The sequence below is a fragment of the Narcine bancroftii genome, chromosome 7 (assembly GCF_036971445.1).
Source record: "Narcine bancroftii isolate sNarBan1 chromosome 7, sNarBan1.hap1, whole genome shotgun sequence".
NCBI classification, from domain to species: Eukaryota; Metazoa; Chordata; class Chondrichthyes; order Torpediniformes; family Narcinidae; genus Narcine; species Narcine bancroftii.
This window is the reverse complement of record NC_091475.1, coordinates 46602641-46674729: the sequence shown is the minus strand read 5'-3', so window position 1 is coordinate 46674729 and position 72089 is coordinate 46602641. Positions and strand designations below refer to the sequence as shown.

Below are 72089 nucleotides of genomic sequence, written 5' to 3'. Positions count from 1 at the left end.
CCATCTCAGCCATCTCATACCCCCCACATTTGCAACCTCCCCATCACAAAAATAATGACCAACCCCTTCCCTCCACAGTGGTCACATTTGGAAGAGCAGATGGATGGAAGATATCTTCCCCAAAAATCCGAGCAGAGCCAACTAGTGCAGTTCAACTTGTAAATTGCTTCCACATGAAAATAAAGTGTCAGATTGAAGGAACTTGCTTTAGTGAAATGTATTTTCCGGTGTAAAATGTTAACATCCTAAAAAAAAGTAAACTGAAGACTGGTATTAAGAAGGGTGGCATGGTTAGTGTAGCAGTTAGTGCAAGACAATGACAGTGCCAGTGACCTTGGTTCAAATTCACCACTGTCTGTAAGGAGTTTGTACATTCTCCCATAGGTTTCTTCCAGATGCTCATGTTCCATCAACATATGGGGCAAGAAGGCTAATTGCTCACATAGGTATGTTTGGGCGACGTGGACACGTGGGATCTGGGAAAAAGACAGGTAGGTGAAGCCTTTAATCAGAGCCATGATCTTATTGAATGGCAGAGTAATCTTGATGGGCTAGATGGCCTCCTCCTGCTCATATTTCTTATGTTCTTAATTCTGAGCAACAAGGTGGTAGATTATCAGTGTTTTATTATATCTCAGATAAGTTTTCAATGGGAATAGGCTGCTATAGATACAATCTGGTTAATGGATCAGTTAAAGTAGTTAAAGAGCAATAATGTGAACAATAAAACAATAAAACATGTACAGTTAAAGAAAGAAAATACAAGCAAAGGAATATAAAAACCATGAAATTCAAAACCATAGAGAATGCTACACATGTCAGGCCATGCTAATTGGGAGAGTGTGCCAATATTACAGATGGACGAGAAAGGGCAGAATTGCCTAATCCAGATAATAATTCAGAGAGCAATTTTCCTGGAACAGATGAATTCAATAGTGTGTGCAGACAGAAGATGAAGTTCTGTTCCTTGGATCAAACCCAGGCCTCTGGACAGACTGGGCAACACCTCCACCAGCTGCACCATCATGCCATTCATGTTTCTTATCAAAAGTATCCATTGACCCATCAGGATAATAAGAATATGTGCAGCTAATGACTCCCAAAATAAACCATAGGTTTCTTTGCTTTTCTTTGTCCAAAATGAAATACAACTAAGCAGCAAAAATAGTGAAAATGCCAGAAATATTCAGTAGGACCAGGGCAGCTCATGCAAAAGCCCTGCCAACGTTTAGGCCGAGGACACTTCCCTGATGTCCTGTGGCTGACGACCACAATCATCTTCCATTGTGAGAGGCAGGACTCCAACTACTGGAGTGTTTTCCCTCAGATGCCCAAACACCAGTTTTAGCAGGATGCTGTGCTGTCATCAGTCATCGATGACCTCACCTCTGGAATTGATCTCTTTGATCCATGATTGGACCAAGACTGTGATGAGGTCTGGAGCCAACTTAGCATATCTAAGTTGGGCCCCAGTGAGTGGGCAGTGGGTACGTGAGTGCCTCTTGAAAGTGGAATATCTTACTGTGTATCCAATGCTTTCTCTTCAACATATTATCAGAATTACAAGTCTTCAGATCTGAGTCAACATTTGTACTACTTCACCCTCAGATTAAAATCTCTTTCATCTGAACTGCTGTGAACCTCTGACATGAAAAGATACTCCTCTGAAGGTCACTTGTAAAATATTTTATTTGGAGATGAGAAGTTTTTTTTTAATTCCCATTTCTCTACATTTCCTGAATGCCTTTAAGATATACTGGAGAAGCGAAGAAACCATTGGTTAAGTTGTTGCTTTGTTCCTCACATGTTAGACAACAGAATCAGAAACAAGACAGGACAGTAACTTTCTTCAGAAAAGGGTCAAAGGTGCTGTGTAAGAGGCATGACTTCATGTCTTCACCCAGGGCTCAACTTTCCTGTTTTATAATGCCTTATTGTGACCAAATTGTTGTTAGTGCCTTGGCTGCAGCTGTGTTTTATTATGTCCATTGTGTTATTATTTTAATATTGAGGGAAAAAGGGATTCAGGTGTATCGATAAAAAAAATGTATCCACTGTGAATATATTGGATCAAAATGAAAGCATTTTCTCCCTGACATTAAAGCTTCCCTTTGAGTTTTGATCCTCAAAGGGCACAAACCTATTTCTTCACATAACTAAACATAATCTACTAGAGGAACAAAGCAGGTCAGGCAGCATCGATGGGAGAAAAGGAATAATTGACGTTCTGGACTGAACATTAACCATTGTTTTTCTCCCAATGATGCTGATGGCATTTCACCTCAGATATACCAGCATCTGCAGTCTTCTGTAAGTCTGCATGATTCTTCACATGGTGACAATGCAAAAATAATACTCTTGCACGTTCTAGAAGGTAGGTTGGAATTGCATTTTCTTTCACCCAGGTAATAGCCAGTTTTGCTTTACATGTGGCCTCCACTTGGAGTTTTTAATTGACCACTTGATCATTGCAGCATCCTGTTAATCTCAACTATCTACATTCATCATCTACCCACAGACACCACTGTAGTCAGGCAGTGTTTCACGGTTCAAGGTTCCTTTATGATCATACATGCAAAATTCACCACATAACATTTGTTTTCCTTTGTTTGCAAAGAGATAGTGGACATCAGAGGCAAAACCTTCCCCACCATCGAGAACATCTTACATGGAACACTGCCATCGGAGAGCAACGCCAATCATCAAGAATGCACATTACCTAGCACACACTCTATTCTCACTGCTATCAACAGGAAAGAAATGAAGGTGTCCATGACTCTGATTACCAGGTTCAGGAACAGCTGCTACCCCTAACCATCAGACTCCTCAACAACAAACAACCAGGAACTCATTTAAGGACTCTTACTTTTCCACTTTATTGATTTTATTTTATCTGTATTGCACAGTCAGTTCATCTACATTTCTTTAATTGTTTACACGTGTATGTTAGGTGCAGTTTTGTTTTTGCACTACTATTAAGTGTAAAGCTACCTTGCGTGCAGGAAAACTAATGTTGGGGTTGTACTCTGACAAGAAATCTGAAATCTCAGTTGTAAAGGAAAAGAGGCGCATCAAGAAAAAGAAGCAAGAGAGAGTCCCTTCAGAGACATCAAGTGTCCCTGGATCCCATTACCTCCTCCGATGCCACAACTTCCTATGGTACTGTAAAGTCTGTTGTCGCACACCCTCCTGTCTGGTCATTAGAATTGTACAGCAAGCACCTCCATATAGGTATACCTCACTGAACTCTCTCCTGGAATATTTCCCTGCATGGAAGTTGGTTTTTGGGTTCAGATGCTGGGAATAAAGGCTTCTCTGTATTAAGGATATGACCAAGGTTCTTTATGACAAGCAGGAACTCCCAAGCAAGGACTTCATAGATCTAGACAGAGATAGGAAACAGACCTAAATATTACAATTGAACAAATATGGGAACATTTATGTCAGGATTCTATGTCTAATACTATTAATGTAAGATATAGATTAGTCCAATATAAATTTCTACATCATTTATATCTTACTCCACAGAAGATGAATAGATTAAAATCAGATTTATGAGATCAATGTTTTAGGTGTGGTGAAGATGTGGGATAATTTATACACATTCAATTTGGTCCTGTCCCAATGTAAGGCCCTTTGGGCAGATTTACAGAATTTTTTTTTGGAACAAGTTACAGGAATTGCCTTTCCACAAAGTCCTTTTGTTTGGAAATATTGCAGGTACAAGACCCACATTAAAACTATTAAGTTATCAATTGAATTTTTTTTAATTAGCCTTAGCAGTAATGAGGAATTGCATTGCAGTTACTTGAACATCTGATATATTTTTGTGTATGCCAAGGTGACATGCAGAAATTCAAAGTTGTATACCTTTGGGAAAAAAAATTACATACAACTTGAGGAATAAGTACTCTATGTTTTTGCAAATTTGGCGCCTGTACGTCCAAATAGTGGGATTAAATATGTAATGGCATCTTTTCTATACCTCTAGACCTACGAGATTCTCCTCTGGGTGTTTATGAAGAATTGGGAGATATGTTCTGGATGATACCTCTCTCTGCAATCCAAAAACTTATACATTTTATATAAACTTCTGAAGGGGGAAGTTGGGAGGGTGGGGGTTATGGGATGGGGGTGAAAACCATCATGTATATAACTTTAATGTTACCATTATATTGATTATGATTATTTCATGTATGGAATTTCAAATAAAGAAAGTGCAGGATAGATATATTCTGAGAAAAAGGAAAATTATGAATGGAAAAATCGCACAAATATGGCTAACAAGAGAGGTTAAGGCTAAAATAAAAGCAAAAGGGAAGGCAAACAAGGAAGCAAAAACAGAGGACTGGGAAACTTTAAAAAACTCATCCCCTTTGAAACCGTCTATCCCAGCAGCTGTATGAAGAAAATGAAGAGCATTTCCAGATGCTGCCTGCTGCATACTGTGTTGAGGTGGCGTCCAAAGGAATTTGTCTTCATTTTATTTAACTCTGGGACACGATTGTTTCCTTACTTTCTCAAAAAGAGCATGGAGAAAAACTCGATGATGCAAAGGTGGACATATTTTATCAAGCAGATATCCGTGACAAACTCAATTTATTGAACAAGACCCTACAAGGTAAATACAATAACGTCATTGATAGTAAGGAAGTCATTGTTCCTTTCATTAAAAAGTTTGGTCTATTGGAGCAATATTAGATGTTGGTAATTTTTACAATTTCCAAATCTGAACACGAATGCAGAAGCACTGAAGGACCATGACATTACTATTTATGTGAAACACCTAAAGTAAATACATACACATCTGCAGGAAAGATTTAATGACCTGTTAAACCCCAGTTGGATATTAGATCCATTTAAGGAAGAATCCACCAACATTAATGCCAAATTTCAAGAGACTGATTGATCTTCAAAGTGATCTAATTGCACAGAAGGAGAAGACGAAATGAACTGACCCAGTGTGTAAAAGTAGAAGACACAAATTTCTTGTTTATATTAATTGTGTGATTACATTGTTTAATGGGTTTAATGCATGGGTGTCAAACTCAAATTCACAGAGGGCCAAAATTAAAAACTTGGACTTAGTCGTGGGCCAAACTAAATATTTATTGAAAATTTTCAACAACATCTGCATGTTTTCAACATATGTAATGTTAAACTTTTTCTTATTAAAATAAATGTTTAATAATAGTTTTGGTTAAACTCTTTCCAGAAGAAGCATTAACAAATGAGAAATAAAATATTCAATAAATAATATTTCTCTATAGTGTTTAAGCTCCTTTTAAATGTATTTTTTTTCACAAGCCAACAAGTCAAAAAAATAACAACTTGCTTCAATGACAAACAGGTTTGTCTTTTAAAATGATGAACATAGAGTTTTCCTCCCACCTGTGTTGAAAGGTCCTGTTTTCTGTCTTTCGTTTGGCCATTTTCCGTAAGGGGTTTATTACGTGTGAGTTGGGCGACAGGTCACAGATGCTAATGAAAGTAAAGAGAGGAGGTGGGGGCGATTAGCGGGCTGACGGGTCGGCGCCAATGCATTTGCAAAGCATTCTGGGATTTGTAGTATTAGCTGTGCATGCGTTATACTGGTGCGGCGGCCAGCGGGTCAGGTCTAATACATATTTGATATGATTTTGCGGGCCAAATATAATTATATCACAGGCCAAATTTGGCCCGTGGGCCTGAGTTTGACATGTGTGGTTTAATGTATCATATATGTTGAATGTTGAATGGGTGGGGAGGGGGGGGAAAGGGGAGAAAATGACAGTGTACATTCAAAAGGGAAATGTTTATGTGTATTTTGGTCAGGATGGTTCATAGTGAGAAAAATAAAAAAAATTTTTTAAAAGTGATCTAATTGCACAACATAAGTTCAATCATTTAAAAAGAAACTTTTGGGTTAAGAATATATTTCCAAAACTTTGGGAAAAGGCTGAAATATTTTTCATTGCCTTTCCTTCAACGAACTTACCATATATTCACATGTAATCGTCAAATTTTTTTTGGCCACTTTTTCTGGGCCACTTTACACGGTCAAACTTTTGACCTCGTGAAGTACCAGCGTCATTCAAGGCTTGGAGAGCTCGGACAGGTGAGTGGCCGGGGCGATGAGTTCAGATGGACAGGCATTGGTGCGAGGATTAGCAGTCAGGAGCTTGGATGCGTGGGCAGTTGGAGCATTGGGAATTCAGTTGGGTGGGTGGCTGGGGCGAGGATCCATAGTTGGGAGTGCTGATGGACAGGGCAAATGGAGTTCGGATGGCAGATGGCCGGGGGTGGAGTTAACTTTTACATGGGTCATACAAAAACACCTGATTTTTGGGCCAAAAATGGAGGGGAGGGGTAAACTGTTGCACAAGAATGAATGGTAGTTGGATGTGTATTCAGCAAGGTAGTTACTTGGCGAAATCCAGGAAAAGACTTGATATCACAAAAGGTGACCTTCACTATTCAATATGGAGCCTGACATCAAAAAAACTTGTAAAGGAATATTAAGCTCAAGGATCTCTCTAAGATATTCATTTTATAAGAATTATTTTAAAATTATTTTTATTAAGTTTTTACATCCTCAGTTTTATGCTTATGGTACCCTCATGACTCAATGCGCTCTAAGAATTTTTTTTGTAATATGTATGTGTACATGTTCAATAAGAGGGCAGCACAATGCTATTACAGCAACAGCTATCAGGTCTGGGGTTTAAATCCCACACTGTCTGTAAGGAGTTTGCACGCTCTCCCCATCCCTGTGTGGGTGCCCTGGTTTCCTCAAAATGTGCTGGGGGCTGTAGGTTAATTGGGTGTAATTGGGTGGCTCAGACTCAACTAAAATTTAAATTTAAAATTTAAGGATTTTTCCTTTGTTTACTTGTTCTGAAATCACAGGCCACAGTTGTTGCGTACAGAGTAAAAACTTTGATTTCACCTTGTACAGATTCTATCACCAATGAGTATATGTATAGATTGTAGTGCAGGATGACTGTGATTGGCTGAGAGCATAGCCACGCCTACTGGCAGGTCTTAAAGGGTTCCTCCCAGCCAGACCAGGTCATTATGGACTGGTCGACCTACATGTGATACGCTCCAGTCTTCTAGTTAATAAAAGCCTTGGTTTGGATCAACAAGCCTTTGATTCTTTCGACGCACTCTACAATTTTATTAACTAGAAAGTTTGAAAGGGATGGAGCTATGGCTGCAACGCCTCGACATCGACCCACAGTCGGCTACAGCCTCAAATGACTTTAAGCACTGGGTGAGATGCTTCGAAACATACATACAACTCTCTGACCCTGCCGTGATAGAGGACAGCCATCGACAACTAATACTGATGACTATGGTGTCCCTGAGAGTCTACCAGGGCATCCAGGATGTGACCACTTACGCCACATGCATGAAGGTGCTGAAAGGGCTCTACAAGCGACTGGTGAACAGGATCTATGCTCGGTACAAACTAGTGACAAGGAGGCAACGGCCCGGTAAGTCTTGTAGAGCTTATATTCAAGCACTAAGGGCAATGGGCAGAGACTGTGCCTGCACAGACTGCTGCGGAGACCACAGACGATCTCATTCGGGATGGCTACATGGCCGGGGTTCGATTGAATGAGGTGAGGCAGCGCCTGCTAGAGCACAGGGAAGAAAACCTAGAGGACGTGATCCGGATCGCAGAGACAATGGAGGATGTGGTCTTAAGTATGGTCATGTACTCTCTGGCTGGACCCTACGCTCTGATGTGAGTAGGATGCCTTCCCTCAACCCTACTACACCCCAGCAGACCTATTGGCTGCCACTAAGCTACCGATGTGACCCCGAAGTGTTATTTCTGCGGGAGGGACAAGTACAGCAGGTCCCAGTGCCCGGCGAGAAAAGCCAGGTGCCAGAAGTGCCTTAAAAACAGCCACTTTGCTGAGTCTGTCACTCCAAAATGGCCACCGTCAAACACAGTGCCTCATGTGAAGCCCAACCGCCACTCTCCCATTCAAACCCTTCTTCCTCAGATCTCTCCTCCAATGAGAGCGAGGGCTCCACCGCACGGCAGCACCTGACGTCATGGGGCAGACGCTGAGTGCGGAAGGTACAACACATCCTTGCCGCAACGACATTGCCCTGCTTCACCATCCTTCAAGAAGCAATGTCCGACCAGGCCCCAGCCCTGACTTCGACGGCCACTGCTAACCAGAGACCCGCTGCCGCCATCACTGCTGAGCCCGTCGCTGCCGCTACCAACGCTGCCGACCAGGGACCCACCGCCGCTGCCAATCAGGGACCCGCTCCCAATGCCGATCAAGGGCACTCCTCGACGCTGACTGCTCCAACCCAACTGTTTCTGTGATGTCACCATGCACACGTTACTTGACATCATCACGTAGGGTCACTGCATCAGTAACCCTAGACCAGGACTGCCCCCATCCCCTTACAAAAGCAATGGAACTGATTGAAGTGCATGGACACTGTACCAATTCCTTATTTGACTCGGGCTCAACTGACAGTTTTATCCACCCAGACCTGGCCCACCGTTGCGGACTGGCTATTATCCCCACTGCCCAGAGGATTTCATTGGTGACCAGATCACACTCGATCGGGGTAAAGGGGTATTGCGTGGTGACCCTGAAAGTCCAGGGCATCACGTTCACAGACTTCAAACTATTTGTGCGCCCCTGTGCTGCTGGGACTGGATTTTCAGTGCCAGTTTCGAACCGTTTCCCTGCACTTTGGGGGGCCTCACGCTCCACTCTGTCTGTAACTACTCCACCCTGGAAGCCTCCTGCCAGCAGCAGCCCGAGCCACCCGCCCTCGCACCCCGGGGCCGCACCTGTAGTCTCTCCACCCTCCAAGTTGCTCTGCCAGCACTCTTCGCAAACCTCACCCCTGGCTGGAAGCCTGTGGCCACCAAAAGCCGGCAATATAATTAAGAACACAGGGAATTTATGACAAGCGAGGTGTGCAGACTGCTGGACGAGGGCATTATCGAACCTAGCTCGAGTCCCTAGAGGGCCCAGGTGGTGGTTGTTAAAAATGGGGAGAAGCTGCAGATGGTGGTTGACTACAGCCAATCAACCGTTTCATGCGTACCCCCTTCCATGGATCACAGATGTGGTGAATCAGATCGCCCAATACCGCGTCTTCTCCACCATTGACTTATGTTCGGCCTATCGCCAGCTCCCGATCCACCAAGAAGACCCACCTTTCAAGGCCTTCGAAGCGAATGGCGGCTGTATCAATTCCTCAGGGTACCCTTTTGGGTCACAAATGGCGTCGCAGTCTTCCAGCGGGAAATGGACCGGATGGTGGACCAGAACGGGCTAACAGCTACCTTCCTGTATCTGGACAATGTCACCACCTGCGGCCATGACATCCAGGATCACGATGCCAACCTTGAGAAATTTTTTCAGACTGCAATTCGGCTGAACTTGACCTACAATTTTGACAAGTGTGTCTTCCAGACCACTTGGCTCACAATTCTAGGTTGCATGGTGGAGAATGGGGTGGTAATGCCAGACCCAGATCACATGCGTCCCCTCATGGACTTTTTCCCCCCGCCCCCCCCCCCCCCACACCCAGAAGGCACTCAGACACTGCCTGGGCTTTTTTTCCTACTACGCCCAATGGGTTCCACACTATGCCGACAAGACACGGCCACTCATCAATACCACCTCCTTCCCCCTGTCAACCGAAGCCAGAATGCCCTTTGACCGCATTAAATTGGACATCGCCGCTGCAACACTGCATGCCATCGATGAGTCCATCCTGTTCCAAGTCGAGAGCGATGCGTCCGACTTTGCACTGGCAGCCTCTTTGAACCAGGCCAGCTGGCCGGTAGCCTTCTTCTCCAGAACCCTCCAGGGTCCTGAGAGCCGACACTCCTCTGTCGAGAAGGAGGCCCAGGCCATAATTGAAGCAGTACATCGTTGGAGACATTACCTCACTGCTGACCGACCAACGCGCGGTCTCCTTCATGTTTAGCAATACCCAGCGAGGTAAGATCAAGAATGACAAAATCGCCAGGTAGAGAATCGAGCTTTCCACCTTTAATTATAATATACTGTATCGGCCTGGTAAACTGAACGACCCACCAGATGCGCTCTCCAGGGGGACTTGCGCCAACATACAACTAGACAGGCTGCAGAGACTCCACGAGGAGCTCCGTCATCCGGGGGTCACTAGGTTCGCGCACTTTGTCAAAGCTCGCAACCTGCCCTACACGGTCAAGGAGATTCGCTCCATGACCCAAGCCTGCCCAGTGTGCACTGAGTGCAAGCCCCACTTCTTCCGTCCGGAGAACACCCACGCCATCAAAGCCACCCGCCCCTTTTGAGCGTCTCAGCGTGGACTTCAAGGGGCCCCTACCATCGATCAGCTGTAATACCTACATCCTTACGGCCATCAACGAGAACTCCTGCTTCCCGTTCGCTGTGCCCTGCTCAGACATGACCACCTCCTCAGTCCCAGAGGCCCTGCACAGCATCTTCACCATCTTCGGGTACCCCAGTTACATCCACAGTGACAGGGGGTCCTCGTTTATGAGCGCAGAGCTGTGGCAGTACCTTCTGGAGTGTGGTATTGCTTCAAGCAGGGCCACCAGCTATAACCCACGCGGTAATGGGCAGGTCGAAAGAGAGAATGCCTCTGTCTGGAAAGCGGTTATGCTTGCCCTCCAGTCCAAAGGTCTCCCCACCTCTTGCTGGCAGGACATGCTCACTAGTGCCCTACACTCCATCTGCTCCCTCCTATGCACTGCAACCAATGCCACCCCCCATGAAAGGATGTTCTCTTTCCCGAAGAAATCCGATCGGGAACAACCATATATGGTCCCAAGGTTGGTCCTCCTGCCACGCCATGTCCGGTACTCAAAGAACGACCCCTTGGTTGACTGAGTGACTCTGCTCCATGCAAACCCGCATCATGTCTATATTGAGTACCCAGACGGGTGGGAGGACATCGTTTCGGTAAGGGTCCTAGCCCAAGCTGGATCAGGCCCAGCAGTGCTTACAACCCAACCTCCCCCAAATCCTTCTCCCCCAGGTCATGTGCTTAAACAGAGGGACCAGCACCACCCCACCAGCTCAGGCCAGACTGTCGACAACGCCATTGGGGAATTGAGCGAAGCAGTGGCCGCACCCAACGAGACAGCCGGCGACATGTCTCCAGCGACCCCAATCCCAGCACCACGGCGGTCACGCCAGATGATCAGGCCCCTTGACTGGTACAGCCCCTAACCTCCACCGGGCCTTTTATTTTCTTTTTTTTTTAACAGACCTCCATCCACCCTGGGGTCAGTTCTCAAAGAAGGGGTGAATGTGAGAGTACAAATTCTATCACCAATGTGTATATATGTACATATGTACAGATGGTAGTGTAGGATGACTGTGATTGGCTGAGAGTGTAGCCACACCTACTGGCAGGTCTTAAAGGGTTGCTCCAAGCCAGACTAGGTCATTCTGGACTGGTTGACCTACATGTGATATCCTCCAGTCTTCCAGTTATTAAAAGCCTTGGTTTGGATCAACAAGCCTTTGATTCTTTCGATGTGCACTACACATGTCATGTGACATAATTATCTTTTATGTTGTCTGCAGGAGAGAAGTGTGGAAGAAACCAACTACAATTAACTACTTCACAGGTAAGGAAGCCCATAAATTTTGAGCAGAATCTTAAGGGGTTCATCAACAAAAAGAAGGCTGAGAATGGCTGCTGCAAGTCACAGCTAAAGATGAGAAGCAAAGATGATTCCTGGTTGACAGAGGAGATGGAATACGATAAGCTGCAATGCCTAAGAAAAGGTGTGAAGGGAAGCATGGCAGAATGACAGGAAGAAGAGGGTCGGGGAAATGAATCTTTTCTCATTGACATGTTGGGCTGGTTGGAGCATGGGCTCTTAATTGATTGACAGCTGTGGGGAGGAGATGTCAGCCAGGTTGCAAGCAGGGGCGGGATCTTCACTGATTGACAGGATCATGGCGCCTCACGTGACTGGACAGGAGGTTGGAACTGCTTTGTGATTGGGCCCCGGCTCTGGCCAGGGCAGGGCAGAGGCGGGCCTTGAGTCCGGTGGGAAGGACATGGTGGGCAGTGGGTGCTGAGCTTTAGGGGGGGTTTCAGTCGCCGCCATGCCAAATATCGTGCTGTTCAGCGGCAGCTCGCACCAGGAGCTCTCGCAGAGGGTGGCGGACAGGCTCGGGCTGGAGCTGGGCAAAGTGGTGACCAAAAAATTCAGCAACCAAGAGACCTGGTGAGGAGGGGTCCCGGGACAAGTGCGCGCGGCGGTGGAAGGAGGGGGAGGGGCCTCGGGATGAGCGCGCGGGGGTGGAAGGGAACGCGGGCCCGGAGATGCTGTGCGTTCACGTGGTTGCTGCTGCCTCCCAACATCTCCATAGGCAGCAATAAATAGGAGCTTGAAAGCCTTTAATTTTTAAAAACCCCAGTTCCGTCAATGCGCTTTAATATCTTTTTGGCAGGTTATTTGTGAAATCCGAGAGGGGGCATTTCCCTCCCCCCCCCCTCCCCAATATTGGACCAGCTGTAGCACATTTGTCTCCTGTATCTCCATCCCATCAAGTCTTGAAACCAAAGAGTTTTGCAAGCTTCTCTTTTTGAAGGAAATTCCCAGTTACTGAGGGAATGTTCTCCAGCAGCATCTTGGAATTGGAAGTCGACTGGAGAGACTGCAGATGCTGGGAAACTGGAGAAACACAAAATCTTGGAAGAATTCAGCCGATTAGGGCAGCATCCAAGGAAGGCTAAAAGATGGTTGGCGTTTAGCTAGAGGGTGGGGTTCATGAGAAGGAGCTGGGAGTTGTTGGTCGATAGGTGAAGACGACAGGGTGGGTGGGGGGGGGGAAGCTGGGGAGTCCTGTACTCCGCAATCACCTGCCAATCTGTCCCTTTTCCCATCTTTTTTATTCAGGTGTCTCTTTTGCCCATTTCTTGCTATTCTTGATGAAGGGTTTCAGTTTGAAATGTCATCTATCTTTTGCCTTCTGTGCAAAATTCCTCCACCATGTGTTTTTCTCATGAAAATTGGATCTGTTACTGATTTTCCTCCACTTTGAAATAATCCCTTTTACTGCCCGGTGCATTTTTTGGTTGGTTACCTTCAAAGCAAGTAACAAAATGCCTATTTAAGCCAGGCTCATTTGTTAAGAATCCAAAAGTCTAAAAATAGAGCTTGAGATCCATCTAAATTCTTTAGTCGACCAAGTTGGAACATTTTTGTGCAGCTCCAGGTGGGAGGAGGGGATGATGCTTTCGTTCAAATGTAGCCAGCATTTTCTCCTCAGAAAGACTAAAAATCAAATCAGCTGTTTTGATATGATTTTGCTCATTTTGAGATTTTGCCTAGGTGCCACTTATCACCCTGTGAGTGGCTGCCATTTCATTATTCCATGCGATTCTGTAATATGGTGGCAATGAAGTGCGTTTCAGAATGCTGAAATGTAACTGCAGATTTTCTTTATAATTTAAGAACTATCTTTAAAAAAATGCAAATATACAGTACTTGCTATACAACTCTGAAATATAGTAGTTAAAGTTTTGTCAGTGTGTTATTTTTTCCTCAACCTGTCAAATAGCTTTATTTAAATTTATAGATTAGACATACAGCACAGTAATGCAACTTTCCGGGCCACGAGACCGTGCTGCCCAATTGCATTCAATTAACTGACAACCCCATATGTTTTGAAGGGTAGGAGGAAACCAGAGCATCTGGGGAAAACCCACAAAGACACTGGGAGAATGTACAAACTCCTTACAGACAGAAGCCAGGTTGCTGGGCAGTAACAGCTTTGCGCTAACAGTGCTGCCCTTTTTATCACCAAATATTCATCTGAAATTTGAATCTACCACCAGTTTGTTTATTTGTGGAATAGGTTTTCAAAGCTTGACTGGTATTTCATCTTGTTTTTTTTTTTAATTTTTAATTTTTCACACCATAAATCACATTAGCCATGGTATACACTTTTTCTTTTTCACACATATACAGTGACATTTTCTCCCCCCCCCCCCTCCCTCCTCCCAAGCCACCCCCCCCACCCCCCCCTCTCATCCATTTTAGGTATACAATCTAGGTTGCATTAAGCCAGTCAGACAATGTTGTCATTCAACAAAAATACACCAGAAATTCTGCTGAGTCCATTCTTTTCTTTCCTTCTCCTTCCATCAACTTAGGTAATGTTTGTCCCCGGTAGGTTTTCGCTATTGTATTTAATGTAAGGCTCCCATACTTGTTCGAATATTTCAATATTATTTCTTAAACTATGTTATTTTTTCTAATGGAATACATTTATTCATTTCTATATACCATAGTTGTATTTTCAAATTATCTTCCAATTTCCAGGTTGACATAATACATTTTTTTGCTACGGCTAGGGCTATCTTAACAAATCTTTTTTGTGCATCCTCCAAATCAATTCCAAATTCTTTGTTTGTTATGTTACTTAGGAGAAAGATCTCTGGATGCTTTGGTATATTGTTTTCTGTTATTTTATTTAATATTGTTGAAGTTTGCATCTACCTGTAAAATAGTGTGGAGGTTATCTTTTAGAAAACTCTTCAGTGGGCAGTTTAATAATACCTTTAAGAATCCATTCATAGTAGCAAGTTCATATACTAATTTACTTGCAGCATTTTTACATCTTTGGGTAAGGGTATGTTTTGGGCAAATGAGATCATCTTTGATGGGGGTGGGCCAAAAATATCTGTTTCTGTGTGGTACCTTTTTGTGATTCTGGGATTAGGTTCATGAATTTAGTCCAAGCGTGGAAATTGCTGAATTTTCTGTCTTTAGAAGCAAGTTCTGACATAATTGAAATTTCTGGCCATGAAAAAAAATGCCAGTAAGAATCTGATGCCAAAAGCTCCAATTTAAAACTTGTGATGTGTTTTTCAAGAAAACTGCTTGAAAATTATTGGAGGATCGTGTCCTCTCAAGTTGACGTGAGTGAGGACAGTATGGGGCCTGTAGGCTCGCCTCTGCGATAAGGAGGTAATATGACATAAAGTGGCTGTTTGGATAGAATTGCGGCAAGTGCACTCCTTCCACTATTTTAGCCTGATTTGTGTACTCCTGAAAAAGACTAGAGGTTCTCAGGGCTTTCACTGGTGGATGAGAATTTTGCACTTTTACAAGGAGGTTTTGACACCTTTAGATGTCGAATGCATTAACAATGTGGAGTAATACAGGCAAATCTTCCTGTAATTCACTGCACAGTTACGGTCCAAAACAACACAGTGCTTCATTATAGAGTGGTAAATTGTGCTGGATTGTGTAATCCAATTGTGTACTGAAGATAACATAACTGTATAGCAACTGATAAGGTTTCTCAGAATTGGAAGATCAAGGAACAAGAGATTCATGGAGACTTGGAAGATTGAATTCTAAATTGGCTTGGCTGTAGAAGATGCAGGCTTGTGGTGGAGTGGTGTGACCAGTGGTATTCTGCATATAAACCCCACTCACCATAACATGAGGATCATTTAAGGGCATTGATGGTTAAATAAACAGTACATGGTGTGTAATTCAAAGGTTTGAACCTTCTTGCATTTGGCAACACAGAAAAGGCAGAGTTGTGGAAGGAGCGTATTTATCAAATGATTTAGCAAAATGTAGTTATTATAAAAATTTGAATATTCTTGAAGGCATCAGAGGATATAAGTTTTCTAGCAACAAATGATTGATGGGTTTGCTGGACTGTGAGTCTTGGCTCTCCTTAAGATATTGTTCTCTATGGCTGCACTGCACATGCATGTGTATATATTTTTTAAAAAAAAGACGAAGTTTTAGAATGTATACACCATCCAAGCAGCACAGATAAGCCTGATCCTACCTTTGTGTGTGAGATGTGGATTAACAATAGAAAATAATGCTGAGGTTAAAGATCACCTGTAAACTAACTTAAGGACCAAACAGGCACCAGGGTCAATTTCTTTCCAAGTGTTGAAACTGGTATACTCAATTCAATAGGGATTAAACAGTGTTTTAGGGTACTCTTTTGGTTAGTCAATATTTTTCTGTGATTTCAGCACTGATGCATAGTTGCACTCAAAATTGTCCACAGAATATTGTTAATTTATTGTCACATATAGCAATATACAGTGGGAAAACTATTCTGTGTATTATCTGGGCAAATCATCTCAAAAATTACAACAGGTAGTGCAAAATAAAAGAGCAGTGTTTTGGGAGAAAAAGTGCAGTTAAAACAATGCAAGGTCCAGGCGAAGGAAATTTATGAGAACAAGTTTGCATATTGGACATCTGTTCAAGAGTCTGATACGTTTGGCCAATTCAGCCATTGATAAGATTACTAATTTGCATCCGGATTGTCAAAGTTTTAAAATTTGAGGTCTAGGACTAAGCATTTCAAGATTAACAATAATTAATACGGTATTTTCTATGTGTAGGGGATGGGTCCCCAACAATAATAATACTTATTGCATTGAAAGGGGTACTTAAAACTTTATTTAGAGCTGTGTTACTGACAATGCTTCTGAACTGGAATCTGGAGTGAACCCCTTCCCTTTGTGTTATGCTGGTAAGAATCTGGTATGTGCGCAGCATTCAATTGCCCCTTGACTTGGTGTGGTGAGGCTGCGTATAAGGGTTGCTATTGGGCAAGTCTAGCTCAGTGACTACTCATTGCTGAGATATGGGTCTCTGAGCTAAGCCCTGCCAACAGTGAGTGTAAGCTATTGTTGGGGATATGCCAATGGGCTCTGTGTAAATAGACCAACCAGATTTTACAGTCTCCCCATGTGTTGGATATGATGGAACCTGCTGTCTTCCTGTGTTTGACTGCACAACTCTCTTTGGCCTAATTTGCCTTTGGTCATACTCAAAAGCAGCTTTCACTCACATGCAACACGAGGTGATAGAAGAGACTTTAGGATTTTACAACACGTGTTATGCTTATTCCTTCAAGAAGAATGACTTTACATGGTCTTAACACTTAACCAACTTTATTTTCCTTGAGCTGCTTCATCCGACTTCCAACAGACAACTGGTGACTGTTAGTGAACTTGCTGATCAACAGAAAAAGGAAGAGCAGGAAAAACCTCTTCACGGATTTCTGAACTTTAGCTGAATCTTGCAGATCTCCTGAATAAACTTGAACAACTTTGTGAAGCCAAAAGTCATCTGATGCAACTGCTCACAGGATGTAGATACTTTTTTTATGTCGATATAGTATTGTGTTTGTTTCTTAAAGGGGAAAGATGTGTTATTAGGGGTGGAAATAAGAGCTACATTTCCCAGCATACAATGCACACGGTTGGGCACATGACTGGAGTTGGTAGGAAATTGGTGGGAAGCCGGTTGAAGCAGCTCAAGGAAGATAAAGTGGGTTAAGTGTTAAACCGATGTAAAGCCAATCTTGAAAGAACAAGCATAACATCTTTGCCATCCCCAGCTATGGCTTTCACTTGATGTGCCAGCCAGAATGCATTGCTGAGTCACACCTCAGCACTGAGCAGCAGCACCATTTGCTTAAACTAGCCCTCACGAGCTCTCTCCTCTGAACTATTCATTGGTAAAGGGGGTAAAAGCAGTGGGCAAGAATCTGTGCCAGTTTCCTGACATTGCAGCAAGGTGAGATGTTTTGGTCAAGTTCCTGGCATAGTTTGTGACCCAAGTGTCTGCTTTTTAATTACAAGGATTTCTATCCTTGTGAATGCTTGTAACTGAAGGAGTAAAAGTGCACCGGTTAGAAATTGAGCAGTGAATTGATATATTGTGGAGAGCCATATGGACTGTCCATCTGGAACCTGATGAGAATCTGAATTGCAGGTGGGTCATATGGCCTCTCACCTCACCTGCCAATCAAGGGTTACATCTTCCCACTTGTGAGGCTCATGCATGATTGGCCCCGCAGCTAATGGTTGATTGGTCATCCAGGTGCCAATCAGTGGTTAGATCTACCCACAAGTGAGGCTAATGGGTCCTCACAGGTTAGTTGGACAAATCCTGCATTGAAGAAAGTCAAGCACATTTGTTCTCTGGCTCACTGTCACTTTTAATCTCGCCCGCCCTCCCCCTCGCCCGCGACTCATTTAACAAAACAAGGCCTGATGTAAAATTTTTCCAAAGTAGCAAGCATATAACCCCACTCTATCTGATCAAAAGCCTCTGCATCCAGAGAAATAACACATTCAAGGTCAGGAGTGTGAGGTAAATATAAAATATTCAATGAACAATGTTTATCAAAATAAATATAGCAGTTTTGTCTTCAGAAATTATTGAAGGGAAAATATTCTCCAGTCTATGGGCAAATATTTAGGATAAAATCTTCATATCTACGTTAATTAAAGAAATGGGCCTATAAAAAGCACAATCAAGTGGGCTCTTCCCCTTTTTCAGAATGAGAGATACAAGCATCACAAAAAGATGAAGGAAAATTCCCTTGTTTAAATTAATCATTAAATACAGAACTTAATTGAGGCACTAGTAATTTAGAAAAGGATTTATAAAATTCCATGGGGTATCCATCAGGACTTGGGAGATTTACCTGATTGTAAAGAAGAAATTGCAAAAAAAAAAAAAAAAATCCTGTTGAGAAATGGGTGTCTCCAAGCTAATACTGTGAAAGCGAAGGTGAATTAAGATGGTCCAGAAAATCCAACATTGAAGTGTTAACATTATTGGATTCATAGGTGTACGATCTAGAATAAAATTCTCTAAACGTATCATTTGCTTTAAAATGGTCAGTGTGTCTATACCACCTTCCATCGTTATTTTATTAATTTGTTTGTTAGTGACCATTCTTTTCAATTGGCTTGCCAAAATGTTACCAGATTTTTCTCCATGAATGTAGAACTGACACCTACTCCTCAAAAGTTGCTGTTCAACTTCTATACAAATCAGGACTTTTAACTTGTGCCTAATGTTTGACCACTCAATTCAAACACTCCTGTTTGGCTCCGAATCATGGGTCCTTTACCGGCATCACCTATGGCTCCTAGAACGCTTCCACCAGCGTTGTCTCCGTTCCATCCTCAACATTCATTGGAGTGACTTCATCTCCAACATCGAAGTACTCGAGATAGCAGAGGCCGACACCATCGAATCCACGCTGCTGAAGATCAAACTGCGCTGGGTAGGTCACGTCTCCAGAATGGAGGACCATCGCCTTCCCAAGATCGTGTTATATGGCGAGCTCTCCACTGGCCACCGAGACAGGTGCACCAAAGAAGAGGTACAAGGACTGCCTAAAGAAATCTCTTGGTGCCTGCCACATTGACCATCGCCAGTGGGCTAATATCGCCTCAAACCGTGCATCTTGGCGCCTCACAGTTCGGCGGGCAGCAACCTCCTTTGAAGAAGACTGCAGACCCCACCTCACTGTCAAAAGACAAAGGAGGAAAAACCCAACCCCAACCAACCAATTTTCCCTTGCAACCGTGTCTGCCTGTCCCGCATCGGACTTGTCAGCCACAAACGAGCCTGCAGCTGCATTACCCCTCCATAAATCTTCATCCACGAAGCCAAGCCAAAGAAGAAGAATCTTTGACCATCAGATTGACCAAATCTAATCTTTCCTCATTAGCCCTCTTTTTTTAACCCCAGCTGTGTATGAAATAATTTGCCCTCTAAGATATGCTTTCATAGTATCCCAAACAATCAAATTAGAAGCTGTTAGGGAAGAATTTTTTAGTTAAAAAAAACTGAATTTGCTCTTCCATAAAATTCAGAAAATCATTATCGGAAAGTAGAATTAAAATGCCAGTGCCTTCTTGTGAGAGGAGTGTCAAAAAAATTCAAAGATAAAATGACAGGAGCATGATCAGAAATAACTCCTTGATATTCACATGATTTAGTCAATGAAATCAATTGATTATTTTTTTAAAATCTCTACGGGAGTAAGAACAGTGCACATTTGAGGAAAAAAAGAGTATTCTCCGCTATTGGGATTTAGAATATCCCAAACATCTGAGATACCATAATTTGTTTAAAAAGGAATGAATTACTGTTGCAGATTTATTTAGAACCATGGGTTTAGAAGAAGAACTATCTAGAACAATATTAAGCTAATAATGAGAAAAGACTTAAATAAGGTAAAGCTGAAAAATATCACAAAAAAAATTCCAGTCCATCGGTGTTTAGCAAAAACAACTTTTTATTATAAAATTTGCCACTAAGAACAATATAGCAACCTTGTTTGTCAGATAACATGTAATACAAATTGAATGTTTTGATTAATTAAAATTGAAAATCCCCTAATCATAGCATTAGGATAAGAATGAAAATGTTGCCCTTTCCATTTCGATAAAAGCCCCCTTATCAGAGTTCTTAATATGGGTTTCTTAAGAAAGACAATATCTGACTTCAGGTGTTTAACATGGGAAAATGTCCTACCTCTTTTAATTTGACCATTCATACCTTTAATATTCCAAGAAATAATTATAATTGGGCTAATTATGGGTCTTAATTAATATTAATACTATAAGAAATCCTCCGGCTATGCTTGTCCCATTTTAAGATCCTCCTCCTTGTAACCACATTGTAATATAGAAAATATAAACATGAATGAAAATAACTTTGCAAAACCCTTGCTGTGTATGTATTCGTTAGTTGTAACCATTGCTGAACTCCAGGCTACAAGTCACAGGCAGCTTCGAAGGGCCAACTGCAATAGGCCTATCCAGGATCCCATGCAGTGGTGGCACTGGAGATCAGGTTTAGTTTCTGTACTCGTTTAGTTATATGGTATACTGTGCCTTTGAATGGTGGGTGCTGAACAAGTTAAACCCTCATTTCTTGGTATACTGTGTCTTTTAGTCTGTCAGTGTGTGCCCTTTTTGTGGATTCCATTGTGTGTAAATAAATTTCATAATGTGTGTCTAGCCTTGATTATCTTTGAACCCGTTGAACCTATTCTTGAACACAACAGTTGATAATATTTAAACGTATTTTTTTACTAAATACTTCAGTAATTCTGGCATGTCTTTTGTTTTTGCTTTACAGTGTGGAAATTGGAGAGAGTGTGCGAGGTGAAGATGTATACATCATCCAAAGTGGCTGTGGGGAAATCAATGATAATTTAATGGAACTTTTGATAATGATAAATGCCTGCAAGTTTGCATCATCGTCCCGAGTCACCGCAGTTATTCCTTGTTTTCCCTATGCTAGACAAGATAAGAAAGACAAGGTACCACTGAGTGATTGTTTATCCTGAGATCTCTGAGAGGTAGATCTTAAGATTTAGTCACTGTGGGTAGGATTACTGGTTGGGGGTGGGATGGAGACCATTTTTTTAGCACAAAAGTGAGAAGCTAAGCATTAAGAATGATCTGCACTCTTGTTGTTACCAGAAAAGTTACCCCAATTTGTTTTATGACAAACTTTTAGCCTGAAAAGTAGATGCTGAAGCCTACTTAAAGCTGAATTAGGTCCTGGATTTACCTGGTGACTGAAGAAGATCTGAAATTACAGATTTATTACAGCATCAGGCACCCATGTTCAAATCTAGCACCCTCTGAAAGGAGTATATATGTTCTCCCCATGTCTGCTTAGGTTTCCAGTGGGTGCTCCATTTTCTCCCATGTTCCAAAGACATACACAGTTTGTCGGTTAATTGGTGTATTTGGCTCATGGGCCAGAAAGGCCTATTATCATGATGTAACTCTAAAATTTAAATGTATACTATTGTAGTTGGTATGTCTTGCAATCCTGTTTGGCTGCACCAATTAAGAATTTTGATGTGTCTTTGCATTTTTAATTCTGTATGTGACAATAAATTCTCATTTGCATTTGGAATTGTAAATACACCTGAGGTGAAGGGATGCACGAAATGAATTTCATCAGTTTTGATCCACTTGCTATTCAAGTAAAAACACAATGCTGGAGAAACTCAGCAAGTCAAACAGTGTACTTTATATAGCAAAGATAAAGATACATAACCAATATTTTGGGCTTGAGCAAGAGTATGCAAGTGTGTTGGCCGGTGCCTGAACAAATGAGTAGTGGGGAGAGGTAGGGGGAGGAGCACAGTCCCAAAGGCAGGAGGTAATAGGTGGATAAGGGAGGGATGTACCCATCTTGCACATTGAATGTTCATTAGATTAGAAAACAAGCATACTTCAAGTTGCAGTTCTGAGGAAGCCCATCATCCCAATGCCACCACTTCTTGCTCTAGTGTGGTTCAATATTAATCTTTTGTTTTCCTTGTTTATCCTAACATCTCTATCTGCAATAGCCAGAGTATTTGCATGAAAGTCATTTGTTATCAAGTGCCCCATGTTATTATTTAAAATAATGTTGAGTATGTATCAACAATTGTGACAAACAATTATAATTGCTACAAACCTAAATCTGGTGCAGTAGGAGACAGCAAATTTTCTCTTCCAGATGAACTCAATGCCTTCTGTGCCTGGTTAAACCATAAGAACAAGGAAGAGCCACCACTGGGCCCTCCCATGTCCCCTGATGATCATCTCCTCTTCGTATCCCAGGATGACACACGGGCTGCCTTCAGGAGAGTGAATCTGAGGAAATCATCCAGTCTGGATGGAGTACCCGGCCGAGTATTAAAATAATTCTGCTGACCAATTACCTATATATTCATCAGTATCATGAAAATCTCACTCCAGTAGTGCATGGTACCCATCTGTTTCAAACAGGCGTCTTATTGTACTGGTGCTCGAGAAAAGTGCGGTAAGGACAAGAAAGGACTCCAGCATGTTCATTTGGCGAGCGACATCATAGGCACCAGAATTCACTCCATCGAGGACACCTACATGAGGCAGTGTCTTTAAAAAAGCAGCTTCTATCCTCAAAGACCCCCACCAGCCTCGTCACTCTGCTTCCATTGGGGGAAAGGTACAGGAGCCTAAAGCGAGTACTCAGCAGCACAAGGACAGCTTCTTTCCCAAAGCCATCAGATTCCTGAATATGAATACAATTATGGAATAAAATACATCTTAAAGGGTAAGGATAGATTGTGGGGGTTTAGGTATTGGTTTACATTCTACAAGAGACATTAACATTTCACAAAAGACATCTCATTTAAAATGCAAGAGCTTTGCCTAAGTGTAGACTCCATGTCAGCCATCGACTTTACAGAAACCATGAAGAGTGCCTGTGAAGACTTCACAAGTTGGTGTTAATTGGACTGATGTTGTAGAATTGAAATGGACTATTGTCTTTAAAGGAACAGCATGTTTAGAAAGGTCCAGGCTCAGAAATTGATTAATCTTTTATTGCTAAACTGGAACCAGCGATCCAAATTTCTGGTTGAAGTCCGGTGTTCTCAGAGTGGGTCATGTGGTTTTGCAGAGAAAAAAACATGCCATTTTTTGGGAGAAAGGAGACAGTTTACTGCAGTAGTTTTGTGGTTAAAGGCTGCAGATTGGGAGACTTGGTAAAGACCCCATTTGAAGGTGGGTTTTGAGTTCCAGGTTTAGCCTATTCTAAACCCTTGTAGTTAGTTACAAGAGGCTGTGGCTGGTTAATATATTTCTCCTGAAATAGGGGAAAAGAACTCTTTGTGTTATCTAGAAAGAAAAGGTTATCTTTTGGAAAAATTTATGAGGAGGCTAGTTTTTTTTGGCAAGACCCTGAAGTGGCTGATTGAAGGAGATCGGTTTGTTTCCAATGAACAAAGACTAGCAATTAAAGTTGAAGCATCAGGGCCTGGTGAAGATCGTAATGTTACATTCCGTGCACAGTATGGAAAATTGCCTGATTCCTGTGAATTTGGAGAATTGAAAAGTGCATGACTGGACAGTGAAACAATGAACTTTCCTGAACACATACACAGTAAATACAGTTGCGCCTAAGTTGATAGTAATAGTAATAAAAAATCCTCAATATTCATTGGAGCGACTTCATCACCAACATCGAAGTACTCGAGATGGCAGAGGCCGACAGCATCGAATCCACGCTGCTGAAGATCCAACTGCGCTGGGTAGGTCACGTCTCCAGAATGGAGGACCATCGCCTTCCCAAGATCGTGTTATATGGCGAGCTCTCCACTGGCCACCGAGACAGAGGTGCACCAAAGAAGAGGTACAAGGACTGCCTAAAGAAAGCTCTTGGTGCCTGCCACGTTGACCACCGCCAGTGGGCTGATATCGCCTCAAACCGTGCATCTTGGCGCTTCACAGTTCAGCGGGCAGCAACCTCCTTTGAAGAAGATCGCAGTGCCCACCTCACTGTCAAAGAAAGGAAGAAAAACCCAACATCCAACCACAACCAACCAATTTTCCCTTGCAACCGCTGCATCGGACTTGTCAGCCACAAACGAGCCTGCAGCTGACGTGGACATTACCCCTCCATAAATCTTCGTCCGCGAAGCCAAGCCAAAGAAAGAATAAGTTAAATATTGATATTATTATGTATGAAGACAATGAAAAATATTTTTAAGTAACCATCGTCTTGGTGAATTTCTACCACTGCTGGTTTTTTAGTCATCTCGGCTCATAAGAATCAATGAACCAAAGACACTTTTCGTCCACTATTATTTTTCTATAGTAATGTCATAAGATGTTTATAATATGTATGTTTGCTCTTTGAAGCTGCCACAAAATAGCACATTTCATGATAATAAATCCTGATTTTTATCTCCTAAATGACTTTATCAACCAGTGGCACTCACATCAACAGTGATGAAGTGTTTTGCAAGGCAGATGTTGAAGCATATTAGCTCCTGTCTGAGGGCTGACATGGATCAGTTCCAATTAGCCTATTGTAGCAATGGGTCTACGGTGGATGCCATCTCACTGGCTCTACACAAAGCCCTGGAACACATGGACAGCAAAGATGCATACATCAGGATGGTCTTTATTGACCAGAATTCGACATTTATACCATCATTACCTCAAAACTGATCATCAAATTCCAAGACCTGGGACTCAACATCTCACTGTGTAATTGGATTATGGATTTCCTTACCTCTTGGCCACAATGAGTGAGGATTGGTAAGAACATCTCCACAATCTCCAACAGTACCAGAGCACCACTGGGCTGTGTTCTTAGCCCTTTGCTCGACTCACTTTACATCTGCGACTGTGTGGCTCAGTACGACAGCACTTGTCAGTTCGCTGACAAAACCATGGTTGTGGGTTGTATAAAAATGGTGATGAGTCAGCACACAAGAGGGAGATTGAAAACTTGGCTCAATGGTGCACCAACAACAACCTTGCACTTAATGTCACCAAACCCAAGGAGCTGATTGTCGACTTCAGAAAGGAAAAATGGGAAGTGTATGATCCAGTGATCAGAGGGTGAGCTTGGAAGGCCCCATCTCGGAGGATCTTTCCTGCACCCAACACACAAATGGCATAGTGGAGAAACCATGTTAGTGCCTCTGCTTCCCTCAGGAGTTTGCAGAGGTTTGGCATGACATCAGAAACCCGGGCAAATTTCTACAGATGTGTGGTGAAAAGTGTGCTGACCGGCTGCATGATGGTCTGGCATAGAGATACTAATGCCCCTGAGTGAATATCACTGCAAAAGGTAGTGGATACTGCTTGGCATCACAGGTATAATCTTCCTTACCATTGAGAACATCTACAGGGAACACTGCCATCAGAGACCAGCATCAATTAGCAACCACATTATCCAGCAACACTCTGTTCTCGCTGCTACCATCAGGAAAGAGGTACAAGTGCCACAAGACTCACACTTCCAGGTTCAGGAACAGCTTCTAGCCCTCTACCATCAGACTCCTCAATAACAAACTCAATCAGGGACTTGTTTAATAACAGGTAGTCCTCAACTTATGACCTATTGGAGTTGTGTCCATCTGCACACATAAAAATACTGTACATATGCTGAGGCTTCTTCATCAAAGATTCATTTCCTGACATTTTTTAGAAAAATTGCTTTAATACCTCGTTAAGACATGTAATCTGATTTGCAACCAATCTGAGTTATGACCAATCCTTCGGTCCCAAATACAGTCATAAAGTGAAGACTACCTGTACTCTTAATTTTGCACTTAATTGATTTTTTTTCTCTATTGCACAGTCAGTTTACTTATATTTCTTTATTTGCTTTCATGTGTAATTTGAGTCATTTTTTTTGCACTGCCAATAATGGTAATTGTGACAATAAATCTGAATCAAACAACTATTTAGTGGAGTAAATTGGTGAATATCTTAAATATTTTGCTAGTATAATTCTTCACCTGATGACAGAATTAGATTACATTGGAGTTAAACAGGAAAGTCAAACCGGCACTGTGATGTGCAACATGTAAAAGTGCTGTAGAAACTAAAGCAGATCATGCATCATCTATAGGAAACAAAGGATAACCAGTGTTTATGGCCTGAGCCCTTGGTCAAGGTATGAATTATAATTCATATAGTAGCCTTGCTCTGCTTCCAGTTAATCTGCTGTTTTATCTTCATTCGATTCAAGTTAAGAAGCACCTTGATTTTAAGATTCCCATTTTTGTATTTTCAAATTTCATGGTCTTTCAGTGCTTATAATCTCTTCCAGTCCTATTCCATTCCATGATATATCTGTCCTTTAAATTCCAGCATCTTGACGTTATCTGTAATTCCCTCCATCTTTTGGTGTGACTTCATAAACGGAATTCCCGAAACTTCTTCTCAAAAATAAAACTTAAAGCCATCTCTTATTATTTTATACCATGTAATGTTACATTAAAATATGTTAAATAATGTTCTGTGAGGAGCCTTAACATTTTGCTATATAAATGAAGTGCTTTTTAGTGCTTGAGACACATTCCAGCAGCAGTGAATCTGGATTTTATGTCAACAAAACTGATCTTGTTTAATATTTTATTTCAAAGTTGATTAGATTTAAGAATTTGTCAATATATTGAGTTTAAAAGTGTGGCATTTATGAATTATTAACTTGATTTTTGAAATAACTTGTATCATTAATGGTTTACAATTAGGTGTAAATTATTTGTCACGATAACTTTACAGTGCAGATAATGTTTTCAATGAGGTTTGCAATTGAAACCATTAGATTTGCATATGAAGAGGAGTCTTGACATAACTCGTATATGTTCATCTTGCTGAAATATAGCAGCATAGCTTTAGGGTCTTTTGCCTTTTTGACAATCAGCTGCATTACTTCTGCTTGGTTAACACAAAACATTGTTCAAGCAAGCACCATGCAATGTAAATCCACATACAGTATTAATCTAATTAGTAAATGGATCATTTTTCTTTCAAATTAAAAAAGATGCACATTAGCTACTGAATAGACTGCCATTTAATGTACATCAGTGTTTGGATCTGCTTCTGGCCAGTGTGAGCATTTCAGCAGCTTTTGTGCATTGTATGGATTGAAGCCCCTCCTCATTAAGAATAATGCCATTATTAATTGGGAGCGAATTCAAATTTCCCTCTACTATCATCAACTCGGCCCTCACCTGCATATCCTCCATTACCTGTGCATCTGCCCTTGTCCCCTCCACCTCACTGCACAATAAGGACAGGATTCCCCTTGTCCTTACCAGCCTCTGTGACCAGCGTTTCCTCCACTGCCATTTCCGCCACCTATGAGATACCACCACTAGATGCACATTCCCCTCCTCCTTCCGCAGGGACCACTCCCTCTGCGATTCCCTTGTCTACTCCTCCCACCCTACCAATCATCCTCTTTGGCACCTACACCTGTAACCGCAGGAGATAGTCCACTTGCACCCACACCTCCTACCTCTCCACCATTCGAGATCCTAAACAGTCCTTTCAAGAGAAGCAACATTTCACTTTTGAATCTGTGGGGCTCGTTTACTGCAATAGCATGGATCTCCCATTCTGAATTCCCCATCCCATTCTCTTGGTGACATGTACATCCCTGGTCTCATGCACTATTATACTGAGACAAATTGGAGGAAAAAACATCTCATCTTCTGTCTAGGCATCTCCAGCCAGATGTCATTAGCATCGACTTCTCCACTTTTTGTTTAAACCCTTCCTTCCCTCTGTCTCCTTCCCCTAACACGCTCTCTCTCCTCCCTCTTCTCTCCTTTGTTGAAAAATTTTTTTTTTTCAGACTCGTGCTTTATCTTCCCTCTCTGTCTCCTTTCAGAGCCAAAATCATTTCTCACCTCTTATCTTATCCAATTAACACCTTTTGCTGGTCTTTACTTCTTCCCCTGCCAGTCTCTGAAATGTCTATAATATATTCTTTGCTTTCCATAGACACTGCAAGCCTGGCTGAGTTCCTCCAGTATTTCTGTTTTTTTTTAACTGCCATGTGACACTTGGCTCCTTCAGTGCTGAAGGCACTGTTGGCTGCAGTAGGCCCTTTCGTGCTGTGAAAAAGCCCAACTGTAAAGGTGGAGATTCTACGCCCTTGTGTTGGGAGACTTACCTCTATGAAAGCACCTTAGTCGGCTCCAAGATGCTGCAATCCCTCTCGGGTAAGGATCGTTGACAGAGCACAGCGCTCTGCCGCCTCACATGAATGTAATGCTGCTGCAACCAGCTTGCTAGAGGTGGGCTGATGACGTTGCGATGACGCCGTTAGCCAGCGACCCATCTCTCCCCTTTCTCTCTCACTCCCCTCCTTCCATGACCCCTTCTGGGAAGGTGCGGCTTGGAGGAGCCATCAGGGTAGGGCACCATCGGGACAGGCGTAGCCAGCAGGGGTCAGGTTGGGGGGGTGGCAGCGGGAACTGTCAGGGCAGGGGTGGCCAGCAGGAGCTTTGACAGCCCCGTCGGCCACTCACTGGGCCACTTTGGCCTTTGGGGCCGCTCTCTGCAGCTCAAAACGTGGCAGAGCAATGGCCATCTCCCCTACCTATAATTCCCCACGCAGCTGTAACCATCTGGGGAAACCGCAGTTCCAGCTGCGTGGGGGATTATGGGTAGGGTAAATGGCCATTGCTCTGCCATGTATTTATGATGGGCGGCACCACGGGGGGTGCAAGTCACCCTGCCTCCATCAGCTCCAGAGGGCGCTACAAGGCACAACATGAGCCTTTTAGGGCTTTTAGGGCTTTTAGGGCTGCTCCATTAAAGATAAGTTTATATTTTCCCTCCATGCTTATAGCTGGCCTCCAGTAGAGGCCTGGCATGGAAGGGCCTAGTGTTTATTGTCCTCAAAGAGAAGTAGCAATTGTCTATTCTGTTATCTCTTATCTCCTGGAAGAATAAAATAGCAGCTCTATTGGAACTTCCTGACCTGCCCATTGACCTCCAGGTTATACATGACCTTGATTGTTGCTGGAGCAAAAGCTTTGAAATTTTGTATGCTGTAACCACATCACCTTCTGATATAACTTCCCTCTGTGTGGTCACTGACCCTCATGAGGACAATTGAGGATGTGTAATAAAAGATATATTCTCACAAGAAAAACATCATAACATTAATAACTATGTTAAGCTTACTGACAACAGCAGAATCTGGAAGCAGCAGCAGAAACAAAATGCTTATGTTTCTGAATATAATTCCAGCGTGTTACATTTCGAACATTGCCATTAAAAGGAGTAAAATTCTAATGGAAACTCGAGATAACAAGTTTCTTTTTACAAACTTAAGAACAAGCAAAAGAACTTAATTCTTTGATGGTACGTGGAAAAAAATGAGGTAATTTGTTATTGCTATTTCAAGAATTACTGAACTTAGCACAGCAATTCTACACCAATGCCATTTGTTATACAGTATTAAAACAAGATTCATTTTACATTTTAATTATTTAGGCATCTTATGAACATGTCACGAGCACCTATTCCTTTGAGATCTAAGGAGTTCAGGCTTTGCTGTGAATGGGGATCAAGATCCAGCTGGGGCAATTGAGGTTGCTGTGGTATATAAGGGAGCAGATTTGAGGGATTCTGATAAATTTAAATTTAGACATACAGCACGGTGACAATCCCTTTCGCCCACAAAATACACCCAATTAACCTACACCCCCCCCCCCCCCCCCGTAAGCTTTGAAAGGTGGGAGGAAAACCCATGCAGACATGAAGAGATGTACAAACTCCTCATAGACAGTGCGGGATTTGAACACTATCGCTGGTGCTATAAGAAAGTGGCACTAACTCCTGCCGCCCGTATAGATTTTTATAACTGTAATTAAATAGTGCGAATGTAAGCAGAAATTGCCAGCATATCTTTCCTCAAACTCCATAATTCATACAAAAAAGGTGGTATCAGAAGACATGACCAATGTATTGATAAGGATCATTGCCAAATGGCTAATTTAAGAGGGATTAAAAAAGACATGATCAGGGAAAGAGTAGAGGGAGACAAGAACATATGTAGGCAGATAGGATTAGTTCATATTGGCATGATCACCAGACTTTGTCAGCTGTAGGGCTTTATTATTTGCTGAATTGTCTGATGTTCTGAGCAATGTAGAATCAACTTGATTTTCCCCACAGTAAATCAAATCTTGCTGACTGTAGGTTGGGGCACTTTCTGGATATCAAATATTTATGCTCAATCTTACTCAAATATGTCTAATTTTAGAGTCGTGCCCCCATTTCTGCTAAGCTTGTAGCCAACATGCTGTCAGTTGCTGGAGCAGATCATATTATTACCATGGATTTGCATGCCTCTCAAATACAGGTGAGTATTGAGCTTGATTAGTGCCAAGTCTCAATATCACAAGGAATGTTTCATTAAGTGAGTTGTTTCTTCAAATGTTTCTTGGGATTCACTGCATAATAACTCACTGTTCATTATGTTTTGATATTGAGCTGCATATTGTTTCATTATGACAAAATAAATAGAAACATTTGTTTCTGCCATAAAGGTTTCTGGTTGTTAGGGAAATATCTGGTATGCTGTCTGTCTTTATGTTAGATCAGCAGATTGGTCCATTCTGCTCATTGCTTGTGAAAATAACTGGACTGGTTGTTGAAATTGGACATTATAATAAACCTCATCAGGGTTGTATCAATATTGATACAAAATGAGAGATCTGAAACTTAAAATTAAAAAAAATAGGATATGGCAATGCTTTTGAAAAATGCTTTTTCAACAAGTGAATAACTGGACACCATTTTGAGGATAAATTGGGATTGGAGGCCTTCCATAGTGTATTCATTGAATGAATACCTTTTTCTTGTCTGTTGCCTCCAGTGATCTTGATGAAAGTCCAAATTTGACTGTTAATCTTTGTGGTTTCATGATATTGTTAGACATTTTCTCAATGTTGAGATGACTTCAGCAGTTCATGGGTTTTTAAGTGTCTGACTCTGCCATAGTTAAAACGGGTAGTTGTAGACAGGACAGCATGGTGTGGAATGTTAAAGCCCCTTATGCAGTTTGTGCAAGAACTGCATGCTCATCAGCTTTAGAAATTCAGGTTGCTCAGGATCTTCTTGGGTGCTGCCCCTCCATTTTAATTGGTTGCATACCAGGAATTCTCACAAGGCTGGGTAGATCCTCTTTGAAAGGAGGATGTGAAGTGTTTTCTCTCTTGAAATCTCTTGCTGTGGTAGACCTTGAAACTGAAGGATTGATTTGGGCATCTGGGTCTAAACATTTGATGATGTATCTTGCAAACCAGAGCAATTTGAATATGATGACAGCTTGAAAAAGGTCATTGACTGAGTCTCCCCTCTTCCTAATTGATTTGGAGATTTTTGTAGAAGGTGTTGATGCTTCTTTTTCAGAGCTTTGCAGTTCCTTCTTTAGGACTTGCTGTGGCTAAGTAGATCACATGTTTTATGTTAGATTTGATCTACAAATACTTCCCCTCAAGACTGGAGAAGTATTCAACGTGTTCCTAACTTTTGTGGATCTTGATTAGAGGTTAACGTTGTGCAGTAAAAAATAAGTTAATGAGAAACTCTGTCTTTTGGATGTTTAATGTAAGACCAAGTCATTTCTTGGCTCATTGAAGGAATTCGTAATGATTGGAGTTCAGTCTCGAAGTGTGTGTGTAAACAAGATTTGTCAGTGAATGGATTTGGGGTGATCTTAGTCCTGGTGTGGGGGTGGTGAAGATTGAAGGTTTCTGTGTGTCCTGTGGATGATCTCCACTCCAATGATAAGTTTGTTGGAGGTGAGACATTGTATTATAGTGTGGAAGATGGTGTAGGGGTTTGGTAGAATGGCAGTGAGGTGATGATTAAGGAAGCTTTTATGAACACAATAAATTCAACCCTGTCCCTGCCCTTTGCACTCTGACCCAGTCAATATTAAGGAAGTTAAAAACTCTCAGTAATGCTATCCTATTATTCTTACAACGTACTATGATCTCCCTCTACACTGTGATTTTTCAGTATTGGGGGCCTATAATTCTAATCATTCTGCCTCATTGGGTTTTTCCCTCCCAACCATATCCTCTCCAGGCACTGTTATTTCCTCCTTCATAAAAAATGCACCCTCCCCCTTCTCTCCTGCCTGCACCTCTATTATGCCTGTAGCATTTTGTCAGCCCTGAGTGTCCCTCAGCCATGTTGCTGATAATGGCTATAATATCCCAGTCCCCAGCCAATCTATGCACTGAGTTTATCTGCCTTGCCTGTTAAACCTCCTGCATTGAAATAAAAAATACAATTTAAACCACTGTTATTTACTCTGCCATGTTCCTGCCTACTGCATTTGTTCTCTTTGACCGCAGCTTGAATGAAAATTTTTGAACTTGAAATTACTATGCTTTGGATGTTGTGTATTTTTGTATCTTTCAATATTTTCATGGTTCAATTATTATATATTGCCCTTGTTTAGAATGACTCGTTTATAAGACAACCCCAGAATTTCCACACAAGATGTTGGATTTGAGTGATACCCTTTGTATAAGATGCCTCCAAATCTGGCACTTGTGCTGATCAGTGGATGCTGTTGAAAGAAAATCACAATATTTTAATAACAAATGATCATTTCAAGGTTTAAATTTTATTTGGGCATTTTAAAATCACTGTCGGCTCCTGTAACAGGCTGTTTAAAGCCTGTACAGAATCGCACCAGATGGATGGACCCCGCGGAGGAGCGCCGGCTAGTGCATGAGATTGCACTGAAGCCGGCAGGAAGATGGCGGCAGCATCTTGACTCCATCAAGGTGAGAATTTTAGACCCTTTATATCGGATGACCCTGATTTTAAGGTGAATTTTTGAACTTTCAGGTCATCCGATATATCAGCTTGTATGGTAATCTGTTTACTGCTGAGCCAGGATTTGAATGGGGCTCATTGGGGAGGAAAATTATGGCAGCAATGGTTGTTGCTTAGTAAGAATTAAACTTCTTGAGAAGACCAAAATTTAAAAAAAAAAAAAATCCAAGTAAAAGATTCAGCTGCCAGGACATTCCAATATTCAAAGGACACCAGACATGTCTGAAGATATTTTTAAAAAAAGCATTACCGCATCCTTTTATAAAATTAGAACAAATTGTCTTCTAGGGTTTCTTTGATATTCCTGTGGATAACTTGTATGCAGAACCAGCAGTGCTGCAATGGATAAAGGAATATATTCCAGAATGGAGGAATTCTATAATTGTCTCTCCAGATGCAGGTGGTGCAAAGAGGTGAGTCTGGACCCAAATTGTACATAAACCCAAGATTCTTCCAATGATACAGAGTTGATGCATTTTGCTGTCACTAGTTAATGATACTTGGTCTTTAGAATCATTCCTGTGATTACTGTCTTTTTGTAATCTAGTTATTTGTCCTTGTACCCTCAGGGTGACCTCAATTGCAGATAGGCTGAATGTTGAATTTGCTCTAATCCATAAAGAAAGGAAGAAAGCAAATGAGGTGGACAGAATGGTGCTTGTTGGTGACGTTGAAAACAGAGTGGCCATTCTTGTCGATGACATGGCAGACACGTGTGGAACCATATGTCTTGCTGCTGTTAAGTGAGTAAATCTGGTCAAATTAGTTCCTGAGGTTAGAATTTGAAAAACCTTGGATCTTGCCTTTATCGCGATTGTCGCTAGGGCATGGAGTTTAAGGGAAGATATAGTTGGTATAACTCGTACTGCATTTTGTAACAGATAAAAGTTGATCTTTTATGTTAAACTATATTTCTTTTATAAAAATGTCTTAGTAAATTATAGAGTTAAAATACTGTATCTGTATTTTTAGTAAATTCACTGTGGGTTGGTACAGGGTCACATCACATCTATAGAGAACTTTTCTCTGAAAAGAGTGTTCATTCTTGGAGTTGATGTGTCTGTCAGACAGAGTTATTGGATTTCAAGTGGGTCTTAATCAAGAACTGCTGAGGAAGCCATCTGTTTTTAATCAAAGTGACTTGAACAGAGATGAGGTCAGAGGTTGTAATGGATATAGAATGGTTTTGAAAAAGGAACAGAATTTTTGTAGAAATAAATCTGGTCATGTGGCTTCCAAGAATTGGGACTCACCTTGGTGGTGATGTAATGGTTGCATGATTTGAGGAAAAATATATTTCTGAATTCAGACATTTTTGTTTTCAGTTTTGGAACAGTTCAGCTTGGAGTTCACAGAATGTGACAGACAGGGGTTGAAATCTTGTGACAGACAGGGTTGAGTTACAGTAACCAGAATTGGTTGTGTCTTACTTTTTTGAAGAGGGGAACACAGAATCAGTGGCTATTGAATTAATGAAGAGCACATTGCTGTCTCTTGGGAAAAGAGGACAGAATCCAACTGGATCAATTTTTGTGTTTTGCTACTTTGTTTAACCCTTGTCTGGGTTTGTGAATTCATTGTGGAAGAAAATAGCCACATTTGGTGTCTTTGAAAATAGGGCAGATTGTTTGTGTGGAAAACCACATTGTGAGTTAAAGTGCATACAACCCTGAGATTCTTTTTCTTGCAGGCAAGGCAGAATTACCACTTATTGGAAGTGCAAAGAAACTGTACATAATGTACACATGTAAATAAATAAAGAAATGTAAACAAACTGCAATACCAAGAGAAAAAAGAACAAAGTGCACAAGTAAGAGTCCTTTAATGAGTCCCTGACTGAGTTTATTGTTGAGGAGTCTGATGGTGTAGGGGTAGCAGCTGTTCCGGAACCTGTATGGTGTTCAAAGGAACTAGAGTGTTCCTCAGGTTGCACTCATCCAGGCAAGTGGAGAATATTCCATGATGCTTGGCTTGAGCTGTGTGGATGATGAACAAACTTTGAAGAGTTGTAACACAAGTTCCTGCTTTAGGATTTTCCCATCATTGCTGTCACTTGTGTGAGTGAAAGCAGTTCGACCTCCTGTGAACCTCTCTGATGAGGGCAGATTGATGCAGATGAGAAAGTTGTAAAATGATTAAAGAACAAATCCTGAAAAGTCTGCTGTACCAAAGTTAAAGCAGTGAAAATTCCCAAATTGATCTCAAGCAAAAACATAACATTCCTTTTGTGCAATACACAAATGTACTGGAGAAACTCAGCAGGTCATGCAGCATCCATAGGAAAAAAGGGGTAACCAACGATTCAGACCCTTTACTTCCTGTGGATACTGTATGACCTGATTTTTTTCCAGCACATTTGTGCACTCAACCCCAGAATCTGCAGACTTCGTTGTTTCACTACATTCCTTTCATGTCAGTTTGGCTATTTTGTCACCCTTGTCACAATGTCATTTTAGCCTGTCTGTTAATCATTAATTCAGATAAGTGTGAGGTGTTACATTTTGGAAAGGCAAATCTAAATAGGTCATATGCATTAAATGGTAGGCTATTGAGATGTGCAGAGCAACAAAGGGATTTAGGAGTGGTGGTAAATAGTACCCTCAAGGCTGATACTCAGGTAGATGGTGTGGTGAAGAAGGCATTTGGAATGTTGGCCTTCATAAATCGGAGTATTGAATTCAAGAGTAGGGAGGTTATGATGAAATTGTACAAGGCATTGGTGAGGCCAAATTTGGAGTACTGTGTACAGTTTTGGTCACCAAATTATAGGAAAGATGTAAACAAAATAGAGAGAGTGCAGAGAAGGTTCATGAGAATATTGACAGGATTTCAAGGTTTGAGTTTCAGGGAAAGGTTGTGCAGACTGGGGCTTTTTTCTCTGGAGCGTAGAAGATTGAGAGGGGACTTGATAGAGGTGTTTAAGATTTTAAAAGGGACAGACAGAGTAAATGTGGATAGGCTTTTTCAATTAAGAGTGGGGGAGATTCAAACTAGAGGGCATGGTTTAAGATTGAAGGGGGAAAATTAGAAGGGGAACATGAGGGGAAATTTCTTTACGCAAAGGGTAGTAGGGATGTGGAATGAGCTTCCGACAGATGTGGTCGAGGCGGGATCATTGGTTACATTTAAGGAAAGACTGGATAGTTACATGGATAGGAGAGGACTGGAGGGGTATGGACCGGGTGCTGGTCAGTGGGACTAGGAGGGTGGGGATTTGTTACGGCATGGACTAGTAGGGCCAAACTGGCCTGTTCTGTGCTGTAAGTGGTTATATGGTATAAGTTCAGAAAAGCCCTTTGATTCACAATCCACTCTCACTTCTTATTCCTCCACGTTACTGGTTGCAGGCAATTCTTATACTGTGCACAGAATTTAAGATTTATGAATTCACCAGGCTTTGTGCTTGAAAGGTAAATGGTTACTGCTCAGAAAGGTTCTTGTCAGTTTTCAGAGAGAGATTTGTTGCTCATTGGACACAAACTGATTCCTTCCGATCAGCCACTTCATTGTCTTGCTGAAGCAACTTGCCCCATCAAGGTTTTCTAGATGATAACCTCTTTCTTTCAGGTCACCACAGAGTTCCTTTTCTGTTTCCCTTATTTCAAGTGAAACATTATACAGCCGGCCATCCCTTCTTGGATGGACCACAGGGGCTTTGAATAGGCTCAACTAAGAACTCACAATCCATCTTCAAAATGCTGTTTTTCCATAAGCTTGCAAGCTTATAATGTTCTAGTCCCAGCTGCTGAACTGTAGAACTGAACTCTCACTCTCTGAGAAAACCCACATGACCCTCTTAGAGCAGCCAGCTGCACTCAGACAGGCTGCAGCCCCAGACCCAATCTTCCGAGTCCATTCATCTGTTGCTTCCAAAACAATAATCCATTACTCCACAGCATGTCCAATTAACACCTACTTGTGAAGTCCTCATAGCAGGGGTCTCAAACTCAATTTACCCGGGAGCCACTGGAGGTAGAGTCTGGTTGAGGCTGGGCCACATCAGGTTTTCCACAAGAAAAGCTCTTACAAAAACATTCCAATGTTATCAAATATCTTTATTTTTATTTTTTAACACAAAATAAGATGAAAAAATAAATTAATTAACAATTCATAAGAAAAAAAAATCAGTAATAAATAAATAAAATGAAAATAATAATAATGAAATTAATAATAATACAGCAGATATAGAAGACTGAAGAAACCACATATAGTTGCTGACTGAAGAAATGTAATTATTATTATTCAGATTCAAATGGTGTCACTGTTGCGTTGAAGTTTCAGTGTTTAGCCGATGCGTCTTTTCCGCTTTTTTTTCTGTCCCGCTGAGCAACAACTTCTGGGTTCAGACTGGACGCCAAAGCGCGTGAAGCGGGAGCGGCCGCGGAAATTGCGCATGTGCCACGTGCATATAATGACAAATAGAAAATGCACACAAATATGCTTATATTCGCAATAAGTCCAGCCGATGTCCCGCCCCCGAGAGCAATATACCCCACCATGATTGGTAGGTTTGTTCAGCTCTGCACACAACACTGAAAAGTGCCAATCATATCAAACTCGCGGGCCGCACTAACATTAAACTTTCATATTAAGGCGGGGCTACAAACTATCGTCCCGCGGGCCGCAAGCTTGAGATCCCTGTCTTATAGGCATTCTTCAAAGGTTTTTGCAAAGGCACTCTGAGCCTGGACTGTCTGGCTTGCTCTGGGCATTTTAAATAAGTTCTTTGTATCTGACCTACATTTAAAAAAAAAACCTGCCACAATTTATCTTCCAAAAACATAACTATCTTATAAAATAAAACATAATCTGTCACAGAGCTAATACGAGATCCACTTCCTGATCATTCCAACTTTAATCAAAAGTAGCTTTTAAAATCTTTCGCTTGAAAACAGTCACTTGAAAAGCATTTGGAATCCTTGACTGGAGGAATGTAACTACTGTAGTTGGATATCCAAGGAATTGGCCCTGAATTGTTTATTTTTTTAACCTGAATGATTTTAAGGAATGGAATGCAAGGTTTCCAGATTTGCCAACAGTACAAAAGTAAATTGAAGGACATTTTATGAACAGGATATTGCAGAGTCATAAAGACTGAGTGATTGATTGGGCGAAACCCTGGGCAACAGACATCTAAGTATATGATGCTATGCCCTACAATAAAAGGAATCAAAATGTTGATTATTATCTGAATGGAGCAAAACTGCAAAGGAGTAAAGTTCAGGGGGATCTAGGTCTTCGAATGATTGAGTCACAAAAGTTAACATACAGGTCTAACAAGTAGTTAAGAAGGCAAACAGCATGTTGGCTTTTATTTCACAGGTTGGAGTTTAAGGGTAGAGAGGTTTTGTTACAATTGTATGTGGCGTTGGTAAAGCCACACCTGAAATACTGTGTGCCCAAGAAAGTGATACAATAGTATTGGAAGCTAACAAAAGGAAACTCATGAGATCAATTCATGGGAGAGTGGGTTGTCCTATCAAACAGCTAGACAGTTGGGCCTGCATTCCTTCAAGGAGGAAAGAATGAGGATTGACCTTGTTCAAACACATGAAATCCAAAGGGGGTTTTGCAGGGTTGATGATGTCATGTTTGCAGTCATGTCGTAAAAATGCACCAAAATGCTGGAGGAACTTAGAGCAGTTGAATTCCTCTGGCATTTTGGTGTGTTTTTACTACAATCACAGCATCTGCAGACTTTTGTTTTTCACTCAATTGTGGTAGAGTCAAGAGAAAGAGGATGTAGCTGCAGAATAAGGGGCTGGTGAATTAAAATAGGTGTGAAGAAATTTTTTGGAGGAATGTGGAAATTAATATTTAAAACATCAAGGAATTGAGGATTCTGGGGAACTTCCTCTGTGGTGGGGAGTTGAGGCCAGTGTAGATTGACCATGATGTATTGCATGGTGAGGCAGGCTTGAGATGCTTGGTGTGGCCTTCTCATATTTTCTTGTGCTCTTCCAGTTTTGAGTGGATGCGCTTCTTATATTGGTGGTGAAAACTTTGCCTTCCAGTGGCATCATGACTTTCTTGGAAACGAGGATAGTTTTTTTATAGGAAATGATAAAAATCCACTTTACTGTTCAGTGCGTCAAAGCCACAATCCTGTTGTTTCTGTGGCAAGAAGTATAATGTAAAATACAATGTAAAAATACAATTTTTAGCCATTAAATTTGTCAACTATTGTTTTAGCTGCTCAAGGACCTTTGAATTTTATAGAAAACGGTTTATTGATGTACACTTGCTGAAGCTTCTTCCCTCTCATGTCTCCTGTTTTTAGATTGCTGAGTGCTGGTGCAACCAAAGTTTATGCTATCCTTACCCATGGTATATTCTCTGGCCCTGCAATTAATCAAATAAACAGTGCTGCTTTGGAAGCTGTTGTTGTAACAAACACCATTCCACAAGAAGGAAAAATGAAAATTTGCTCAAAAATTCAGGTAAAAATAATTTGTATTTGGCTTTCATAAGAAATTGTTTTGACTGCATAAACTTAACTTGATTCTTTCCTTTTCAGGTGATTGATATATCCATGATCCTTGCTGAGGCAATTCGTAGAACTCACAATGGTGAATCTGTATCATACCTATTCAGCCATGTTCCCTTATAAGCTGATAAGATTTCAGCTTTCCCACATTTTGTTGGACTAACCATTGTTTTTCATTTCTGAGCAACTCGCATTATTTACTCGAATATACAGTTAACCAGTCACAGCTTGCAAAGGACATGCTGTTCATATTCTGTCCAGACTTGCAAGTCGAAGTGGTTATAAACCATTTTGTGTCATGGACAGGATTTTACTTCTCACCATTGCCATTTCTATGAGAAAAAAAATATGCTGTGTATTAATGGCAGGGTTCTGTTTTTGTACTTTATTCGAAGTGTAAGTTCTTAAAGTGAATTTCTATGAAATCTTAATTGTTCTTGTTATGTGGCTGTTCTACATTAAAAGCTGATTAAATATTGCTATTGTATACAAATTCCTTTTACATGAAACATGTTTGAGGGGAGAAATGGATAATGTTTGAGATGCAAAGCAGTCATTCTCAACAAACATTCCATTAGATTATTCAAGAGCTGTTTTGTATCTTCTGGTGTAGTCAGCTATTTGCATTCTGCAGTTACAGAAAGAAACTAGTCAGTAAAGTTTCAAATTCATTGAATGAATTCAGATGTCTACAATATTTTCAGAAACAAAAAATTATTTGAAACCAAATTGCAATGAATTTAGTGCAATGGTTCTCAACCTTTTTCTTTTAAGTAATCCCTATGCCATAGGTGCTCTGTGATTAGTAATGGATTGCTTAAGATGGTATAGCAAGGGATTGCTTAAGATGGTATAGCAAGGGATTGCTTAAGATGGCATAGCAAGGGATTGCTAAAGATGGCATAGCAAGGGATTGCTAAAGATGGCATAGCAAGGGATTGCTAAAGATGGCATAGCAAGGGATTGCTAAAGATGGTATAGCAAGGGATTGCTAAAGATGGTATAGCAAGGGATTGCTAAAGATGGTATAGCAAGGGATTGCTAAAGATGGTATAGCAAGGGATTGCTAAAGATGGTATAGCAAGGGATTGCTAGAGATGGTATAGCAAGGGATTGCTAGAGATGGTATAGCAAGAGATTGCTAGAGATGGTATAGCAAGGGATTGCTAGAGATGGTATAGCAAGGGATTGCTAGAGATGGTATAGCAAGGGATTGCTAGAGATGGTATAGCAAGGGATTGCTAGAGATGGTATAGCAAGGGATTGCTAGAGATGGTATAGCAAGGGATTGCTAGAGATGGTATAGCAAGGGATTGCTAGAGATGGTATAGCAAGGGATTGCTAGAGATGGTATGGCAAGGGATTGCTAGAGATGGTATGGCAAGGGATTGCTAGAGGCGGTATGGCAAGGGATTGCTAGAGGCGGTATGGCAAGGGATTGCTAGAGGCGGTATGGCAAGGGATTGCTAGAGGCGGCATGGCAAGGGATTGCTAGAGGCGGCACGGCAAGGGATTGCTAGAGGCGGCACGGCAAGGGATTGCTGGAGGCGGCACGGCAAGGGATTGCTGGAGGCGGCACGGCAAGGGATTGCTGGAGGCGGCACGGCAAGGGATTGCTGGAGGCGGCACGGCAAGGGCTTGCTGGAGGCGGCACGGCAAGGGCTTGCTGGAGGCGGCACGGCAAGGGCTTGCTGGAGGCGGCACGGCAAGGGCTTGCTGGAGGCGGCACGGCAAGGGCTTGCTGGAGGCGGCACGGCAAGGGCTTGCTGGAGGCGGCACGGCAAGGGCTTGCTGGAGGCGGCACGGCAAGGGCTTGCTGGAGGCGGCACGGCAAGGGCTTGCTGGAGGCGGCACGGCAAGGGCTTGCTGGAGGCGGCACGGCAAGGGCTTGCTGGAGGCGGCACGGCAAGGGCTTGCTGGAGGCGGCACGGCAAGGGCTTGCTGGAGGCGGCACGGCAAGGGCTTGCTGGAGGCGGCACGGCAAGGGCTTGCTGGAGGCGGCACGGCAAGGGCTTGCTGGAGGCGGCACGGCAAGGGCTTGCTGGAGGCGGCACGGCAAGGGCTTGCTGGAGGCGGCACGGCAAGGGCTTGCTGGAGGCGGCACGGCAAGGGCTTGCTGGAGGCGGCACGGCAAGGGCTTGCTGGAGGCGGCACGGCAAGGGCTTGCTGGAGGCGGCACGGCAAGGGCTTGCTGGAGGCGGCACGGCAAGGGCTTGCTGGAGGCGGCACGGCAAGGGCTTGCTGGAGGCGGCACGGCAAGGGCTTGCTGGAGGCGGCACGGCAAGGGCTTGCTGGAGGCGGCACGGCAAGGGCTTGCTGGAGGCGGCACGGCAAGGGCTTGCTGGAGGCGGCACGGCAAGGGCTTGCTGGAGGCGGCACGGCAAGGGCTTGCTGGAGGCGGCACGGCAAGGGCTTGCTGGAGGCGGCACGGCAAGGGCTTGCTGGAGGCGGCACGGCAAGGGCTTGCTGGAGGCGGCACGGCAAGGGCTTGCTGGAGGCGGCACGGCAAGGGCTTGCTGGAGGCGGCACGGCAAGGGCTTGCTGGAGGCGGCACGGCAAGGGCTTGCTGGAGGCGGCACGGCAAGGGCTTGCTGGAGGCGGCACGGCAAGGGCTTGCTGGAGGCGGCACGGCAAGGGCTTGCTGGAGGCGGCACGGCAAGGGCTTGCTGGAGGCGGCACGGCAAGGGCTTGCTGGAGGCGGCACGGCAAGGGCTTGCTGGAGGCGGCACGGCAAGGGCTTGCTGGAGGCGGCACGGCAAGGGCTTGCTGGAGGCGGCACGGCAAGGGCTTGCTGGAGGCGGCACGGCAAGGGCTTGCTGGAGGCGGCACGGCAAGGGCTTGCTGGAGGCGGCACGGCAAGGGCTTGCTGGAGGCGGCACGGCAAGGGCTTGCTGGAGGCGGCACGTGGGTGGAAAGAAGGAAGGTTGACTGTTTTAATTGTACCTCATTGACTCATATGCACGGTTTCATAACTCCAAAGGAAATGGCCCAGTGACAATTTACTTCAGCAGAATATTTCATCAGTGATTCTCAACCTTCCCTTCCCCCTGACAGACCACCTTAAGCAATCCCTTACTAATCACAGAGCATTTATGGCATAGGGATTATTTAAAGTGGTATGTGAGTGGAAAGAAAAAGGTTGAGAACCACTGATTTTAGTGGTTTAAATAAAATCTCTGAAGAAAATGGTTACCTTTTGTCATTTATCATTTTTGTTCAGAAGCTAATTGTGTTGAAATGGTTAAGAAATACTTGCAATAATTAAGTTCTTAAACATGACACATCTTTTTTTCCCCCCTCCCCCCCAAGTGAAAACCACATCTGGACTCCTCCTTTATGAAGTTCAGCTATAATGAATTAACAAAGGCAGCTGGCTCAGTTTCTGTTTGAGTCTACCCTTGAAAGCAAATTTTTATTTATCCTGTGAGCAAACTTTTAGAATTTAAATTATTTGAATGAATGAGTTGAAAAAGCTTGTTTAAAACAAAATCATAAACTGTCTAGCCTTGACCTATTTAATAATACTTTGCATATACCAAGAGTTGGTTTCCTGCTAAACTGAAAATAGGCATTGAATAATGCATAGGAATCTTCTAGTCATTCCCTGCCTTTTTACGTCCTTGAAGTTCTAAATTCTGGAATAAAATGCATAATTGACCATACTAACTAACATTCAGCCATGTTATTGGCTGGAGTTTGTCTGCTTGACTGGTAATTAAAATATTGTGCAGATAACTTCTCAATATGAAGTTCCAGTCGAGAAAGTCATGATCATCATAATGGCAGATAAATGTTCCTCTTCCATTGCAAGTTCAGATGTTTTGACATTGCTCTCATGGGAGAGAGCAAGATGGTGGCAGGAAAATGTCAGCTTGAAGAATAAGTTGAAATGGCAAATCTGAAGAATGCTGTCAACCTCAGGAGGGTTTTGGGAAGATGTGATTGGCGTAGCAGTTAGCACAACGCCCTTACAACGTCATTTATCGGGACAGGTTTGAATCCTGCGCTGTCTATAAAGATTTTGTTCGTTCTCCCCATGTCTGTGTGGGTTTTCCACAGGGGCTCTGGTTTCCTCCCACTATTTGAAACATATAGGGGATGTAGGTTAATTGAATATAATTGGGCGGCACGGATCTGTGAGCTGAAAGGCCTGTTAATGTGATGTATGTCTCAGAAGAATGAGTTGGTATTGTCTCAATGTGACTTCAGCACTCGTAAAACGCAACTAGCAGGTTATGATCACCCCAAACGCGAGTTCATGGATGCAGCAAAGTCCTTAAAAATACTGGCCTGCATCCTAAATTGAGCCACACTGATTGTCCTTGGCATCTTGAATATCAGGGTTAGAAAAGACCCCATACTTTTTGTCAGGAAGTAGAGAAAGCTAACAGTTTGGAGTAATATTTCACCAGAGATGAGCACAAGACCTCATTGCAAAACCAATGATCCATACAATTTAAAGAGCTGTGTAACTGACTCTCCCAGCTATGAGCAAGAGTAACTTCATCCCACAGCAAACATGCTTTGTTTTGTTGCTGTTCCTGACCATGTTAAAAAGGCCTTCTATCCTTGTGATAAGCATATTATGAAATGTTAATAAAAAGACTTTTCAAAAGCCCATCTGCTGACTTGAAAACATGTTCTTGGAATCATAGCTACTGTTACAAAACTTAGCAAGGAGGAATGTCGGTCACAAATCTGCCACCTCATCTTCTATATCCAAGAAGGGAATATGCAGGGAAACATAGCAACTGTTTCCTGAACATAATTATGATTGCAATCTCTGGTAAGTGTAGGATCGTCTCGCCAGCCACCTTGCATTGGGTGCAGTGCTGTTCCTTGAATTGCGGTGTGAATTCTGTTCATCAAGAGGTCAATAGACATGATCTTCATTGCACAAAACTCAGAAATATATCCATTTTCAACTTGGCCAAAACGTTTTGACTTGAATCAGGAGGGGTTGTGAAGTAGTATTCTGTAATTGGATGGCCATCAAAGATTTCTCACCAACATTTACAGGGGTTTAATTCTATTGTTAATGCATTCACTGAAACACAGGAATAGGTTTTACACTCCCACCCACCAAATATCAGTGCAGTCACTGGGAGGTGGCAGCTAAGAAGAGCCTGGTGATGACTTTTTCCAGGGCGGACAGGAGGGAGATCACCCTGCAATTACACACAGACTGGCTCCTTTCCTAACTGCGAGAAACATGCACTCCTGTACATTACTCTGACAGAATATGTCTGCAATGAGGCTTGCTGAAAAGGATATCCGTATCACAGAAGCCATTTCTCAGCAAAAGCAGATCAATAATGCCAGAGACTTGTGTTAGGAGGTGTATCAGGACCAAGGTATTCACCAATAAACATGGGTGAGGGAGAACAGAAGTCTTTGAGTACAGACATTAGCGATAGAAACATTTTCTTGATGAGCCACAGAGCAGTTTTAGTCAGTGCTTAGTGCCATGACAACAGCTGATTGTGGATTTGTAATTGTAGTATAAATAATCATCGACTGGCTCAGATCCACCAGTGCTTTTAATGGAAACCTGCTCCTGCTGTGACAAAGGCCCTGAAGCCACTTTTCTGGCCACCCAACAATTTTAATCAAATTTGATTTCGGGTGAAACAGCTGGAAAAATCCATGTTTGTGGCGAGAGCAGCCTGGATGAACACAGTGTAAGTAATGTAGCAGGAGTTTAGGCACAATTAAGTAGTTAGTGTGTAGTTACAAGTGCAATGGCAATAGATGGTAACTAATTGTCATGTGTTCTTACACAAAATCAGATATCTTGCAAAGGAGTTTTTTTCTTGCGTTACATTAAATCTTGAAACGTTGAGATCATTTTGTGAGAGATTTTGGATGTTAGGTTAAAGATCAGTAAATTTCCACTCTGTACCATTTTACCTAGAATATTGTGTACAGTCCTTGCCTAAGGAAGGAGTGCAATAAAGATTGATTCTTGAGTAGTATACTGGGAGGCGAGATTATGCAGACTGGCCCAATAAAGAGAAGTAATCTCATTGAAGCATACAAACTCCTTGCATAACCATGCAGGGTAGGTGCAAGAATGATGTTTTTCAACATTTGGGGCATCAGTCTAAAACTAGAGGATAGGCCATCAGGACAGGGATGAGGAAACTCAAGAGTTGAAGACATCATTGGAATTCTCAGCTTAATAGGACTATAGTTTCTGTTACTGAGTATATTCAAAACATAAGGATGAATATTAAAGAAACTGAAGAAAGAAGATTAATGCAGGAAAATGATGCTGAAGTAAAAGGTCAGTCATAATCATTGTGAATGGGAGAGGCTTAAGAGACTGAATATATAATTCCTACTAATAAATGCAGTAAACATAGAATGACTGATAAGAGGTCACATTCCATCCTATCGAAGAGTCCATTCTTATAAATGAACTAGAAGCATGCCTGTGCAAGCTCTCAAATGCTTTCTATCCAGTGAGATATTTACGAATGCCCCAAAATCCAGCTCCACAAGTGAATGTTTTTGTTTTAAGTGCCATTTTTGTCAAATGGTGATCATTGGGCATAACCATGACAAGGAGGGATCATCGTAGATACTATAATGTGAAGTGCATTAATAATGGGTAAAGAATGCTGAGCAAGCAGGTCATGGATTGTTGAGTGTGCAAATGTTTACTGGACAGTACTGCTACAACTTGGAACTTGATGTCCCTCCCCTCGATTTCACACATGTAGGAGCTCAGCAGCAGTAAACAAACAAGTGTTGCTGTTGTCACATTTCCTAGTTGGTTGATGTAGGATTAATGCTCAAAGTGGTAACATTGTTTTTGTGCTATGTACTTATTTATAACATTGTTAAAATCCACAGGAAATAGTCTGGTAGCTTTTGAATTATTTCGTTTGGCTTTGTGGCTTCTGCTCAAGCGAGTTACTTCCAGATTTTGCGTGCATTTGTACAGCATGACTGGAAGATTGAATCACAATTCCATTGCGCTGTTTACTCGTGTGACCACAGTCCATTATATCTGAAGTGTGGAGCAGAAAATGACTAAATAGCCAGTTTTAAGTTGCCTAGTGCTATGGTGTGGCAGAGTGTGTAATATGATTCTTATCTGCAGTCAGTTGTATAGCTTGCTATTAAAGAGCAGGGATTTTGTTGCCAATGCTAGTTTTAAGACAATAGACCTCCCAATTGTAAAGATAGTGTTATTTCAGTAGTACATTGAATGTCGTGGCAGATCGCGCCACTTTGCCTCCGCGGGCCTGGGAGTTTCCCAGGGACTAATGACATTAAGGCTTCTGGGAGGAACGACGTTTCCACGAGTCACGTTATGGGATCGCGTGAATTTTGGATAGTTAAACGACTAAGAATGCCATTAAACTGGTCAGATCATAGCGTCCCTTATGTTTTTTTGTTGCTTTGCCACCGCTACAGTAATGACCCCAAAGTGTATGTGAACGTGCAGTCTTCTTATCTGGTTCGAGCAGCCCAAGGCCCAGTTCCATCTGTGTCAGATTACTGCTGATGCAACAAAATACTTTGAGGTTTATTAAATCTTAAGGGGCATAGATGAGGTATATAATCAGGTTTTCTCCCTCAGTATAGGGGAATCTAAAGCTAGTGACCCAAAGTTTTAAGGTGAGAGGGATATGATGATCTTAGAGGCATCTTTCCACACAAAGCATATTATGTATATGAACGAGCTGAGGTGGGGACAATTGTATTTTTTGAAAGACATTTACACAGGTATGTCAATAGGAAGGCAGATGGGACTAGCTTGCTCTGAAGAAGTTGGGCCAAGGGACTGACCGATTTCCATGCTGCAGACCTTTAATGGCTCCATAAAACTTCACAGTGAGACACTGGAACACATGGGCCCCTTCTCAAATATTGTGAGCTCCCTCTCAGTGAAGGCAGAGAGTAATGTTGACTGCATTGTAGTACCACAGTCTCTGATCAATTGAGAAAAAGGGTTTTGAAGATCAAGACCTCAGATCTGACAAAAATAAAACTACTGGTCTGGTGGGTAGCAATAATTCTTATGCTTCTGTGATCTTGATTATCTACAGTCTGCATCTCAAGACATTGGGGAAGTATCACCACTACTGCCTTGGCAAACCCTGCAAAATGCATTGGCAGAATCGGCACGGTCAGTGTGTTCTTTGAAGATGACATCCCCGGAACTGAGACCCGAGTTGCACAGTCAGCTCTGAGGGGTAGATTGCATTACCAGGATTCCCAACACCATACTCCTGAATAGTTCAAAGGAAAAGATCAAGGATGTTCTCAGAATGTCCTGGATTAAAAAGACAACATTCCCACTGACTTTGCGAATTACTAGCTTAGGATTTCTTAAAAATGAGAAGGTGTATTTGGAATTCGGGCTGGCGTTGATAACCGTCTCCTGAAGTGGAAGCATACGGAAGCCTAGGGTAAGCGGTAGAAGGGGTGCAGCACCCAACAAACTACCCACCTGCCTTCACTATCAAAGAGTTTGTATGGTCCTCACCACTCACTTCAGAATCTCTCATGGTAATAAATTGGCCTTTCTTTAGAAAAGAAAAGTAAGTGATGGATTTCAGTCTATAAAAAGAGAATATTTTCTATAAAAAAATATTGTCTAAATCACATCAAATTTCCATGTGATGCTGATTTCCACTGAGGTCACAAGATGTGAATACAGCACATTAATTATGTAGCAAATTAAGTGTGTTACAGTCATAATTTCTATAAAAGGGCAATTATCTGTTTAAAAAGATATGACTAATTAAACTTTTTGTGAATGATTACTGCCCAGTATCTGAAAGCATTATTTTGTTGGTGAACTCAGGTAGTTGTACACAGTAAACACTGTGTATTGTGAAACTTGAACCAAATGTAAAAAAGGATGTGATTGCCAAATTTACCATCTTTCTATACTTAGAACAAGCTTAAAAGATTTAGAAGTTGTTATGCTAAGAAATTGCACTTACTTTAGAAGTATCATTGCATATTTCATTTATTTTTTGAAAATAATGCAATTTATAGTTATCAAATGAGCAAAATTTGGAGGAGAAAGTTGGTTGATTTTCTGCAGTTGTAGCCTTCAATGTGAGCAAAAATGTTTATTCCTGGTAAAGTCGTTGATTTTGTGGTTTTAGAGATCGCAAATTTGAACAAAACTTGATGGGTACACATGAAATAAGATGAACTGTTATCTATCTTCTCATGGTGGAAGATTCCTCAGGGAATTTAGTTCAACAGCTTTTGAAGAGTGATTACAAAAATCCCTTTTTACTATCTTACACATTTAATAATAAGATTATTATCCCGGCACATTACATAATTGAAGTCCCAAATTCTTTCTTGAGCCCAGATTCTACATTCGCAGCAGAGAAGCCAAGGTTTGAAATCGTGGGTCTCAGTTATAATTAAAACTAAAGAAAATGTCTGCAGCACTAATTCAGAACGGAACCTTGTGTTTTTATCACCTTCAGGTTTGGTGGAGGGTACTTGGAGCAGTCTCCATTTTATAATTGGGATTTGGAGATCTTCTGAGAGGAAGGGGAAAAGTAGCAGTATAATCTTGGAGACTGAGATTGTACCAGTCTATTCACGTTGGGGCCAGTTGCAAGTCCAGTCTAAGGTGGATAGGGTTAAGGAGGTTGTGTGAAACACTTTTGTATCTGTAATGGCACATACAGATGATTCTAAAAGCTTCCCAGTGACTCATGTTTCTGTCCCTCTAAAAACACTGCACATTATCTTCTCTGGGCTACAACATCAAGATCAATACAGGAAGCAGCTCTTATCAATATACATGGTCTTTTCAACTCACGAAGACTGTGTTTCCATCAACAGTGAAGCACTCTCCCAAAATTCAATTGTCTCCAGAAATCTATCTGTTTTTCCTTTGTTTCGAGATGACAATTGCAGTCCACAACATTTGAAACCTCAGTGAAGACAAGTCAGCAAGAGACTATCACTGCCTCAAGATACTTAGCCATCTCTCTCACTCAACTCATCACCACAACCTTCATGGAAATGCAGCTCATCCTCAGAAAGAATTGGAAATGTTTAACTCCAGTGACTACACCTAGCACCAATGTCAGTCCAATCTCATAGTTGAGCTGTGCTTTGTAGATATTTGTGTTTACTAAGCTCCAAGTCATCCCATTGATATACTAAACCATGTGAAAATTTGGACCTTTCACTCAACATCTGCAAGGCAAAAATTCTCAACAATCGTGCTATAACGGTGCAACCTCATACAGACATAACACACATACAAACAATACATATACACACCCTATAATGTATGGGACAAAGATACTTTTTTTCCTTTATTTGCCCCTGTGCTCTTTTTTTAGTGAGTTACTTTGGGGATTGGAACAGGGTGTAAAAACACATTTTGTAACAGCATTTTTACAGATGCAGAGGCACCTGAGTCCAAGCCATAAACCGAGTTAATGGTCTCAATGAAGAACCAGAATAATGGATTGTTTACCAAAGGAAAAGACCTCTGTTCAGAGGGAAGTCATCTGATTATTGAGTCATGTTTTTTTGGGACAATGAAACTAAAATCAGTATTGATCAAGCAAGTGATAAATGGAGAGTTGAAATTGCTCTGTGAAATGGACACCTGCTGTTTTTCTTTGTCAAGGAAAACCGTGAACCACCATGACAATTGTAATGGACTGCCTAAAGAAATCTCTTGGTGCCTGCCACATTGACCACCGCCAGTGGGCTGATATCGCCTCAAACCGTACATCTTGGCGCCTCACAGTTCGGCGGGCAGCAACCTCCTTTGAAGAAGACCGCAGAGCCCACCTCACTGACAAAAGACAAAGGAGGAAAAACCCAACACCCAACCCCAACCAACCAATTTTCCGCTGCAACCGTGTCTGCCTGTCCCGCATCGGACTTGTCAGCCACAAACGAGCCTGCAGCTGACGTGGTCATTTACCTCCTCCATAAATCTTCGTCCGCCAAGCCAAAGAAAGAAGAAGAATGGTAATGTTTGATTGACTCATATCTGGGTAAAAGAAAGCAAAAGAATTGCTTCATTGGATCATGACCATTCTGATGGTAATTTCGTCTGACCCTTGTCTGGGTTCTTGAAAGCATTGTGGAAGTTTTGTTTCCTCAAGGCAACAAGGAAGAGGGAAATTGTGACATTCATATGAAAGAACATTTCTCTTGAAGCAAATCGACAAGAAATTCATGAGTTAAAGGCAGTCTGATGACTCCGTCTCACCTACTTAATAATTATTTCTGAACAACATTTTAAAAGTTCTGAGTTTCAACACAGGATCTCTAAGACTGAGCTTTGGGAAGTGACTTTCCTGAATTGTGCCCAAGATATAATGGTCTGGGTCACACACACACACACACACACACACACACACACACACACACACACACACACGTGCATAGTTGGGGTTAAATTTAGATTTAAGTAAGATTATTTTAAAAATAGCATTGTGTTGGTGAATTTCTGGTCTATGATGTAACAACACACTACACAGACACATACTACAGACAAATATATACACACACACACACACATATATAATATATATATCTCTTTCTTTGGCTTGGCTTCGCGGACGAAGATTTATGGAGGGGGTAAAAAGTCCACGTCAGCTGCAGGCTCGTTTGTGGCTGACCAGTCCGATGCGGGACAGGCAGACACGATTGCAGCGGTTGCAAGGGAAAATTGGTTGGTTGGGGTTGGGTGTTGGATTTTTCCTCCTTTGCCTTTTGTCAGTGAGGTGGGCTCTGCGGTCTTCTTCAAAGGAGGCTGCTGCCCGCCAAACTGTGAGGCGCCAAGATGCACGGTTTGAGGCGTTATCAGCCCACTGGCGGTGGTCAATGTGGCAGGCACTAAGAGATTTCTTTAGGCAGTCCTTGTACCTTTTCTTTGGTGCACCTCTGTCACGGTGGCCAGTGGAGAGCTCGCCATATAATACGATCTTGGGAAGGCGATGGTCCTCCATTCTGGAGACGTGACCCATCCAGCGCAGCTGGATCTTCAGCAGCGTGGACTCGATGCTGTCGACCTCTGCCATCTCGAGTACCTCGACGTTAGGGGTGTGAGCGCTCCAATGGATGTTGAGGATGGAGCGGAGACAACGCTGGTGGAAGCGTTCTAGGAGCCGTAGGTGGTGCCGGTAGAGGACCCATGATTCGGAGCCGAACAGGAGTGTGGGTATGACAACGGCTCTGTATACGCTTATCTTTGTGAGGTTTTTCAGTTGGTTGTTTTTCCAGACTCTTTTGTGTAGTCTTCCAAAGGCGCTATTTGCCTTGGCGAGTCTGTTGTCTATCTCATTGTCGATCCTTGCATCTGATGAAATGGTGCAGCCGAGATAGGTAAACTGGTTGACCGTTTTGAGTTTTGTGTGCCCGATGGAGATGTGGGGGGGGCTGGTAGTCATGGTGGGACATACAATACACACATACACTATATATAATTAATAAATAGAGTGGCAGTTCGTTGTTTAGCAATTTATATTTAATGTAATATTGCTGCCACCTACTGGCACAATAAGCGAAAACTATAAATGAATTTGTGGAAATTCTTAAAGTTATGTCATTTAAAGATATTTAATTCTTGCTCACCACCACTCCCTGCTTAAATGTAACCTATTTATTAATTTCTCTTTTTAAAAAAAAATGTATACATTCAAATACTGAGCCATGCATGAATAAAAGTTAACATGACAAAGAGGTGATATAGTCATTGCAATTAATGATAAATAAGAGGATGCATAAAAGGGATTTGAAAAAAAAGTATAATGAAATTATCTGAAGATTGAATCCCATGAGATTAACAGGACAGTGGCTATTTCATAGGAAAATAGGGAATGATTGATTTCATTGTTGATTGTCAGCTGTACAGAGGTATAAGGAGAAGCTTTTTTTTTACTATGCTATCCAGTCCTCAACCCAAACTTAAATATAACAGTCAGTGCAAAATAAAAATGCTTAGAATAGCTTTATCAAGAACAGTTTGAGTTAAAACAGTGTAGGGCACCATTATTTTACAAATGAAAGCTCAATTCAATAGTTGGATAAAAGCAGAGAAGAAACTGTTCTTGAATCTGATAGTGTGTGTTTTCAAATTTACCTCCTGTAAATGATCCTTCGTGTAGGTGAACAGTCAAATCTGGGAGGAATTGATGAGAATGTGCAGACAATAATAAGTGGTTAAAATTCAAGCCACTCTGGGAAAGAGATTTTGCTTTAATTGTGTATTCTATTATTTGCAATGATCTTATGTTTAAGTCTTTTTGAGCTGGCCTTGCCTGCAAGTAGAAACGTTTATTATGTTTATCCTCTTAAATTGATCATTTAAAGATCTTTAATAAGGATATTACCCCTCAATTAGTGAGCAAACCAGTGACACAAACTGAAACATTCAGGAAAACATTTTAAAAGGAGTGAACATATGCAATATATAATTTTCAATTGGCAGATACTTAACTGTCAAAATTGAGAACAGATGACCAAAAATTAAGAAGCTATTGTAGCTTTAAGCCCTTCCAATTATCTGGTTTAAACCACTAATGTAAATTTCTAGTTATTGTTTGCCAGTGCAGAAAGAACAACCACATAAACTTGGATTCTATATGCTTACGGTTTTCCACAGTAAAAAAATTTATTTTTACAGATTATTTCCCTGCTGCATGACAATACAGAAAAACACAGAAATGCTGGAGGATCTCAGCCAATTTCACAGTGTCTATAGGAGATAAAGATATATCACCAAAGTTTTAGGCTTGAGCCTTTCTTCAAGTAATAAGCAAAGACCAGGAAGGCAAAAGAATATAGAGGCTGAAGACTGGCTAGGGGAGGAGTCCAGACCAACAAAAAGTGTTAATTGAATAAGATAAGTGGAGAGGTTTTGCCTCTGTGAAAGGATACAGAGGGAAAAGGGAGACAGATTTGAGAGAAAGGCAGCAGGAGGGAAGAAGACGGTGGTGGAGGGTTAATGGTTTAATGGAAACCAGAGGTCAATATTAATTCCATCTGGTTGAAAGATGTCCAGACAGAAAATAAGGTGTTGTTCCTCCAATTTGCAGGTGATCTCACTCTTCCAGTGTATAAGACTGCAGACAGATATATCAGCAATGGAATGGGTCAGGGAATTGAAATAGGTGGCAACAGGGAGATCACTCTATTGGGGTGGACAGAGCCAAGGTGCTCAACAAAGCGATCTCCCAGTCTGCACTCAATTTCTCTGATGTACAAGAAACCACAATGGGAGCTCCAGATGCAATAAATTGCCGCTGCAGATTCACAATTGAAATGTTGCTTCACTTGGAAGGACTGATAATATGTATCAGGTAAGGAATAGAACTTTAAATACTTGCAACAGTGTCTGTGAATACATTTTGAAATACCTTTCCAATTATCCAAAAGCACCATCATTTCTTACGGGTCTCAAGCTGTTTCTCTTTCCACAGTTGCAGCGTACTCTGCCGTGCCCAACATTCTCTCTTTTTGTTTTAGATTTCCACCACCTTTTCTGTTTTGGTGTTTCTCAATCAGTGGATGTTGGGATTCTAAGATAAAGACAGAAAATGCTGAATATATTTAATAGCTGAGAAAATGGTGTTCTAACAGTTCAAGGAAGACTATCTCAACTTCCATCTAGGCACATTACTGTCTTTGAGTTCAACCACTACTATCTTTGATTTAAAATTTCCAGCCATCATCCCCACTTTGTATGCACACAGTCATTGTTCTGCATTAATAATTCCTCAATTTTACTACTAATACCTTTTTTTGCCACTTTTTATCATTTATTCAAATCAGCCTCCTACCATACTCTGATCCTTCCATTTTGGTTCTCCTCTCTTTCCACCTCTCTTTACATCTGCAAACTTTACCCTTAACTTATCACAGTTCTGGTAAAGGGTCAAGAATGATGGAGTCATCACATTGTACAGTACAGAAACAGGCCCCTCAGCCCATCATGTCTCTGCTGACCACCAAGCATTCATCTATACTAGCTCAATTTATTAGTATTTGGTCCATAGCCTTCTATGCCTTTGTAATCCTCTGTCAGATCCCCCTCAGCCTCCTCCACCCCCAGGATAACAAACCCCCAAAGTCTGACGCATAAACAATTTGTCTCCACAGATGCTGCGTACCTTCAGCATTTTCTGTTGTTTTTTAACCCAACTAAATATATTCAAAGGATTCAATAACCAAGGAACATTCTTGGTCCTTCAAATGCCTCCAGACATTCCATTAACATTTTATAATTTGCTACCTGTACAAAACAAACTTAAACAAAAAGGGGAACAAGAAATAAATTCAATAAGGAATTCAAAACGAATTCATTTCTCAGAAAGTGGTTAGAATGTGGAACTAATGACTGCACGTGGTTCTTGAGGTAAACAGTAAAGATGTATGGACAGAGAAACTAGGAGAGCACATCATCAGATGAGATGAAGTAGGGAGGGAGGAAACAATACTGAATGAAATAACCACCTGCTTCTATTGCATATATTCTTTGTGTAGCAAAGGTGGCGAAGTGATACAGCTGATAGAGACTTGGTTCAATCCTGATCTCAATTACTGTCTGCATGAAGTTTGCCCCTTCTCCCTGTAAATATGCATATTTTCCTAGGATGCTCCAGTTTCCTCCCACATCCCAAAGATGTGATCATTGGTTGAATAGTCCTGGTAGAAGCTTGTGCAGAATATTTTGGAGGAGGGGGTTGATGAGCAGATGTGGGAGAAAAAGGTTGGGGGTTGATGAAATTGTTCTGAGAGTTGGCAGAGATGGAATGTGCTAGATGTCCCCTTTCTACATCATACATATAATACCATGTAAAAAAAAATAGAACAAATCCCAAGATTATTTCTGGATGCTGCGCTCTTATTCAGTGGACTTTATCAGATGGCAGCAGAAGGTAGCTGAAATAGCCAGGCCCAGCACAAGCTCTGACCTCCCATCCATTGCAGACATCTAAGTGAGGCGCTGCCTCAAGAAGGCAGTCAACATCATAACCGTCATCACAACCTCTTCTGACTGCTGCCTTTTGGCAGAAGGCACAGAAGCCTGAAAACCAGCACCTGTTGGTTAAAGAACAGTTTCTTTCCAAAAGCTATCGAATCTCCCCTTGGTACATTAATCATGGACCATCTGCACTATTGCAAGGTGCTTATTTTGCACTAGGATTACAGTGAAAAGTTATTGTCCATCTTAGTATTTATTGACCCTTTTAATTTTATTTAAGTAGTTTGCTATTATAGCTTTTTGGCTATAGCAAGTAAGAATCTTGGACATATATACCTTGTGCAAGGTGTATAACAGTAAACTCATTATCATTATCTTCCTTTGATTTGAGACCAGTCTGCCCTGTAACAAACCTTTCCTAATATTCTCTTAAGGATAAATAATGAGAAACCTTGCTCCTAATTTTTAAAAAAAGGTTTATTTGTAGAACCTGGAAATCTGAAATTAAAACAAGAAACTTTAGGTCAAGCCACATTTGTTGGAGAGGGGCTCAGAGTTAAGGTTTTAGGTCAGTCACCTTTCTTCATGGTTTACTCTCACATCTCCATCGGGCACACAAAACTCAAAACGGTCAACCAGTTTACCTATCTCGGCTGCACCATTTCATCAGATGCAAGGATCGACAATGAGATAGACAACAGACTCGCCAAGGCAAATAGCGCCTTTGGAAGACTACACAAAAGAGTCTGGAAAAACAACCAACTGAAAAACCTCACAAAGATAAGCGTATACAGAGCCGTTGTCATACCCACACTCCTGTTCGGCTCCGAATCATGGGTCCTCTACCGGCATCACCTACGGCTCCTAGAACGCTTCCACCAGCGTTGTCTCCGCTCCATCCTCAACATCCATTGGAGCGCTTTCATCCCTAACGTCGAAGTACTCGAGATGGCAGAGGTCGACATCATCGAGTCCACGCTGCTGAAGATCCAGCTGCGCTGGGTGGGTCACGTCTCCAGAATGGAGGACCATCGCCTTCCCAAGATCGTGTTATATGGCGAGCTCTCCACTGGCCACCGTGACAGAGGTGCACCAAAGAAAAGGTACAAGGACTGCCTAAAGAAATCTCTTGGTGCCTGCCACATTGACCACCGCCAGTGGGCTGATATCGCCTCAAACCGTGCATCTTGGCGCCTCACAGTTTGGCGGGCAGCAACCTCCTTTGAAGAAGACCGCAGAGCCCACCTCACTGACAAAAGGCAAAGGAGGAAACACCCAACCCCAACCCACCAATTTTCCCCTGCAGCCGCTGCAACAGTGTCTGCCTGTCCCGCATCGGACTTGTCAGCCACAAACGAGTCTGCAGCTGACGTGGACTTTTACCCCCTCCATAAATCTTCGTCCGCGAAGCCAAGCCAAAGACTTCTCATGAAAGGTCATTAACTTGAAACATTTACTCAGAAACTACCTGAAAATGTTGAGTATCCTCAGAATTTTCTATCTGTAAGAACTTAAGTAAGTTTTAAATATAACTTTAATTAATTTAAATCATACAAGAATCCTTTGACAAGTTATAATTTCCAAATTATTTGGTGATCGAGGGTCACAAAGCATTTTCTATGGTTAATCTATGTTTAGGCTTCACATGTCCCTCCTCCTATAGTGCTTCATCTTCTCTTGTCAATATATTTTTCTCTCTCTCTGTTGTATACTTACTGACTTCTCTGTGATGCATATTTGCTAATATCTGCTTGCTTCCAAATTATGATCAAGACCGCACTCGCTCTTACCTCTCAATCAATTACTCTGCAAAATATTTATCTAAGTTTTCCTTCAATTCACGAAACCATTTTGATTCTCCAAGGAGTCTGATATGTTGGTTGCAGAATTTAAATTTAATTTAAACTTGCTTCTTTTTGCACCAAAATTAATGTTGATAGGTTTCTTTCATGTTAAGTTAATGGTAGCCATCAAGTTGTTACTGGCAGTACAACCTGGCATTTTCCCAATTTGTTCCTTGAATTGCTTCAACCAAAAAAGAATGATGATAGGTTTCAGATATGTAAAATGCATAAAGTAGAATGAAATATCATCATTAATAATCATTAATGCACGGCTGCAGTTTACAACCAGGCAGCAGGTTTTCTCATGCTATCTTTGGAGAGGTGGAACCAATTGCTAAGTTTCACTTTCATACTTAGTGCCCAAGGGGAAGATCACTTGGCATGACCTTCAAGATGTAACTTCTCGATCCACAGTAATATCCAGTGTTAAAAAATATCTGTATTTGCTGATGGAAACAGGTACTGCTGAAGATGCTGTTACTGTACAAGTAATAATTCTATCGGTTTAGTTTACAAGAAAATGGAAACCTTCTGAGACAACTGCGGCATTTGTAGCAACTGAAAGAAAATGGTTTGTGCTGTATCACTTCCACTTTTACCATGTGTTATTCTTTGCATGCTAAAATGTCATCTGTTTTATTTTGCAATTTTTATATATATTATGATCCAGGATGATTTTTTTGCACCATGATTTCAAGCAATGTTAAAAATAACATTTTAGTAGTTGCCTCGTTTGTGTCACCTGGTACTTTGGCACAGAAGTTGTTTTACATCTTGGCAAAATCAATCCTTTCTTGTGGACCAATGCAAGTTATTCATTGCTGAAGGATAAGATAAGAATCTTTACGGACTTAGTTTTATGATAAATGAGTACAGGTAAGAATGAGGTTCAAGGAAGCAGTTTTTATTCGTGAGCTGCACTGAGGTGACTCAGGTTTACTAATCTCTGTGGTGAAACAAAGAGAAATCAGCCACAGTTCTCACTGCTGAACATTGTTGGTGATTCCTGATGGAGAAGGTTTATGTATGGGGGGGGGGGGGGGGGGGGGTAGGGAAACACAGACAAAGTCAGGCTACAGGGCCCACAACAGATTATTCATCCCACAGTTGCTGTCTCAACCAACATGAGAAAAATTCTGTCAGACTTCTGGTATTGTAACACATTATAAGTTAACAATCTGTCAAACAGTAACATGGTAGTTTTATTTTCTCAGTGCTGGAAAGAGAATACATTTTTTTGAACAATTCCTGCTTGAAATCAGATCACCATATTTTCTTCCTGTAATATGTATGATTTAAGGAAATTAGTTTCAAACCTAAAGCGCTCTGTTACAATCATTTTGTGTATCCAAAGTACTCACCAGCCAATAACAATATCAATGACAGAATAAAAGTATTTAACCTCCAAGATGGTTTGTCCAAAGAAGGTATGAGATAAAGCAGACTAAATATGAGCAAATGTTTGTTTTAATGTATCTACAAATTAAATGATTCAACATTGATATATGGAGTGATAATTATCTCTGATGCTGGATACTTGATTGTAAATGAGCATTATGTGTTTATCTTGAGATACATTCTGAATGCCAGATTTACTTCATTCATTGCGTAATTTCTATTTTACATCAAAAATATTTAAGTCATTGTTACAAGGCATCAGAATTCTAGATATTTTTCTAAGGAAGAATCATTCTCAATCTACTTCCATGTTAGTACAATATATTCAACTCACAAAACGAATAAGACTTGAGTCAGAATTTGACTGTGGATAGGCCTGCTTCCAATTTGATTATTTTGGGCCCATTTACTGCAAATAAAGAGTATCAGATTCATTATTCTAGGTCTGTGGTTTTCAAACTTTTTCTTTCCACTCATCTACCACTTTAAGTAATCTCTGTGCTGTAGGTGCTCTGTGATAGCAAGGGATTGGTTAAATTGGGATGTGAGTGGGAGGGAAGGTTGAGAATCACTGCTCTAGTCCCAATTGTTACTGAAATATTTTGCTTGAGAAAAATTGTCATTGGCCCATTTCCATGAAACCGTGCACATAACGAGTCAATTAGGTACGAGTAAAAGAGTGGTCTTAAAATTTCTTTCCACTCACCTACCACCTTAAGTAATCCCTTACTAATCACAGAGCACCTATGGCATAAGGATTTTTTAAAGTGGTAGGTGAGTGGAAAGAAAAAGATTGAAAACCTCTGCTCTAAGTGGTGCTACATTATAATTAGATATTTATTTTGGTAAATTGACTGCAATATCCACAATCAAATCAATCTTGAAGCACCATGTAGCATCTCCCCATTTTTTTTTACACCATCCATCCTTTGAACTGTCTTAGTGAGCAGCTTAACACAGTAGGTCTCTGCCCCCAAGGAACCAGACAGAGGCAGTCCAAGTCTACTTCACGCCAACCGACTTGAACGACCAGAAGGAACAGCTTTGAAACCCATTAATTGAATGGGTGAATGTTATTCACTGATTCTAGCTCATTACCTTTTGAATATTGATAAATGCAGACATGCCCCTGTCAGCCAAATAGGTAGAACAATAAGTGAAATAAATATACTTTCTTAGTGATTAGGCAAGGTTTTTCATAACATGGGTTAAAATAGGTTAATGGGATTGAGTGGCAGAAGACTTCAAGATTATAAATAATAATTAAAATCATACTGCACAGGTAGAGGGAGGCCCTTTGACTCAAGGACCCTGTGCTGACTCTGGGTGCCATCATCTGATTCATGCCTCCTCTTGTTCCTTATAACTCTTTAAAAGGTGTTTATTTAGTATTGCACTGAAGATTATAATCACATTTATTTCCTCCAGCCTTTCATCTCATTTGGTGCTTGTTGTTTGAAACAAAACCTGCAGATATTGGATATCTGAATTTATGATTCAGGTCTGAGATCCTTTGTCTAACTTTAACTATGCCCATCTTTCCACAGATGCTACTTGACCTGCTAAGTACTTCCAGTATTTTCTGTTTTTATTTTTCCTAGTATTGTCTTTGGTACTTTTGCAAACCACTGGAATTCCTAAATTGGGGCACAGCTAATTTTGATGGCATTGGACAGGAACTTGCAAAGGTCGATTGGGAGAGGCTGTTTACAGGTAAAGGGCTGCCTGGTAATTGAGGGGGGAGGGGCTTTTAAAAATGAAATAGGGATAGTTCAAGGCCCGCATGTTCCTGTTAATGTGAAGGGCATGCCTGACAGGATTAGCTAACCCCAGATAAGATTCTGGTCAGGAAAAAGTGGCATATGTCAGAGATAGACATCTGGGATCATGTGAATTCCTTGAGAAGTATAAGAGATGGAGGAGTGCACTTAAAAAAAATAATCAGGTTGGCACAGAGGACCCAAGATATCCTTGACAGATGCTTGAGAAGAATCCTGAGAGATTTTGAAATATTAAGAGCAAGAGGGTAACCAGGAAGTGATCAGGCCCACTCAAAGATCTATATGAATATCAATGTATGAACTGCAGAAGTTGATAAGGGCTTACATGAAGATCATGGAAGCTAAGGAGCTCCAAAAAGAGAATGATAATGTCTTGAAACATGTCCACAATACAAAAGAAGAGATGCAGGAAGTTTTAAATTTAAATGTAGGCATACAGCATGGTAACAGGTCCTTTTGGCCAATGAGCCCACGCTGCCCAATTACACCCAACTGACCTACAACCCCTGTATGTTTTGAAAGGAGGGAGGAAACTGGAACCCCAGGGAAAGCTCACACAGACACAGGGAGAATGTACAAACTCCTTACAGTGCCAGATCTGAACCTGGGTCACTGGCATTGTGACAGCATTGCACTAACTGTTCAGCTAACCATGCATAAAAGTAGATATAGCTCTGGCATCTGAGAACATTGTGGGGAGAAAGGCTGGGGCACTGGCAGAAACATTTATACCAGAAGGCATGAGAGTGGCTAATGTTGTTCCTTTATAAAGACAAATCAGAATTACAGGTTGATGAGTCTAACATCAGTGGTAGGAAAATTACTGAAGGGGGATTCTGAGGAACCAACTCTACCAACATTTGAAAAAGCAAGGGACTGGTTTGTATGTATGGAAAATAATGTCTCACAAACTTAAATGTTTTTTGAAGAACAAGAGGGCAAGGCTGTAGAGATTGTCGATGAGGATTTTAGCAAGGCCTTTGGCCAGCTTCCACATGGTAGGATGGCCTGAAAGGTTAGATCAACCAATTAGCTAACGATAGGACACAAAATTGACTTGGTGTTAGGTGAGTGATATTAGGGAGGTTTTTTTTTTGAACAAATTAGAGACTGTGACTAGTTCTGCTTAACTTCCAAGGGTCTCAGAATGAGGGGAATCTGCTGAATTTGTTACCACAGATGGCTGAGGAGGCCAAATCATAATTTATTAATAGCAGAGATTTATAGGTTCTTCATTAGTAATGATGTCAACGGTTATGGGGAGAAGGCAGGAGAATGGGGTTAAAAGAAAAAAATACATCAGGCGTGATTTGAATGGCAGAGCAGATTTCAAGGGCAGGACTAGTTATATGAAGGTGAGCGCTGTTGTGCGAATAATTCTGACGCCAAGTCCACAGGCTTTAATTAGCCTAAACCAGGTCTCCGTATACTCCTGGCTCCCTGTCTGACTGTCCCCGAAGGGGCCTGCTAGACTCTTTATCAGGGCCTGCAATTGACAGCCGGCAGGTGGGGCCAGGCTCCCAGGTTACCTACCTGCAAGTACAGTGATTGCCCCCTGCAGTTGGCTGGTAGGAGTGTGGCCAGCGTCGTGGTAGTAGAATTTAAATAGATTGGGTAAGAATATGGGAGCCTATTTAAAAATCGATGTCAGATGCAGTGCTGCTAAACCAGCTGCTGTTTAGGGCCTCACAAATCCGCAGGGGCCTCGAAAATGTGTTAGTATCTGTTAAAAGTATTTTTAAAAATACATTTAAGTTTTGTTTCCAGGCTGAACTATATTATAATCTACGATAGAGATCAAGCCAGCCAAATGATAAATATGCACTTATTTGAACCTAATTTGTATGTTTTAACCAGCTTTCTTTCTCTGGCTGTGGGTCTCACAAAGTCCGGCACTGATTCAGCAAGGTTGTGTGCAAGAGGAGGAAGGGGTCGGGGAGGGGCGATCCAACAGCTCAGCTGAAGCCTTAATCCACCCTGATTGTTACTTCAAAGGTCCTGTTCTTTTCTGTCGCAGGTGGCCGAGCACAAGCGGACACCCTCACTGCTCCTCGTCCTCCTCCTGGCCACCGCGGCTTCCAGTGCGGCCGAATGGTTTTCCAAAAGCCTTCCGTGCGACGTGAAGCAGAGCGGCTCCGAGGTGCTGGTGGACTGCAGCGACCGCCAGCTGAACCGCATGCCCAGCGGCTATCCTTCCAACTCCACCAACATCACACTGACTATCAACCGCATTGGCGAGGTGCCGCCCTTCGTCTTCGCTGGCCTGAACAACCTGACGGAAATTGACCTGCGATGTAACTGCGTGCCGGTCAGACTTGGTCCCAAAGACCGAGTGTGCACTCAGCCGCTGAGAGTGGAGAAAGGCGCGTTCGCCTCTTTACCGGCGCTGAACTCGCTGTACTTGGACGGCAACCAACTATCCGCAATACCGCAGGGGCTGCCCCATACCCTCACCTTGCTCAGCCTGGAGGCCAACGCCATCTTCTCGCTGGGGAAGGGGAACCTTTCGGGAATGGGCAACCTGCAGAGCCTCTACCTTGGCCAGAACTGCTACTACCGCAACCCTTGTAACACGACCTATTCCATTGAGCAGGACACCTTCTACAACCTGAGCCGCCTCCTTGTCCTGTCGCTCAAGGACAACAATGTGTCCCAAGTCCCCCAGAGACTGCCTCCCAGCTTAAGGCAGCTTTTACTGTACAACAACCTGATCCGGCGCATCCGCGACAGCGATTTCGCCGACTTGGAGGAATTGGAGATCCTGGATTTGAGTGGGAACTGCCCGCGCTGCTACAACGCTCCGTTCCCTTGCCATCCATGCCCTCCCCCGGGACATCTCGACATCCCCCCGAACGCTTTCGACAAACTGCAGAAGCTGAAGATCCTGCGGCTCCAGAGTAACTGTTTGTCCGTCGTGCGCAGCTCTTGGTTCAGACACACCAGGGATCTGGTCATGCTGGACCTGTCGGAGAATTTCCTGGTGAAGGAAATAGCCACGGCCTCCTTCTTGAAGTATCTCGGCAAACTGGAAGATATAGACCTGTCCTTCAACTACGACCTGAAGGTGTATCCCAAGTATGTCAACCTGTCCGCCACCTTCTCGCGTCTGCAGTCCTTGCAGAGCCTGAAACTCCGGGGATACGTGTTCAAGGATCTGAGGAGGGAAAATCTGAGGCCCCTCATGCAACTCCGCAGACTCAGGTTCTTGGACCTGGGCACCAACTTCATCAAGGTGGCCGACATGCAGATGTTCAGCTACTTCCCCGCCCTGGAAAACATCAACCTGTCCGAGAATAAGATCTCGCCCTCTTCCACCGGCTCGGCCGACGGCTCCTGCGGGACGGACGGCCGCTCCCAGCGGGGCTCCGGGCTGTTTTACTGGTCCCCGGACCAGGAGCGTTATTTCCACTACGACGAATTCGGCCGGAGCTGCAAGTCCAAGAACAAGGATTATTACTACGGTTCCGCCGTCGTCCAAAACGAGTGCAACCGTCACCGTTCCACCTTGGACCTGAGCAGGAACAACATCTTCTTCATCAGCCCGCAGCAGTTCAAGAACCTGACTTTCATCAAATGCCTGAACTTGTCGGGCAACGCGCTCAGCCAGACCCTGAACGGCTCCGAGTTCCGTTACCTCCCTCACCTGCTTTACCTAGATCTCTCAAACAACCGCATCGACCTCCTGTACGAGACCGCCTTCCACGAGCTGCGGGAGCTCCAAGTGCTGGATCTCAGCAGAAACGGCCATTACTTCCAGATGGAAGGCTTAACCCACCGCTTAAACTTCATCCACAGCCTGAGCTCTCTTTCCAAACTCATCATGAACCAGAATGATGTCCATTCGTCGGCCGACACTCGGCTGAGCAGCGAATCGCTGAGCGTGCTGGAGTTCCGAGGCAACCAGCTGAATTACATGTGGAGCGACGGGAACGACATGTACATTGAGTTCTTTGAGAATCTCTCCAACCTGAGTCGCCTCGACCTCTCGGGCAACAGTCTGAGCTTCATACCGCCCGGAGTCTACGACCACTTGCCCCCGCACCTTAAAGAGCTGGTGTTGACCGGCAACCGGCTCAGAAGTTTCAACTGGGGGAAGCTTCAGCTCTTGGGCTGGCTGGAGCTGCTGGACCTGGGGGACAACCTGCTGAGTACCGTGCCCCGTGTGCTGTCCAACTGCACCCGGACCCTGCGCGTCTTCAACCTCACCCGCAACCACATCTCCAAACTGACCAAGGACTTCCTTCGGGACTCCACTTCCCTGCAGTACCTGGACTTGAGCTACAACAACCTGAGGACCATCCAGGCCTCCAGCTTACCGGACAGTGCGGTGCGACACCTCCGGGAGTTGAGGCTGAACGGCAACTGCTTCCAGTGTACGTGCGAGGCGGTGTGGTTCGTCTGGTGGATTAACCGTACCACGGTCTACATCCCTCGCCTGTCCACCGATGTCACCTGCGCGTCTCCTCAAGCCCACGTCGGCCAGAGCGTGGTCTCGGTGGACCTGCATTCCTGCGAGTTGGATAACCTCAGTGTTTCCCTCTACACCTTCTCCTTCGTCGCCACCCTCGTCCTGCTGGTGACTTCCATTGTCGGTCATCTCTTCGGCTGGGACGTCTGGTACAGCTACCACTTCTGCTTGGCCAAGATCAGGGGTTACCGTCCCATCCCCAACGAGGAGACCATCTACGGGGCATTCGTTGCTTATGACACTCGAGATACAGCAGTAGCAGACTGGATTCTGAAGGAGCTGATCTATAATTTGGAGGTACGGAGCCAACCACGGTTCTCTCTGTGTTTAGAGGAAAGGGACTGGGTGCCTGGTAAACTCATCATGGACAATTTGTCCCAGAGCATCCACCAGAGCAGGAAAACCATCTTTGTCCTCACCCATGGCTACATCAGGACTGGGAACTTTAGAACAGCTTTTTACATGGCTCACCAGCGGCTGCTGGATGAGAAGGTAGATGTGATCATCTTGATCTTCCTGGAAAGAGTCCTTCAACGCTCCAAGTATGTCAGGCTGAGAAAGAGACTATGCCACAACTTGGTCCTGGAATGGCCTTGTAACCGCCGTGCCCAACCCTTGTTCTGGCAGCGCCTGAGGAATGCATTGGCGACAGACAACCGTCCAAAGTACAGCAAATTCTTCAATGACATCATTTAGCATTCCAACAAAACAGTCCGCGTCAAGATTAGGGTGAATTTATAATCTAAGGGGACCTAAATGGTACAATCTAACATTGGTAAATATTTGCCACTGCAGTCCTACAGGGAGCATGACCTGTCCTAGAGTACGATCTGCAATGTTGGCCACCTTACCAAGAAAGGATATACCTGCCAGACAGTTCACCAGACTGATTCCTGGGACTGCGCTGTGAGGCATAACAGGGTGGGCTAGGCCAGTATTGACCAGGGTCCAGAAAATTATCCTGGTCAATAGAGTTGACCTGGAGATGTTTCCAGTAGCAAGAGAGTTTAGGGTCAGAGGGCACAGTCTAAAAATAAAAGGGGGCATCCCTTAATAACAACTAGGGAGAAATTCCTTCTTCCAGAGGGCAGTAAATCAGTGGAACTGTTTGCCACAGATAGCTGTGGGGGCCAAATCATTGAGTATATTTAAATCTGAGATTGATAGGTTCCTGATAAGTAAGGGAGAAAGCAGCACATTGGGATCAAGGGAAAAATACATCAACCATGATTCGCATGGTGAGCAGACTTGATGGGCCAAAATGGCCTAACTGTCTTCCTATTCTCTTTGAGGTGCTTTGGTTTTTTTTTAATCGAGGAACTCCTGTCAGGGCTGAACAAGGGCAAAGAAAATTTCCTGTGCTGGGGGTCTGGTTCAAAAATCATTATTTCTAGATAATCAATTCACAAAAGTGCTGGAGAAACTCAGCAGGTCATGCAACATCCATAAGAAGTAAAAGGAAGGCAATGTTTTGGACTTGAGCCCTTCGCCTGAAATCAGAATCAAAATTAGGTGTCATGAACAAGTCACAAAATTTTGCGGCAGCATCACGGTGCAAACATTCATATAAACCACCTAACAACAATAAATAAAAAATGCACAAGAAGTCGAAGGCAGAATCTTTGGTTCATTGATCATTCAGGAATCCGATAGCAGAGGAGAGAAGCTGTCCTTGTGCTGCCGAGTGCTTGTCTTTAGGCTCCTGTACCTTTTCCCAATGGTAGCAGAGTGAAGAGGGCATGGCCTGAGTGTCGAGGGTACTTGAGGATAAAGGTGTTTTTTTAAGACACCACCTCGTAGATATCCTCGATGGAGTGAAGTCTGGTGCCTATGATGTTGCAGGCTGAGTTAACAACTCTCTGGAGTTTTCTTGTCCTGAGCATTGGCACTTCTGTACCAGACAGTGAAGTAACCAGCCAAAGTGCTTTCTAAGATATACCTGTAGAGGTTTTTGAGAGTCTTTGGTGACACTCCGAATCTCTTCACACTCCTCACAAGGTATAGCTGCTGGCAAGCCTTCTTCGTGATTTATTGACATGGAGGCTCCAGAACAGATCCTTGGAAATGTTGACACTCAGGAATTTGAAGTTTTGACCCTCTCCACTGCTGAGCCATCGATGAGGACTGGTGACTGCCTGACTTCCTTTTGAAGTCCACAATCATCTCCTTGGTTTTGATAACATTGAGTGCAAGGTGGTTGATGTAGCACCACTCAAAGAGCTGATCTATCTCCCTCCTGTACGCTTCCTCATTGTTGTTTCTGATTCTGCCAATAACAGTGATGTCATTGGTAAATTTGTAGATGGCATTGGAATTGTGCCTGGCCACATAGTCATGGGTGTATAGTGAGTAATATGACAAGACAAGTAGATGGCTAAATAGAAAGGAGAGGGGGAGAGGAAGGGACAGAAGAAGGGAAAGGGAGAATGCGTGACAATGGTGTGTATAAATAAAATGGTTGGATTCTGGGGGGTCCTTGGTGTTCCAGCAGACAAAGTGAAGGTGCCTGATGAAACCTGCTCCCAGTTTGCCACCAGGTTCTCTGATGTAAACATGCCATACTGACATGTCCTTCCATGGCCTTGTTTACTGCCAAATCAAAGAAACCTACAAATTGAAGGAACACATTATATTTCTTGTCAACCGTCTCCAACCAGATGGCATCAATATCAATTTGGTTTAACCCCCTCTCCCATCCCTCTCTCTCCTTAACTCTCTGTCTTTTTTGGTTCCTCACCCCTTCCCCTCATTCTCCTAGCAAAGAGTTATCTTTCCTAGCCCTCTGCCCTCTCCCCCATAACTTCTCAGCTTCATTTTCTTTTTCAAAATAAAATTAGACATATAGCACTGTAAAGGCCAATTCGGCCCTGCAGGTCCATGCCACCCAATTTACACCCTGTTGACCTACACCCCGATACATTTCTTCTATCCTCTGGTTTTCATCTATCTATTACCTCTTACCTACTGGCCTGTGCTCCTCTTTCTTTCTCTTCCTCTCCTCCTCCTTTCCCCACTTCCCACCATTTTATTCAAACATCTGCTTGTTTTTTGACATTCCCAATGAAGGGCTCAGGCCCAAAAAATTGACTGGTGCCCAGTTGGAAGATGAGGCATTGTTCCTTCAATTTATGGGTGGTCTCAGTCTGGCAGTACATGAGACCATGGACAGATATCTCCCCAAGGGAATTGCAGCAGATAGAGTCAAGCGCTCAACAAAGCGATCTCCCAATCTGCATCCAGTCTCTCTGTTGTAGAGGAGATCACAGCAGGAGCACCAGATGCTGTAGATGACCCCTGCAGATTCACATGAAATGTTGCTTCACTTGGAAAGACTATCTGAGGCCCGAAATGGTGGTGAGGATGGACATGTAGGTGCGAGTGGAACATTTTCTGCAAGCACAGGGGTAGGTCCCAAGGGGATGATTGTTGGGAAGGGAGGAGTGGACAAGGAAGTCACAGAGGGAGGAACCTGCCTGGACACCCTCCAACTTTCCCCAGTCATCTCTCCATTTTCTGTCTCCTTTTACAAAGACATGATAATTTCTACCTAAACCCTTATCACATCCAATTCACACCTTTTGTTGGTCTGGATTCCTCTGGCATTGTTTGAATTCTGATATATCCTGCTTCTACCTTTTCTGATTTTTCCTTGAAAAAGGGCAAGTCCAAATCGTCAGCAAGATATCTTTGTCTCCTATAGATGCTGAAAAGACCAGCATTTCAGTGTGTTTACTTTATAAACCACACATATTTTCACTCCCATTGTTACGTCAATACCAACGATTTACAAGCCAGATTGTTGTCTCAAGTCAGCTCATTCAATCAATGAGAACATAATTCATCTCTGTGTAATGTTAACTACCCACCAGTAATCCTTCATAATGTTATACAGCTACATGGCATGGAATCAAGCCTCTTGGGCCCAACTTGTTCATGCCAATCAAATAGACTCCCTAAGCTAATCCCATTTACCTTCTCTCCCTGTTTATAAACAATCTATCTACCTCCATCTCAAAATACTCAAAAGCTCTGGTTTTGCGTCCCTTTGAGCAAAAGAATCCCAGAGACACATGATGCTTTGAAAGAAAAGAAATTTACCTGATCTCATTAGCAATTTGTTAACTCCTTATTTTTTAAGAAGTGACTCCTCGTTCTTAATTCTTCCATGAAAGTACCCAACCTCTTCTTGTCCATGCTGTCAAAATGTGTCATGGTCAAGAAAATACCTGGAAGAAGTTGCAAGTTAATGAATTACATAAATCAAATAATCAATTGATACAAAGGTTTTATAATCAATAGATGCAAAGGTTGTCAACAGGAAAACCTGCATGATTACTGTTAACTCTCCTCTTGCCTACTATCACATCAATTCTACCTAGTCCCTTATCACGTCGAATGAACACCTTTTGTTGGTCTGGATTCTTCCCCCGTTGTTTGAACATCACATCAAATTTTTTAGCACAGGGCTTGTAAGTATCCACTGATTTATAATTCTTACTGTCATCTTGCATCCTTGTACAATAATATAATTTAATGTATTTCATATCAAACTATGCCAATAAGTTAATAAAAGGATTGAAGTATGATTGGTCAAAACTAATGGATTTTTTTACGATAAAAATAGAAAATGGTTCAAATGCTTATCAGTTCAAGCAACACCTGTGGCGAGAGCAACAGATTAAAAGATCAAGGTCAATAGCTTTTTGAAAGAACTGGAAAAGTTTAGAAACAAAACATTTTAAGTTGTAGAATATCTAGGATAGTGCCTACGATAAATTGTCATGTAGTTATGTAGACCCTTTGATGCAACTTGTCCGTGCTGACCAAATTGTCTACCGGAGCTTGTTCCAATTGCCATGATTTGGCCCATATACCTCTGCTATTCATGTATCTGTCTAAATGACTTTGTATGTTATACTTTTACCAGCCTCTACCATTTCCCTTGGCAATTTGTTCCACACCCTCTGAGTGGAAAAAGTTGCCCCTTGGATCCTCTTAAAATCTTTCCCCTCACCTTAAATCTATGCCCTACAGTATTTTTTCTACTCTACCCTGGGAAATAGACTGACAGTTTACCTTACTAATGCACCTCATGATTTTATATACCTCCAGAAGGTTCCTATGATCCAACCTCACCAATCTCTCCTCATAACTCAAACCCTCCATTCCCAGTAACGTGATGTGAATCTTTTCCATGTCCTTTCTAGTTTAATGATATCCTTCCTATACCTAGGCAAACCAGAAATGCTGTGGTCTCACCAGCATCTTGTAGATTTGTAAAATGATGTACCTACTCTTATACTCCATGCCCTGACTGATGAAGGTAACTATGCCAAACATCTTCTTCACCATCTCATGTCATGACTTTAATGGATCTATGTTCTTGTCCCCTAGGTCTCTCTGTTCTATAACATTCTCCATGACCCTGCTATTTATTGTGTAAGTCCTGCCTTGGTTTAATTGCCTACAATAAAACATCTCATACTTGTTGAAGTTCCATCTGCTATTCCTCAGACCACTTTCCTAGTTGATCTACATCCTCTGGTAATCTTAGCTCACCTTCTTCACTGTCCTTATAACACCAAATTTGGAGTTATCTGCAAACTTACTAACTCTGCCAACTATATTGCCATACAAATCATTCATATGGATGATATGGAACAACAGTGGATCCAGCACCGATCACTTCAGCTCATCTTCGGTCAAAGAAACAACCTTCTACAACTACTTTCTGACTCCTAGCACCATGCCAGTTTTGAATCTCATCAGCTATCTCACCCTGGATCCCATGCGATCTAACTTTGTGACACCTTTGCTAATGTCCATGTAGATAAAGTCTATTATCCTGTCCTCGTCAATCCTCTTGGTCACCTCTTCGAAAACCTTAATCAAATTCTTGGCTTGCTGACTATCCCTAATCAGTCTTTGCCTTTCCAAATGCATTTGGTTCCTATCCTTCAGAATGCCCTCCAGTGACTTCTCTGCCACTGATTTATGGCTCACCTCTCAATAGTTCTCTGGCTTGTCCTTTTCAGCCCTTCTTAAATAAAGGCACAACATTAGCCATCATCCAGTCTTCCTGTACCTCCGCCCCCTCTCCGCTATCTATGATACAAATACCTCCCAGCAATTTCTTCCCCAGCTCCCCTCAATGTCCCAAAATACAATTGGCCAGGTCACCAAAATGTATCCACCTGAATGTGCTTTAACCCCACCAGTAACTCCTCTTTAATATGGATACTATTCAAGACATCAATTTTCATTTCCCTGAATTCCCCAGCTTCCATGACCAGATCCACAGTAAATACAGAGGAAAAAAAAAACATTAATTTAAGACTTTGCCAATCTCCTGTGGCTCCACACATGGTAAACATCATTGATCCTCAAGAGGACATAATTACCTTTTTACCAATATAATAATTGTGGAATTTCTTAATATTTCTTAAAACTTTCCTATGTCCTTTGTTTGCCCTCCTGATTTATCCTTAAGGGTTCTCATACATCCCTTGTACTCCTCAAGTGATTCACTTGATGCCAACTGTGAGTACAAACATATGAACATTAGAAAGGAGTTGGCCATCCAGCCCATTGAGCCTACTCCGCCATTCACTGTGATCATGGCTGATCTGATGATCGGCTCATCTCCAGCGACCTGCCTTTTCCTCATATCCCTTAATTCACCTACTATGTAAAAATCTATCCAACCTTGTCTTAAATATATTTACTGAGGTAGCCTCCTCTGCTTCAATAGGCAGAGAATTCCACAGATTCACCACCCTGCAAGTAGAGAGAATGATTGGCGGATACCCTCTACTGCCTCTGTACTCCAATGTGCATGAACGAGGACACCATGTCCCGCTAAATCTCACGATACTTACATGGAAAGGGATGCCGCCATCTCATTGGGGCCGCAGGGTAAGGTCTTGGCAGCAGAGGGTCCAATACCTTGTCTTGCCCTCATTTTGCCCGCCTCTATCAGCTATGCTTGCCACTTACAGAATGGATCAAACCGATAACAGTATTCCATTCAAAATTGGCCCTCAAGTTGAAATTATATTTTTTTATTTCTCAGCAGTTGTCAGAGAGGAGGGGCCTTTGGCTGGGTTCAAAGTTGTATCAGTGAGTTGAGAAAGAGAAAGTCCAGGGAAAAGGGGATTGGGGAGGGAGGGGGAAGAAAGGCACTGGA

General features: G+C 42.4%; 2 protein-coding genes across 5 annotated transcripts; both read left to right on the top strand.

The window, feature by feature from the left end:
- Positions 1–12038: 12038 nt before the first annotated feature.
- Positions 12039–39944, top strand: LOC138738861 (ribose-phosphate pyrophosphokinase 2-like). Of its 3 annotated transcripts, none has more exons than XM_069889973.1 (7): positions 12039–12229; positions 20951–21134; positions 30386–30484; positions 33268–33392; positions 33549–33722; positions 39260–39419; positions 39497–39944. In XM_069889973.1, the coding sequence occupies exons 1-7, from the start codon at positions 12108–12110 to the stop codon at positions 39587–39589; spliced, it is 957 nt and encodes a 318-aa protein (XP_069746074.1). In that variant the 5' UTR covers positions 12039–12107; the 3' UTR covers positions 39590–39944. The 3 variants fall into 3 exon arrangements, with proteins under 3 accessions (XP_069746074.1, XP_069746076.1, XP_069746075.1); XM_069889974.1 differs by having other exon boundaries at positions 12167–12229; positions 20951–20976; XM_069889975.1 differs by lacking the exon at positions 20951–21134 and having other exon boundaries at positions 12148–12229.
- Positions 39945–57627: 17683 nt separating this feature from the next.
- tlr7 (toll-like receptor 7) lies at positions 57628–69523 on the top strand. 2 transcript variants are annotated; one of them, XM_069889971.1, is made up of 3 exons: positions 57628–57827; positions 60256–60367; positions 62453–69523. In XM_069889971.1, exons 2-3 carry the CDS (start codon positions 60317–60319, stop codon positions 65597–65599), a joined length of 3198 nt encoding a protein of 1065 aa, XP_069746072.1. In that variant the 5' UTR covers positions 57628–57827; positions 60256–60316; the 3' UTR covers positions 65600–69523. The 2 variants fall into 2 exon arrangements, with proteins under 2 accessions (XP_069746072.1, XP_069746073.1); XM_069889972.1 differs by lacking the exon at positions 60256–60367.
- The last annotated feature ends 2566 nt before the right edge of the window (positions 69524–72089 follow it).

What these genes read in the sequence shown, in the direction of transcription:
- LOC138738861 (XM_069889973.1), top strand. Translation starts at nt 12,108, where the DNA reads ATGCCAAATATCGTGCTGTTCAGCGGCAGCTCGCACCAGGAGCTCTCG. An exon ending in TGCATGCCTCTCAAATACAG is followed by an intron (nt 30,485 to 33,267) that starts GTGAGTATTGAG and finishes ATTGTCTTCTAG; the next exon opens with GGTTTCTTTGATATTCCTGT. An exon ending in ATATGTCTTGCTGCTGTTAA is followed by an intron (nt 33,723 to 39,259) that starts GTGAGTAAATCT and finishes TCCTGTTTTTAG; the next exon opens with ATTGCTGAGTGCTGGTGCAA.
- tlr7 (XM_069889971.1), top strand. Translation starts at nt 60,317, where the DNA reads ATGGCATTGGACAGGAACTTGCAAAGGTCGATTGGGAGAGGCTGTTTA. An exon ending in TTGGGAGAGGCTGTTTACAG is followed by an intron (nt 60,368 to 62,452) that starts GTAAAGGGCTGC and finishes TTTCTGTCGCAG; the next exon opens with GTGGCCGAGCACAAGCGGAC.